The sequence below is a fragment of the Akebia trifoliata genome, chromosome 16 (assembly GCF_017979445.1).
Source record: "Akebia trifoliata isolate Shusen 1 chromosome 16, ASM1797944v1, whole genome shotgun sequence".
NCBI classification, from domain to species: domain Eukaryota; kingdom Viridiplantae; phylum Streptophyta; class Magnoliopsida; order Ranunculales; family Lardizabalaceae; genus Akebia; species Akebia trifoliata.
Genome location: NC_141390.1, coordinates 26,107,793 through 26,179,881, shown reverse-complemented (window position 1 = coordinate 26,179,881; position 72,089 = coordinate 26,107,793). Strand labels below are relative to the sequence as shown.

The 72,089-nt window shown below is 33.6% G+C and overlaps 6 protein-coding genes across 15 annotated transcripts in view; 1 reads left to right on the top strand and 5 right to left on the bottom strand.

Moving 5' to 3' along the window:
- Positions 1 to 593, bottom strand: part of LOC147383079 (protein EIN4-like) — a 4,327-nt gene extending 3,734 nt beyond the window's left edge. For 3 of the 4 annotated variants that reach the window (XM_086428000.1, XM_086428001.1, XM_086428003.1), the window contains exon 1: positions 64 to 593. The gene's annotated coding sequence lies outside the window, so the exon portion shown is untranslated. The remainder of the gene's footprint in view (positions 1 to 63) is intronic. The other variant, XM_086428002.1, reaches the window with a different exon arrangement.
- A 29,124-nt stretch (positions 594 to 29,717) lies between these two features.
- On the bottom strand, positions 29,718 to 30,221 carry LOC147383078 (uncharacterized). The gene has a single exon (XM_086427272.1). It carries the CDS (start codon positions 30,219 to 30,221, stop codon positions 29,718 to 29,720), a length of 504 nt encoding a protein of 167 aa, XP_086283398.1.
- Positions 30,222 to 39,221: 9,000 nt separating this feature from the next.
- LOC147383077 (transcriptional regulator SUPERMAN-like) lies at positions 39,222 to 40,394 on the bottom strand. 2 transcript variants are annotated; one of them, XM_086429369.1, is made up of 2 exons: positions 40,181 to 40,394; positions 39,222 to 39,980 (listed from the first exon to the last, which is right to left on the bottom strand). In XM_086429369.1, the coding sequence occupies exon 2, from the start codon at positions 39,947 to 39,949 to the stop codon at positions 39,359 to 39,361; it is 591 nt and encodes a 196-aa protein (XP_086285495.1). In that variant the 5' UTR covers positions 39,950 to 39,980; positions 40,181 to 40,394; the 3' UTR covers positions 39,222 to 39,358. The 2 variants fall into 2 exon arrangements, with proteins under 2 accessions (XP_086285495.1, XP_086285494.1); XM_086429368.1 differs by having other exon boundaries at positions 39,222 to 40,071; positions 40,181 to 40,392.
- A 6,835-nt stretch (positions 40,395 to 47,229) lies between these two features.
- Positions 47,230 to 50,199, top strand: LOC147383076 (Tetratricopeptide repeat (TPR)-like superfamily protein). Its single transcript, XM_086428426.1, has one exon. It carries the CDS (start codon positions 47,444 to 47,446, stop codon positions 49,595 to 49,597), a length of 2,154 nt encoding a protein of 717 aa, XP_086284552.1. The 5' UTR covers positions 47,230 to 47,443; the 3' UTR covers positions 49,598 to 50,199.
- A 735-nt stretch (positions 50,200 to 50,934) lies between these two features.
- Positions 50,935 to 55,632, bottom strand: LOC147383075 (c-Myc-binding protein). The gene is made up of 5 exons (XM_086428427.1): positions 55,610 to 55,632; positions 54,139 to 54,211; positions 53,985 to 54,033; positions 52,920 to 53,043; positions 50,935 to 51,230 (listed from the first exon to the last, which is right to left on the bottom strand). Exons 1-5 carry the CDS (start codon positions 55,610 to 55,612, stop codon positions 51,150 to 51,152), a joined length of 330 nt encoding a protein of 109 aa, XP_086284553.1. The 5' UTR covers positions 55,613 to 55,632; the 3' UTR covers positions 50,935 to 51,149.
- Positions 55,633 to 57,541: 1,909 nt separating this feature from the next.
- Positions 57,542 to 71,308, bottom strand: LOC147383074 (uncharacterized). 6 transcript variants are annotated; one of them, XM_086427945.1, is made up of 8 exons: positions 70,860 to 71,308; positions 69,145 to 69,260; positions 66,199 to 66,268; positions 64,493 to 64,791; positions 61,496 to 61,612; positions 60,786 to 60,831; positions 58,202 to 58,742; positions 57,542 to 58,121 (listed from the first exon to the last, which is right to left on the bottom strand). In XM_086427945.1, exons 2-7 carry the CDS (start codon positions 69,238 to 69,240, stop codon positions 58,216 to 58,218), a joined length of 1,155 nt encoding a protein of 384 aa, XP_086284071.1. In that variant the 5' UTR covers positions 69,241 to 69,260; positions 70,860 to 71,308; the 3' UTR covers positions 57,542 to 58,121; positions 58,202 to 58,215. The 6 variants fall into 6 exon arrangements, with proteins under 6 accessions (XP_086284071.1, XP_086284069.1, XP_086284067.1 ...); XM_086427943.1 differs by having other exon boundaries at positions 64,487 to 64,791; positions 69,145 to 69,269; positions 70,860 to 71,306; XM_086427941.1 differs by having other exon boundaries at positions 64,487 to 64,791; positions 70,860 to 71,305.
- Positions 71,309 to 72,089: the final 781 nt, after the last annotated feature.

Genomic DNA, 72,089 nt, shown 5'->3' with positions numbered 1-72,089 from the left:
AAAAAACAAATCACAACCCTTAAAACACAAAAACTAGAATTCAAGGGGAATTGAAAGTAGTACCCAGAGACATCAAACCACCTTGAGATCCTATCCTTCTTCAACAACCCACTTTAGACTTGAAACATTGATTGAATATAAGACTTGAGAGTCCCAGTAAATTAACCACTGCTTCATCTGTTCTTCTTAAATCTTAGAAAACCAAAATCTCCATAAAAACACAACAAAACCACTCTCTTTCTTTTAATACAACAGCAGCAGCAGCAACAACAACAATAACAAGAGAAACCCTCCTCAAATAAAATCAAATCCAAGAGTGGGTATCAAAAAACCACCAAAGAAAATCAAAAAACAACCATATGGAGTCTTGTATACCACTGAAATAACAGCAAGAGAAGGAAAGTGGTTTTGAGTTTTGGGTTTCTGTTGAAGATCATTTCAAGAGAGAACAAGAGAACAGAGGTTGAAAATATCTTGACTCTCATATTATGTTTTTTGTCTCCTTTTTTTTGTTTTTTATTTTATTTTCAAAGGAAAGTTGAGAGAAAAAAAAGAAAATTTAATAGATGCAGAACAGACTGCTAGAAGGGGAGATGTATTGAAGAGGAAAAGGGAGGGGAAGCTTTTAAGCTGTGGGACCATCTATGATGGTCATAAATTTTGGGTTTATTCTATTTTTTTGTACATGAAGAGAACCTGGACATTCTTGCTATATGGGTCATGGATACAGCTTGAATGGGTGGGTGGGTGGACCGGGTTTGATCTAACCTGAGATCAATTTGAACCAATGTTTTGAAAACCGAACCGATAATCAAATCGAAATTTTGCTCAACTGGTTGGATCTGAGTCCGACCGAGATTCAATTTTGTCGAATCGATTTTATATATACATGATCATGTGTTTTTTTGTTACATCATCATGAAATATTCATGATGAATAAATAAAATATATTATTTAAAAAATTAAATTTCATTTTGTTAATCTACAAGAATACTAAAATAGTAACATATTTTATAAACAAATATTGATGAACAACCTCCATGACATCAACGTAAAATATAAATAAAAATACTAAAATTCTTAATGATGAGATAAACAAAATAAATAATTAAGAAAAAAAAAATTTAGGAAATTTTCTTTTTCCACAAATCTTTTATTTTCTTTAACACTTCAAAGTATTTCAATGTTCTATCTTTATTTTATGAAAAATAAAATATCTTCAAATAATGTTAGAGTTTTGATTTAATTAAGGATATTCTTTTAGATATTTAAAGTTCCTTAATATTTGGTTTAGTAGATTGATGGATTTTATTTGTTGGAATTTTAGTTATAGTAAATTTCTATATTTATTTGATATTAAAAAATCTAGATTTTATTTGTTAGAAGAGAAATGCTAAATGGATGCCATTTTGGTTTTCTCTCATTGATTATCTAATTGACAATCCAACAACACAGTCTTTTAGATTTTATGAAAATATTCATATTTAAAAATAGAGAATTAAAATAATATTATTTTTCAAGTTTGATCCAAGGTGTTGAAAATGAACAATCACCACACACCAAAATTTAAAAAAAAAATTTAATGGTAAAAAATAACTACTTAAAAAAAAAAAAATTTAAGTTCATATAATTTTGTCCTCTACAACTTCATTTAATCGGATCATATTTTTAAATGTCACAAAATAATCAAATCAGAAAATTTGCTTCTTTTCGCTATGGGCAATAGGGAGAAAGGGGTCTTCGTTAAAAACAACATGCATTTAGCATAACTCTTGTTAGAATTTTGGTTATTGTAGATTTCTATATGTATTTGGTATTAAAAAATCAAAACATGTAAACTAGGGACTAGATTTTCCAGATTTTCTAATTTTGGAAGAGAGAGAATCATTAGAAAATTTTCTATTTTTGAAGAACCGGTTCTTACTTAAGTATCGATTCATTAAGAATCGAACCGATTTTTATAGGAAATTCGATCAGATACGATTGAATCGTCGGTCCGATCTAGTTTTTAAAACACTGATTTGAACTATAAAATGTTGGGTTTGTTTATCGGTACCCAATTACCCGATCTACCTAGAACCCGTTAGTCGATTTTGGGTCTACTATCATGACCAACTGACATTTTTTCGGTTCAATTCTGGATAGCCATCTTAGGAATCCAATAAAAGGTTGGTGTTAAAGGCACCTATGGTTTTAGTTGGGGCACCCATTTTATTGCAGAAATATTGACATTAGTTAGGGCACCCAACAAAAATTTGAATTTTTCTCACCTTCTTCGCTACTTCAATCATCACCACCACTTTGCAAGATCATTTTGATAAACCATCTTGTGAGACCACTACCGTGCGCTACCACCATTGTTCTTCATCTTCTTGACCTATTTAATCACCACAACCACCACCATTCATTGCACCATCAATTTCTTCACCTTCAAGTTCTAAACTATTATTCTCGTACTTCATCTTTTACTCCTCTCCGTTCGAGTTATAATGACAAATAAAAAATAAAAATAAATTCAATTTAAAAAAAAAAAACACTTAATAACGACTGGATCCTGACGACATTAGATTAGATAATAATTTTGTCCAGTGTCAATAAGATCTTGTAGACACTGGACAATTTTTTTTTATAAAAAAGAACTCTCAATGCCGACTGAATTCCATCGACACTTTCAAATAATAATCATAAACCATTTAAAATTGTGAGAAAAAATAGATTTACCATTAAAGAGTTCGAATCTGAAGGACTCTCCTTGGTTGGGGATGATTTGGGTGAACATCAAAATATTTCTTCACTTATATCCATTATTTCCATGAGTTTCACACACACACACACACACACACACACACACACACACACACACACATATATATATATATATATATATATTCAACACCCTAAGCTTTACCCTACACTTTAACAAACGTGTTTTGTCCTAAATGGGTTAGAAGTTTTGGAATGGGCTGGTTTTTGGTGAGGATGATCTCTACGATTAGAAGATCATCCTCACCAAAAATCAGCCCATTCCGAAAATTTTAGCCCCATGTTTACAAGTTGAAAAATCGTGGACCGTCCATTTTTTGTAAATCATTTTTGATGGGGTTAGAAGTTTTGGAATGAGCTGATTTTTGGTGAGGATGAAAATTTCAACTTGTAAACATGGGGCTAAAAATTTCGGAATGGGCTGATTTTTGGTGAGGATGATCTTCTAATCGTAGAGATCATCTTCACCAAAAACCAGCCTATTCCAAAACTTCTAACTCATTTAGGACAAAACACATTTGTTAAAGTGTAGGGTTGTAGACACCCCATTTTTGCATCCGCCTGATTAATCAACTCGTCAACCCGATTGCAATGATTCCCAATGATGGATGTGTATTCCATTGCTTTATTTTGTTACCAGATGTGTTTCAGAAATCCCGATGAGGTATCTCGAATTGACAAAACCTTAGAAACCACACTACGCTAGGAAAATACGACCCCAGAAACATATAAATCATCATCTTGCAAACCAAAAAGAAGCTTCACGATAAAAATCACTAAAAATCGACCAAATTACCAAAATACCCCTAACCTCAAAATAACCCTAGAGCCTACGTTACGCTTAGGAAAACTCTCTCGAACACATAAAATAACAAATCGGAATCAAATAAATCATTTCGCCAATTTTAACAGAATTTGACAAAATTACAAAAATGCCCCTCATAAAGTTCACAATCATTTCACACAAAAAAACTTCATAAATGACACAAACTAATATTTTCATTGAATTCCTTATAAAAAATCGATTCTAAAACATCCTAGAACATTAAAAACCGATTTGAAACGTGAAAAGTCCTCTCCGGGGGCAAAACGGTAATTTCAAAATTTTCATAATTAAAAAATTCGAAATTAATAAATAAAATATTAAATAATTAAAGTGAAATATTAATGAAATTAATTTAAAAATCTGAACCTAAAAAATCGATCAATCGAACTTTTGGGTAAAATTGTTGAGGGTTCGTGGGATATTTCTTTAAGGACCCCTCCATTTGGGGGTCCAAAGAATTAAAGATATTTTAGAGGGTGGTTCTCCAAAAATTAAAAGTAAATCAAGCAAGATTGAAGTCAAGGTATTAAAGTCAATCAAGTGAAACTGAAGTCAAAATTAAAGTCAATTAAGCAAGACCGAAGTCAAGATATTAAAAGTCAATCAATTAAGACTGAAGTCAAAACATTAAAAGTCAATCAAATAAGACCAAAATTCAAAATCATAATAGAGTTCTAATTAAATAATAACTCTATCTAATAGAGTTCTAACTTAAAAATAATTCTACCTAAAACAAGTCAAACTAAAACACAACTCTAATTAAAAGATCTCTAATTAAACACTAACTCTATCCAAATCAACCCCTAAAAACATCTATAAATAGAGGTGCTCACACCCTATTTTCGTATCAAATCAAAAACCCTAAGAAAAGTAGGTCTAGAAGCTCCCCTAGCCCCCCATAAACCCTAGTTTTGGAGCCCCAACTCCTTACCTAACATCCCCCCTTCAATTTTAGTCTAGAATACCCCTCCAAAAATACCACCTAAATCCGCAACAAACTTGAAGAGTTCAGATTCAAAAACAAGGAGATACCTTGATCTAGGAGATCCGAAGTCAAATCCGGAGACAGAACGACGCAAGGGAGTACAGTATAATGAGCTCTTTTTGTCAGATCTGAGGGAGCCAAATCCTTGCTATCGGAAAGGTATGAAATTTTTTATTTTTATTTTTATCTAGGTTTTTAGCAATGTGATATATTTGGAAAGTTAGTAGAGACCGGCTTTGGCCGGGTGGGGTTGGTGCCTAACACCTTCCAACCCCGTAACATGATCCCCGAATTCAGATTTTTTATGGTAGATTAGTTCTTTTTATCCATGTTAGAGTCAGTTTGGTTCCTAGACCATAATAACTAGGTGGAGACTCCCAAAACCTCAAGGGTCAAAAGCGAATCCGCCCACCCCGCGGATCGAGGGCGCTTTCAAGGGTAAAGCTTAGGGTGTTGAACATTTCCCATATATATGTATATGGGTCTCGTTCCCCACCCTAAGTTTTACCCTACACTTTAACAAACGTGTTTTGTCCTACATGGGTTAAAAGTTTTGGAATAGACTGATTTTTGGTGAGGATGATCTCTATGATGAGGAGATCATCCTCACCAAAAATCAGCTCATTCCAAAACTTCTGACCCCATCAAAAATGGTTTACAAAAAATGGACGGTCCACGATTTTTTAACTTGTAAACATGGGGTTAAACATTTCGGAATGGGCTGATTTTTGGGGAGGATGATCTTCTAATCATAGAGATCATCCTCATAAAAAATCAGCCCATTCCAAAACTTCTAACTCATGTAGGACAAAAAACATTTGTTAAATTGTAGGGTAAAGCTTAGGGTGCTGAACATATATATATATATATATATATATAGAGAGAGAGAGAGAGAGAGAGAGAGGAGAAGCATACAAAATAGGGATTTCTTGTGAAAATTACCAAAAACATGTCGTCTTAGTGAAGAGAGCACTAGAATCCCTTAGGATTCCGTCATGGGTGGAGAAATGCAAGAGAGAGAAGAGATGTAGGGTGGATACCCATATCTGACCCACACTTATTCTTCTTTAGTACGAGATTTTCAAAAAAAAAAAAAAAATCGTGGGCGCCCAAGGTAAGTTGATGGGCTCCCTTAACATGCTTGAAGAGTTCATGGTTGGTATCAACTATCAAGTAAATTATAGATTTAGAATTGTGAATCGTCGATTTTTTACTTTTAATTTATAAACTGGGGTTAGAAATTTCAGATTGGGCTGAGTCCTTGTGAGGATGATCTCCTCACCATAAAAATCACCCGCACGAAAAATCAACCCAATCCGAAACTTTTTTAGATCATATAAAACAAATTTTGTCTCCCAACGCTATATATATATATAGGGTCAGGATCTATAGACACATAAAACTACTCATAAAGCTACAACATGTTTTGTCTTACATGGGTAAAAAGATTTGGAATGAGTTGATTTTTGTGAGAATGATCTCTATGGTGAAGAGATCATCCTCTCCAAAATCAGCCCATTCTAAAACTTCTAACACTATGTTTGCAAGTTGAAGAATTTTGGACTGTCCATTTTTTATAAAACACTTTTTATGGGATTAGAACTTTTAAAATGGGCTGATTTTTTTGCAAGAATAATCCTCTCGCCATAGAGATCATCCTCGTAAGAAAACCAGCCCACTCCAAACCTTTTTATCCATATAAGACAAAATACGTTGTAGCTTTATGAGTAGTTTTATGTGTCTATAGATCCTGACCCATATATATATATATGATCAATTTAGTATTAATCCAACTCAATTCCAATGTTGACAAGATATAGTAGAAACCAATCCAATTGAAATCCACCCAAGATCCTATACTACTTAACCCTTGTGTAACTTGTGTTTTTTAAGGTTAGGGATGTATTGGCATCTTATGTTATTAATCTTATTCGTAAAGTTTAATTTTCTTACAAAGATTAATCCTCCATCAATCATTTTGTATAAGGATTTATCTAGGGCCCAACATCATTAATGAACACTTCTTTGTCCAACGACCAATAAGATATAAACATGGGTGAAGAAACATGTGTCCAATTGAAATCGACTCAAGATCCTTTACCACTTAACCCTAGTATAACTTGGGTTGTGTAAGGTTATGGATGTACCGGCATCTTATATTATTAGGCTTATATTAAATTTTCTTATAAACATTAATCCTCCCCCAATCATTTTCTATAAGGATTTATCAAGGATCCAACATCATTAATGAACGAATAGTGCTGAAGTGACCTCAAGATTAGACCTCACATTGCATATCCTGACATGAAAATGTATGGGAACCATAGATGCTTTTCTCGAGATTTGAGTGAAAAAGCATCTATGGTTTCTATCCACTTTCATGTCAAGATGAGTGATATGAGGTCCAAACTTGAGATCGTTCCAGCATGACTCTTAATGAACACTTCTTTGTTCAACGACCAATGAGATATAAACATGAGTGGTGAAGAAACATGTGCTTCTCATGTTGGAGTTACATTAAAATTGACATCGATTCACACACTGCCGGCGTGGAGGTGTGTATAGAACCATAAATGCTTTTCATTCGTATCTAGATGAAAAACATCTATGATGTTGTACACACCTTTACATTGGCAATGTGTGAAACAATGTTAATTTAATGTCACTTCAGCATTTTCGTTTGCAAAATATGAATGAAAAAGATATGTTGTTTTGTACACACCTCCATACAAGCAATGTCTAAAACAATGTCGATTTTAATGTCACTTCAGAATTTTTGTTTGCAAAACCAAAGAATCGTGCTGGAGTAACATTGAAATTGACATCATTTGGGACATTAGTGTGCACATAACCATAAATGCTTTTGAGTTTATTACAAATGAACTTCAATTTACTTGACAGACTAAATGAAGGGACTTAAAGCCTCTCCATACTCCCCTCAGACCCTCGGGAAAGGGTGGGGTGGGTTTAGATACTCTACATTTTAGCGTCAATCACTAGACATAACATGTCAAGTAGCAGTAACAAACTAGACTTAGAAACATTAGACTTGAAGCTTCCTTAGGGCCCCATCAAGAGACATGCTTCTTACTCAAACTAGTTGAGAAAGAGGTTCTAACTCAAGTACTAGACAAAAAGATAAGGGAACAATAGATGCTTCTCACTTGTATCTCGATAAAAAGTGTCTACGGTTCTATAGACACATCCACATCAGTAATATCTGAAACGATATCAATTTTAATGTTACTTCAACATTTTCCTTAAAGAAAGGGTTACCAATTACTTAGATTCTCATATTTCTTAAATACGCATGACATAAATTCATGGTCTCTAGGTCCCATGTGTCAAAAAATATGAACATTATAATCATACTAGAGTTTGCCTGTGCTACGGGCATCTTCTTTGGGATTAAGATGGTAAAAATGAAAATAAAATAAAATTAGGGGTATTGTTAAAAAAAATTAAGATTAAGGGGTAAAAGATAAAAATAATAAAGTTGATTAAAAGGAGTAAAAAAAGAAATATAGTAAAGTTAGAAGGGGTGACAAAGAGAATAATAAAGTGGGCCCCATAAAAATTATAATTGATCTGATGTTTATCCAAGCTGGATAGAAAGTCCCTCACAAACTTTAAAATAAGGGTTCGATGATGATGATGATGATGAGCTTTGGTCAAATGAATTAGCCAAAGACTTGACCCAAATCCAACCTGAAAATTGGTTGGATTCCAAATTCAAACCAAAATATACCAATTGAAAAATCTCACTAAAGCTCATTCGGGATGTAACCAATTAGTCGCACTCTATTTCAGTAGTAATTACCGGTAGCGAGAAGTTCTATTGCCACATCAATTTTGACTTATGACACATCAATCCTTTTGTAATTAATTAGTTGTTGGGATTTTCCCCAAAACATGCGCAACTTTTGTCCAAATTCATTTTAATTCTAAAAACATGCACAATACACTGTTCACTTTTACACATCTACAAATTTGTAGGTCCATCATTTTTAATGACTATGATTTCATAGATATTAAAAATGACGAACCTACGAATTTGTAGATGCGTAAAAGTGAACAATGTACCGCGTGCATGTTTTTAGAATTAAAATGAACAGTGTACCAAACTTGGTATTTTGGCATATTTAGCTCACGAAATGGTAATTCACCCTTAATTGTTTACATAATGATTGGTGTGTTATAAGTAAAAGTTTGTGTGCTAATAGCAACTCTCTTAGGTAACATTCATGTAGAAATTGACCGATAACTATATGTAGCTTTGAAATCTCTCTAAACGAACCCACGAGGGATACTCTTTTGGGATTGTTGAGCAATGAATGTGTGGGTCAAAGAGCCATGGGTGGGTGTAGGGGTGTCAATGGATAGTCGAAAATTCCAATTCAATTCAAATTTGAAATATCGGATATTGTCAAAATTTTCGAATATCAAATTTGGATGGTTTTATATATTTGAATTCTTATCAAATATAGATTCATATATTAACATTTCAAATCCGATAATATCCGATTCAAAATAATATATAATAAAACTTAAAATCAAAGAAGTTTTGAGTTTCCTTCTTCAATGCATCTCATCTAGGTTTTTTTTTTTAATACAAATTATTCGAATTTTAATAGGATATTATCCGATATCTGATAAGATAATCAAATTCGAATTCGAATTCAGATATTAGATAAAAATTTTAAATATTGCCATATCCGAACCGATAAACATACGTTGACAATCCTAGGTGGGTGTGGTCTTTTAACAATTAAATCCATCACTTCTTGGTCTTTGGTGGTCCTTCGTAGGTTTGTACCCAGGACAATACCTTTACCCACACTTGAAGCCGTCGCAAGCCCACTCGCCGTATCCAAACCGATAAGCATACTTTGACAGTCCTAGGTGGGAGTGGTCTTTTAACAATTAAATACATCACTTGTTAGTCTTTGGTGGTCCTTAGTAGGTTTGTACCCAAGACAATACCTTCACCCACACTTGAAGTCGTCGCAAGCCCACTTGCCTATCAATTGAACTGTCCTTGCCAGCATAGGTAAGTATATTAGCTCTTTCGGGAAATGAAGATGAAAGTGCATTAAAGGCAAAGATGAAAGAATTCTAGTAAAAAAATGACTTAGGGTAAGGTGAAAGAATTATTATTTAGATATTCTATTGGCATACTAACTATTACTTATAACACACCAATCCCTTTTGAAGAAAGATGTTCATCTAGACATAGATTAATTGGCATGTTATAAATAAAATTAGTGTGTTAATAAAAATTCTCCTATTTTTATATGTTACTAAATGATAACCACCGATGAGACTCAGAACTGATGAATAAGAGATAAATTGAACATTCAAGAGTACATATATCTCTTTAAAATTAGAATTTAAAAAGCAAGAACAATTTTAACAAAGATGAAAATAAATAGGGTTTTAGAACCATTTAAGATTTCAATGTAAACATAAAAATACATAAAAAGCTTTTGATTGTTCTGGCTAATTAAGTTAGGGGTGTTCAATAAAGGGCTCTTCTCGAAACATGCGCAACTTATGTCCAAATTCCGGTTTTGATAAATTATTCGTTTTAATTCTCAAAACATGTATTTTGAGTGAATTCGTCACTTTTATAATCAATGAATTTACTGATATATCTACGAATTCTTAGATATTAAAAGTGACGAACTCATGAGTATGTAGGTTATAAAAATGACGAATGCATATTTTGGGAATTAAAATGAATAATGTACCGAATTTATAATTTCCTCATATTTAACACAGAAAATGGAGACTAATCTTTCAATAAATACTAATTATAATTATCCCAATTAAAAGAAATATTCAAGTTGAAGATCTTAGAAGAACACGAGGAAGATCCTAAAAAACTTAGATAGAAAAAACAAAAATAAATATGAGCTCTCTCAATAATAAAAGATTTTGTAGGTATCAACTAATTGAGTCGATAAAATCTATGGGTGATGATATCATAGATATGATTCAATTCCTACTAGTATCGAAATACCAATCTTATTAAAAATAGTTTCGTAGATGTAAAAAAAAAAAATGAAAAAAAAATAAATATTTGACTTCTAAGTTCCAACATAATAGAACGGAGGAATCACATACAACTAGCCACCCCAAATCTCCGTCACAAGGCTTTGTTATTCTTGATTCTCTTTGACGTGATCGAATTCGTCTACAAACACATGAACTTTACAATGGCCAATGTCAAAAATTAAAAAAAAAAAAAAAAAAAAAAAAAAAAAAATTCTCAAAACTGAATTTTCAATGTAGCATCTATAATGGGGAAGTTAAAGAGAAAGAAAGGCCACGTGGCATTTTATCTGGACATCTTTATCATTGTTGGACTTAGCATAAAGACACTACAACAAAATGCCTTGGGTCGTGAAAAGCTCGAATTCTCTTCTATGATGCTGATGGTGTGTGTGGTCCACTATGGAGCCGGCCTCATAAAAGTATGCCATGTGGTCTCTTCTGAAACATCTTCATCAAAGTTACAAAGAATGATGTCGCCATATATAATATAACAAAAGCCAAAGAAATGAGAAACACGTGGTTAATATATTAACCAATGTCGTGGGACCATTTTAGGTTCTTAATAAGACTTAAAATTTGTGTATTATTGATCAAAAACCATTGAAGACTGGTCTACAGTTTTTGATTATTTAGATTCTTATAATCATCTCGAAACGATTCAAATCAGATGGTTTTATTTATCAATATATCTAACTTACTCTTATCGAATTAAAATTCAAAGACAAAAAAGATTAATGATATATAAAATATGATTACTACATTTATTAATCAATAGCTAAAAATCCCCTCCGTCGTCTTTTTCTTCTTTTTTTTTTTTAAATCACTAAACCTATATTTAATGAGACCAATAATTAGGCCATATGGCGTGGAATTGGCCACATGTTCCCTCTACTACACATGATAATAGTTAAATATACCATTTATGAGGAGGAACATATAGAGATTTGAAGGTGTGACTTAAAGAGTAAATCCAGTCGTCCTTACCATCTCAGTCAATCCTTGATGGGTATATGGCGTGAATTGAACCTACCATTGAAATATCGATGATCATCTAAATATATACTTGGAGAGACATTCAAAGGTTCAATGAACCTTATAAGTCTGTTATTTGTCATTGATTGAATATTGCCGATCATGACAGGACCAAATTAGAAGAAATTATACATTCTAACATCCATTATCGATTATGAAAGAAAAGAGCACTACATGGGTTTAATTTATTTGATGTGAGATAAAGAGATTTGATAAAATTATAATAATATTCGATCTTATTTTAAAAAATCTTCTCACTACAACAATTTTGATTTATAATGGCAGATTTTTCTATCGCTACAGGCTATTTTTTCCGTTAATAAAAGCTTTTACAGCGAATGAGCAGCGGAACTCAGATCCGACGTTGTTGCCTCGATCGCTAAATTTAGCAGCGGATAACTTGTTCCGTTGTTGCAGGTAATACCTTTAGCGGCGGATATTCATATCTGTTGCAATAGGTTAACTTTTTTTAACAAATATAATATAATACATATAGCGGTGGATATTAAAATACGTTGTAATATGTCAATTTTTAACAAATAGAATATAATACATATAGCAGTGGAATATATCCACTGCAATAGGTCAATTTTTTTAAAAATAGAATATAATACATCTAGCAGCGTATATTAATATCCACTGTAATAAGTTTTTTTTTAAAAATAAATAAAATATTATACATATAGCGGCTCATATTAATATCTGCTACAATAAATCATTTTAAAAAATGGAAAATGGGGGTACCCGCATCCCCGTCTGACCTCCCACATTCTCATACATTTCTGTAATAATAGAGAAAATAAAGAAAAATTCATCAGCTTCAATAGGCTAAAAACAAAAACACCAAAGAAGAGCTCTATTAAGAAACAAAATTCTCTGTTTTATGCCGCCAACCCAAAAGATATTGATGACTGGAATCAACAACAATTTTGAATTCTTTCATTGTCTACAATTATAAAGTACAGATATGCATTTTGCAGTATGAGGGCATAGTTTAAATCCTAAGCACACACAAATTTGCTGCTCAAGAAAAATGGACCAAATCATTTAATCCAAAATCATTCATGGAAAAGATTATAACATTTTTCTTCACCTATTTTTATTTACTCTCCAAAAGTTGATGTCTCGTGTATATCTCGGGATAAGGTTGGTGACTGCATGAAATCTGACATGCTTCAGCTCTGAAAACATATCACCTTAATTCGTTGAGACACGACATTAAGATGGCTGTGTGTTTAGACTTTCCAATGGAGATTTGAACATAGTTCCTCATTTCTTTGTTGTTGTAGTGCTTAATTATTACACCCCTTTTCGCAACATCTTCCTAAAATAATTATGAATAAAAAGAGTGATGAATGCAACTGAAAATAATACCGATCCCCAATCCCTTAAAAAAATGAAATAGAAACAACACTTTTTTGTTTTATAGGAAAGCTGGACTTGAACCCACGACCTCGAAAGTTGAACTGCAATATGTCTATGGGTCCAAGTCCAACTCGGTTGCTAGGTTTGGTCTTAAAAAAATAGTCAAGCGTGATCGTCGACCAAATAATCAATTTGCGAAAAGAAGTTAACAATGACAGACAAAATTTTCTCCATTAACCACAGATCTATGTAAGAATATTATCTTAATTAAAATACATGTATGTAAGCCGCATGTTTCTATTAATTGCTGTGAATAGTCAAGTTGACTAGATCAATATCTAAGTCAAGTTAATTATTCAATTTTCAAAATTGAGGGTGTTCCGATTAGAATCAAATAGTTATGGTCTCCATAATGATATTTTTTTTTAATGAACAAAATACAATTAATCTTTGATAAAAAAAGGAATTGTCAGTTTTTTTCTTCTCAAATGAGCCAACAATATACATTTTCGGCCCAGACAAAAAGTCGAACAATGGATTTTTAGTCATTGATTTGATTATTATTTATAATATAATATTTATGTATTACTAATCAAATTGATTGTATTATATTTTTCAAATCTAACTAAAAAGGTAAAAATCTAAATATTATGTAATTACCAGGCCCTATTGAGTGTGCCATAATGCATTTTGAGAGGGTGCATCGAACTTTTTTAATTTAAGTTTATAAATTAATTAATTAATTAATTAATTTTACTTTAGTGAAATTTTCATGGAAATTATCTTTTAAAAAAAAAATTCTCATAGAAATGACGTGTACTGTTGGGTATTCTCACACATAATTTTTTCAATAAGGCCAATGGCATCAAAATTATTCTATGAAACTTGGTACTATACAGGGCTGGTCTTTTTCATTTGTCTCTTTTTGGCTCTTTCCCAGTCCAAATATCGTTCAATTTTTATGAAAAAAGTGCCTTTATATGTTATTCAAAGTTCAAACCATGAATAGTCTAATCTTTACTGAGTCTATTCAGAATAAACTTTGGGCTGTTGGCAGACATTATTCTGTCCCCATCGAGTTATCATGATTGGCCTTTGAATTAATTTTTAATTTATGTGTAAAAATATACTTTGGCCTCTTCAATTTATTAGATATAAACTTTTGTTTTATCTAAATTCTTGATCCATTTGTACTTTTGATTCATTTGTTCAAATGCAAATTAAACCATTAATTCTAAGTTTGATTGATCTACAATTTATATTTTCATCGACTCTCTCTCTCTCTCTCTCAAACCTACAAAAGAGTACCTAATATAGGGCCGAGCTAGGTTTTTGCCCATGTGGGGAAAACTTAGGGTAAATTATTTTTTGAGGGGGCAATAAAGATAGATTTTTTTTTTTTTTTTTGTGGGGGTAATAACGACGGGTTTTTTATCTGTCGCAATATCTTACAAATCCTTATGGACTGAGAAAATTCTTGTGGGGGCAAGTGCCCCTTAGTGGGAATTAATGTAAACCAATAATTTTTAACCTCTAACAAAAATCCTTGACTTTTCTTCTAAAAATCGTCATTGTCATCGTCATGCTTTGGTAAATTATTTCAATTTACTCAAGCTCCTTGTCCATCCATCACTTTCAATGTTGCCATAACTCTTTATATAAAATCCTTAATTGTTTTTATACACAAAATTCTATAGTTTTCTAATATATATATATATATTTTACTATCCTTACATTGATTGATTTGGTATTTTTCAATTAAAATTGGGAATAAAGTCCTACACATTAAAACCCAAATGTATGGTACAGGTTTTTTGGTCAATTGCGAGAAAGATATGAAGCATAAACTGGTGGTGGGAGCTTTTCAGGAGTTGAAAATGAAGACATGAGGGAACGCATGGTGGAGAAAAAAAATACAACCATGCTCCCTTTTGTTTGCTTCTCATCTCTTTGTGGTTGGGACTTGGGAGAGGAATTCCACCCATTGTTTTTGTTTTGTTTTGTTTTTTTTGTGGACTTTTCTCATTGTCAAAAATCTCAAATGTCTTCACTTTTAAGAGCAAATATATTGAAAATTTTACTTCATTAGTTAAAGGAATAGGATGAGAGAAACTAGGGGCTTGTTTTGATTAGCTTCGAACTTCTGCTTCGGTGGAGAGTAGTTTTGTGTCGAAGTTACAAATTCAAAAGATAGGCTATTATGTAAAAACGAGCTTCCAATTCCATGTCAGAATTAGAAGCTCATGTATGAAGACTCACAAAGCACTTCTAACTTTCTTCTGAAGCTAGAAGTGCTTTATGGGAGCTGATCATTCAAATAGGGGTAGGATTTCAGTTACGATGCTTTATCAAAATAGTCTAATATTTTGTTGAAATAATTGGCTCAATCGTGCTTTTGAAATATTTATCAAAGGGTCATACATCCCTTTTGATTTTTATTTATTTTAATAAAATGAGTATTTGATCATTGACTTCAAACCGAATTACCTTTATACTCTCTTTTTTTTCCTTCCAAATTCAAATAAATAATCAATTTTTTTTTGCAAAATTACCTAATGGTCCCTAGAATAAGGTTTTCTTTCTAATTAGTCCTTGAATTTTAGGGGTTAGCTAAATAGTCAATTTTAGTAAATCCCTCTTTTCTAATTAGTCCCTGAACATCATGTAGACATTTCTTATGATTGAAATGTCGAAATTGCCCTAACTATTTAAACTCATCATTTTCCTCCGAAAAAATTAGATTTCCAATATCCTGGTCCTGTTTTAGAAACTCCATTCTTCCAAAACAGGACCAGGATATTGGAAATCTAATCTTTTTGGAGGAAAATGATGAGTTTAAATAGTTAGGGCCATTTCGACATTTCAATCATAAAAAATGTCTGCATGAGGTTCTTTTGGATGAAAATCGATCAAGGATGGTTCTTTTGGTTTGAAATCATCTACACAAGTCGATATGTCAAGTTTTAAGTTGATCTCTCTTTGTATTTTAGTTGGAAAATTTCGAAAAAATGAAAATGGGTGGGTTTTATAGTGTCAAGGTCGATAATTTTTATTTTTGAGTTCAACATTTTTTTTTAAATTGTTGAAGTCAACAATAATTATTCTCGAGTTAACAATAAAAAGTTGTGAACTTGACAATAATTAAAACTGGTGAGGTTAACAATGAAAATATTGAACTTAAAGATAAAAATTGTTGACCTTGACGCTGTAAAATCCACCATTTTCATTTTTTTGTGTTTTCCAATTAAAATACATGGAAATATCAACTTGAAACTGGACATGATGACTTGTATAAACGATTTCAAACCAAAAGAACCACCTTTGATTAATATTTATCTAAAAACAAAGCAAAAGAATTAAAACCCTAATTTTTTTACATACATCTGTAAAATGTTTGAAAACCCCCTTGAAAATGGATTCTTCTTCCTTCTCAAATCCTTTTCATTAAAATGGAGCCTCCAAAACTTGGTCGGGATACCAAAAATCCGATATTTTTGGATTAAAATAATGAGTTTGAATGGTTAGGGCAATTTTGACATTTCATTCATGAGAAATGTCTTTAGTGGGGTTCAGTGACTTATTAGAAAAGATGAATTTACTAAATAGACTATTTAACTAACCCTTAAAAATCAAGGACTAATTAGAAAGAAAACCTTCCATCAAGGATCATTAAGTAATTTTTCCTTTTTCTTCTCTAGAAGGATGCCCTTTTAGCGGAATTTATCTTTATTCCCTTCTTATCAACCTAAAATAAATCATAACCTAAATATAAGTCTTTCTCATAATTCTGCAAAAAAACAATGATAATTATTTTAGGTTCACAAGGGAAATCAAAAAGGTAAAATTGCAAATGTAACCTACAACATCATTTGTTTTAATAAAAATAAATAAGCACCAAAATAGATATATAGCTATTTTGATAAATATTTCGAAAATCATGACTAAACCATTAATTTTAGCCCCATACTTGTTTCGGTACTTTGTATCTCTTTTCAGTATAATAATATTGCTCGCTTAGTACTCCAACATAAACTAAGACAAAATGCGATGATATTACAACTCCAATAAGAAAAAATATTCAAGTTAAATTTTCTACAAAAACAGTAAGGAGATCCAAAAGAACTTCGTTGGAGACATTGAAATCAAACACAAACTAACTCTCAACCATTGAAGACTTGAGTTTGGACAAAATAGAATGGAAGAAATATCAAATCTTGGGAAAAGGCTTTGAAGATGATTGTTTGGTTGCCTGAAAAATAAAATAAATAAATAATTCTAACCCACTTTGGTGTAGATTCCCAACATGAGGTCCTCTCTAGGGAATAGGCAATTGTTTACTCTTAATGACTCCTAAATAGTGATCTCAAGAACAATCCGACAGTCTAGACTTAGGGATGACGATTCACCCTAGCCGACAGCAACATTGCTCCCCATTTGAAGGACTAGGCATCAACCAACTCATATTTGTTGCCCAACATAAATGTTGGTGCGTTGGCTTGTAGAGAAAACGTTCTCAAGAAAATCCATTTAAAAGAAAATGAATTTTCGAGAAATGTCAGCTGGTGCTTGATTGAATCTAGGAAAATGTCAAAAAGTGAATTGTACTTTGTGTGTGTGTGTAATCCCATTTATTTTCATAAAATAAAATAAAAAAGACTCTTTGCAAGCAAATGCAGTGATTTTGGTTACTGGATTTGTTTTAATTAAGGGTGTCAATTACAGGATTATCCAAGGTACCCAAAATCAATTAATTGGTTTTGGATCCATCATCATGGATCCGGTCATTTTTTGGGTTATTGGCACATAAATATGCCTAAACTAAAACTAAAATCTAAAGAGAATACGCACATCTTCATATATTTTTTTGTTTCTAATTTTCTATTTACATGTTCTTTTCATATTCCCATTCCGACTCAATTTCAACAAAAAAAAAAAAAAAAGGCTCTATGTCCAAATTTTTTCCAAGGTTCTCTTCTCAAAAGTTTGATCTGCTTGAAGAATCCATTATTGGTATCAACTATCGAGTGAGAAATTGTAAATTTTTTTTTTAAAAATAATTATTGATGTTATTGGGTATTTGTAAGGTTGGTTTTGGCTCCAATGGTCTCATAGTCAATATCAATGTTTTATTTAGATTCTAATTTTAGGTATATGTGAAAGCAACTTCAACTCAACATGTTGACACCCCCAATATGAATGCACTTTATAATAAAATGCATTTAATTTTCTTGATCATAAATAAAAAATGGACTCATGCTGGAGTGACTGCGCAAGACACTGCATTACACACCGTGCTGAGGTGGAGATGCGCACAAAACATAGATTTGTCACTTGTATCTCAAGGAAAGTATCTATGGTTTTGTGCGTATCTCCATGTCAGTACAATGTGCAACACAATGTCCTATGCAATCACTTCAACATTTTCCTAAAGAACGTTAATCCTTCCATCATTACCATTTCTCTTATTGTTATTATCTCATGATTACCCCCCACTCCCAGAACTAAAAACTCATTCCCTTTTTGACATTTTTCATGGATGTAATCAAATTAACACTGGAAGTCATTTTCCTATAACCAACTTCTCAAGTAATTTTATTTTCCATTTTAAATTAGTTGTGGTTGTGAAAGAAAGTCTAGTCATTTCATGTTCTCTGCCATATTAAGGTCAATATAAGGTTAATTTATTGTGGTTGCTTTCTTAGTGGAAATTGTAGTCTTAGAATCTTGTTATCTAAAGCTAATGATGGTATCTTGGGATTCATATTCTACAAATCTCGAAGACCAGTTAAGGCTAATAACCACTAAGATGATGATGATGATAAAGAGATGATACTTAAACTTTTCCAGTGGAAAAGCTTAGTTGATGAACATCAAATCACATTGAAGAAAAATATGGCAGCCACTTGAGGTAAGAGACATGATTTTGGATACAAAGATAGATCATGTCCAAAGCAAGCAATTGATCCCATCTCATGATCGACAGACATCAAATCTTGTTAATTTACTTTTAGATATTTATTTATTTATTTGTTTAATTTTGTTTTTTTTTTTTTGGGATCATATATAAACCTAGAAATGATATAATGTGGGCTAAACTTTGATTGGATCGACCAGTCAACCTTTTCTTTTTGTTTTATTATCATATATGTACAAAGGATGGCATTTTTTCATACATGATAATCAATTATTTAGTGTGAATGAATTGAATTATTGGGGTAAGTGTTACACCGGTGCTCTTCCAATATCTATCTCTCTCTCTCTCACACACAGGCGCGCGCGCACACACACACACAAAAGACAATCATTTACATGAACATACATAAGAATACAAGTAGGTGCTAACTTGTTAAGTTGGTTAAAGTCTGTGGCTGTTTGATGTTATGACTTGAGTTCAAAACCCGCCTCTACCTAATGATTATTTATTGTGGTTTGTGGAACCTAATAATACTGGCCAATAAGGAGGTACTATAAATTAAGCCATGCTTTTATGCTGGGCCTCTAAAGAAATTTTTTAAGGGTATTTTTGTAATTTCAATAATATTATGTAAAACCTTAGTTAAGTTTTTTAGGGTATTTATATTTTTCATTTTAGTGAAATGGTGTAATCTGTAATTGTGAATTTTTTCTTCATAGTGGAATTGGTGTGATCCATGGACGTACAACAATCTAGAGGAAACCATGTAAAATATGTGTGTTTTTTTTGTGTGATTGCATCTTGTATTTTATTTTTTCGATTTGTTTTCTTGTTTCGATTGCACCTATTTTCTTAACATTACTAACCACTAGCTAACTCACTTGTTTATCAAAAAAAGAGAGCAATAGATATTATAAAGTTTCTTCAAAATTTAATTTTGCCGAACATTGTATTGGAGATCTTAAATTTCAAATTGCGTGTAAACCCTTTTTTAGCAAACCCTCTAATGATCAAATTAGACTAAATTCGACAGAGATTGAATTTTGATTAGCGAAAATTTCATACCTACTTGTTTTTCAAAAGACATGTCTTATTTTTAGATTTTGAGAGGTTCCTAAATATATTGCTTGGTTGTTTGGTCATGTGTTCTATCATATCTACACCAATTTGATCTAACGACACATCTCATATTTCATTTTCAATTTTCACGACATGCATGTCACGAAGATGATACTCAGACGATTATGGAGATTGACTTCTCTCAAGGCATGTATATAATCGATCATATCATGTGTCAGTCTTGTTAGTTTCATGCGCATCACCCTCGAAGTTTTTACAATGACAGAACTTCACTTGTCTGTTATTTTGTCTCCCAACAATGCACATATGGTGATCATTTACCATATGAATGGTTCTTGGAACTTAAATCGTGTAGGCTTCTGGGTATTCGTATGGGCTGGAGTGTGGAGATTGTGCCACATGACTCTACAGATCGACTGCTTTCAGATTCGTCATATGAGTCGCAATCCTCAAATTTCATTTTTACCCCAAGCTTGGGCCTAGAGTTGTCATAGTCCCACAAAAAACATGACTAGTACTCCCAAGCATGCATATAGTGCAAGTGGACTTCATAATACATGCACTTGACACTTTGTACTCGACCATTGGAATACAATTGCCAATGGATTGGATTAGAATCGATATCTGATCTTTTTCAATGTGATAACATCAATTTGGGAGTTAGATGTTAATTCTTACCAGTATCAAATGATTCAAATCAAATAAGTTATCGGATTAGTACCTAATTGGCCAAATCTTATATAATTCCATACTAACTTAAAAGACTACAATACCTACAATACATAAATATCATGAGAATATTAATTCCAAGCCTTCAAATGGAACAAGAATAATCCATATTTGTCATTAAAAGGTTTTTTTTTTTTTTTTGTAAATATCACAAAACCTCAAACAGTTATTTATCTCATAATAGAACCCTTACTTTTTATACTAAAAATTAGAATAAAACATATTTTTTTTGGAGCTAGATGTAAACACACATTGTGGTCAGGTAGTGGAGATACTTAGGTGAAAAGGGGGTAAATTCACCGCCAAAGTCCATTGAATTTAGTCCTTTTCTCAATTAGTGTTTAAGTGAGATGGATAATTTCCAATTGAAAAATGCCTCATAGAATTACGCAATTCCTACCATTAAATCACAAAAACCATTGTGCAATCCTAACTTTTAAACCATGAAATGGTCAGTATTAATTTCTCTTAGGATATGAGATGTATGCTCAAGATACGTGACATTTTTTTTAATAGCTGAGATTGAATGTTTTCATATTAGTTATTTTTCATGAGTCCATAGATCCCAAACCATACTTATTGTGGTTGTTGATTGTATTGAATTATAGTAGATTCAAATTTGATTTAATTGTTATTGGATTGTAGCTAGAGCAAAGTATATTGAGATTCCATGACGATGTAGAATGAGTTGTAGAAGATTTTTGGATAGAAGATGATGATTTTCTTCTTGTCCTATGAGCATCCAATTTGATAAGGACTAGATCCATTTAGTAAGCACTATATATATGGGTTGGGATCCATTGACTCGTGAAAAAACACATAATAATCCTGACTATGTAAACACAAAATCCAACTGCCAAAATCTTACACACATTTCAAAGATACTTATTGTAGGAGATTTTTTTTCATCTCACCCTCTTCGAGGTTTGTATTGTCAATGATGCTTTGATCCTCAAATTATATGTTGATTTATCTCTTTTTCCGATTGAATATTGTTTTCTAATCGTTTTCTTTGTTGATCTCACTTGAAAAGACACCGGTGTGGTACCGGCCAAAGGGCTTTCGACAATCAAGTTATTGCTTAATAGAGAATGTAGAGCAAAAAAAAAGAAGTTTAGAAGCAAAGAATTGTGGAGTGTTGTGCCTTGGATTTGAGTAGGAGAAGTCTCCTTATTTATAAAGTTGGCTCATTAATATAAAACATATAACCACTTCCCATATTCTCCATTATTAATGACCCATAATGTCATAATGTTGTTAAAGCTCTACTCCTCTTGGTTTTTGTAACTAATATGAGGAATGGCTTTTATTTTGTACTTGTTTCAACTAGGTGGCTACTCGATTCCTTGATTTGACTCATTTGTGTTATGTACGTTCTGCCAACATTAATCTTGACTATTATTCGATAATAATTTCTCCCTTCGACACTACTTGAGTAGTTCTAAAGGTTGAATTCAAAAGTTAGTGTAAATAATATTTGATCAAGAGGTTGGCTCCCCAAAAGGGATCAACCATTGCTTGGACGTTATATTAAGGGGTTGACTCCTTGAGGAGATCGAACCTCCTTTGGTTGTATTGGTAAGGGATTGACTCCTTGAGGAGTTCAAACCACCTTAGAACAGAGTAACAAAGGGCACAAAGAAACAAGGGCTTGGCTCTTTGAGGAGGCTGAACAATGTTATAACGAAGTGACCAAGGGCTTGGCTCCTTGGGAGGCCGAACCACCTTATGATAGAATGAATCAAGGGGTCTGCTCCTTGAGGAGGTAGAATCACCTTATGACGAAGTGAACAAGGGGTCAGCTTCTTAGGAGGCCAAACCACCTTATGATGGAATGAATCAAGGAGTCGGCTCCTTAGGAGGCCGAACCACCTTAGGCACGAATAACGGGTCGGATCCCTTTGTGGCCGAACCAATTGTGGCATGAGTCAATGACAGGTCAGACTCCTTGGATGACCAAACCACTTGTATAATTGAGTATGGGTCGGGTTGGAATATTTCCTTTTCTAATTCTTAGCATCAAATATTTTTATTCCTACATTTGTCTCGAGGAAAAATCTTAATCGTTGGAATTTGTATTTAAACGATTGGGATCATGTGTTTCATGAGTCATTCTTCATGAGTTACTCGATCTGAACTCCATCTATTGACAACTCTAGTTATACAAGGTAGTTTTGTTTTTGTTCTTTTGTTTTCTTGTTTTTTTAATTTTAATTTTTTTTTCTTTTGGTTGTTGCTTGTATCGTGTGAGACAATGAGACCTAGGTAGTGTCCATCCATGTGAAGCTGCAGTTGAAATAGGTTCACAAAGGCTGGTGCGAAGGGTCCCCACAAATGTACTGAGTTTCAAGGGAGTCTAGTTCTCTAATAGAGTTTTCCATAGCACATGCTAGTGGTACAGTAGCCACATGCAGGAACAACCCATATGTCAGGATTGAAGGAGCAAAAGACCTTTATTTGACTTTGAAATACTGTTTACAAGGGTGTTTGGTTACAAGGATAACTATATTCTGCAGGAACTTATTTGATACGTATACTGTAACAATTGTAAATCTTCTTTCTAGATAAATAAAATTATACTCCATAACAGACAAAATGTCATCCAAATCCCAATCTGGCTTTGCGAGCTTCTTCTGTGCTGCATTAGTGGCATGGAATAGTGTGCCATGGAGCATTATAAGGATAAGGAGTTAATAATAGGTCCTTTGCGAGTCTCAAAGGAGCTTGATCCGACGAGAAGTAGTACATGTGTTCCATGAAGTAATTTGGAACTGATGTGATCATATGTTCCATTTTTTGTTAATGAGAAGTAGTACATGTGTTCCATGAAGTAATTTGGAATTGACGTGATCATATGTTTCATTTTTTATTTGATTTATCATCATGTAGGGCGAGAAGATTGATAAGTTTGGAGATCTAACTCAAAATCAATTGACAATGAGTGGAGAGGTCCAAAAACATATAAGAGTGATAAGACAATGAGTATCCGATGTTTACTAAATTCAACACGCTCTCACACGTGTGGGCCGGACTGGACCAAAGCACATGTCAATATAAACTCGATGACGTAAAGGAGAGAAAGACTTACTCTGATACCATGATAAATTTGGGGATCCTATTCAAAATCAATTGACAATGAGTGGAGAGTCCCAAGAACTTATAAGGAGAGAGACAAGACAATGAGTGTCCGATGTGGGACCAAACTCAACTAAGATCATTCTACAAAAATCTAATAAGAGATTCATATTCCTTCCATCTTCATGTTCAAAACCTTATTCCAAAGATTCAGGAGTATGCTAAGCAAATCTTGTTCCTCCATTCAATTATGTTAAAAATCACATTTTTTGTCGTTAAAAATAAGTAGATTTACCAAAACATGCACAACTTTTCGTTTATTTACTAAAACGGTACACTATTCAAAATATTTTCGAAAATGGTAATTTTACTATTTTCGAAATTAATTTTTTTACCAAAACGGTAAAAATAGTAAAATGTATTTTTTTCACCGAAAATACCCTTTTTATTTTTTGATTGAAATTATAAAAATAAAATTGATTTTGGCAAAAAAAAAAATTGTAAATACATATGATTGTTGGATTATCGAAAGAGAGTGAATCTTTTTAATTGGATTTTCATTTTTTTAAGGTTAAAATTATAAATATATATGTGAAACAAAAAAAGGGTATTTTCGATAATAAAAAAAATGCATTTTACTGTTTTTACCATTTTGGTAAAAAAAATTAATTCCAAAAATGGTAAATTTGCCGTTATCGAAATCATTTGCTATAGTGTACCATTTTGGTAAATAATTTCAAAAACTCTACCATTTTGATAAATTATTCTTAAAAATAAGTCTATCTCAATCCATGATGTGTCCTCATTCCATCAAATCATCAAAGCCTTATCCTAAGTATTTGAGGCCAATTCAAAGAATCATATCTATTCCTCCATCAATTATGTCCTAATCAATCATATCATCTTTATTGAAAATGAGGTCATCTAATTTTCATTATCTCAATCCAGATTATTTCTCTTTTTCTCTTTTAAAACCTTCAACTTGTAAGGGTTGGCATTCCTTTTAGATTTTTGAAATTAGAATTGTAGGGAGATGCCCTGAACCACACCAAATTCTTTCTCTTCTTAATGCATCTCTTTCCTTGCTTTAAAATGTATATATATATATACAAGATGATAATATCTATTTGCACCAAAGGTGTAGAATTAATTTGTTCGTCCAACTATATCCCACTTCTAATCTGTTCGTTGCTCTAGTGATTTACTAGACGAATTGAAGGTCAAAAGTTTAAGGTCACTTTGTTTTTTAACTGAATGAAGCATATTTTAGCTAAAGAAAATGGGTGGCATATTTTAATTGAATGAAGCATATTTTAGCACGTTTGAAAACTTCTGTGGGTTTACGGCGTGCAACCATAGGATTAGTCCACATCCCAAAAGGGGATGTGACCATGTGGGATACCCTACATTATCCAATAATAATAATAATAAATAAATGAGTTGCCTCTTTAAACATTGAATCATCCTAGAGTGATTGTGCAGGACATTGCGTTCGACACTGAATTGACGTTAAGGTGTGCCCAGAGCCATAAATGTTTTTCACTTGTATCTCAAGGAAAAACATCCATGGTTCCGAGCATACCTACACGGCAGTTCAATGTCGATCGCAGTGTCCTGCACACTTTAGGATTTTCCTTGAATATTTGGCCTTGAAACGCTGGATGCTAGTTTAATTATAAACAAAAGAGATGGATTTGGTTAGCTAACTTGCTCTCTATCCTTTTGGGTCAACACTCCATCAGATACAAGCCAAAATCAAGCTGATTAAAATATCATACATTAAGGACCAATGGCCCATGGTGGAAAAAAAAAATGCTCCAAAGTTTATTCGTGAATTCTCCATTCCACTAGAAACTCGTCTTAATTTTAGCCACCCAATACTAATCTTAGTGCACACTTTTACCCATCTCTTCACCTTTAAGAATAATTTTAGTCCCTAAAATAATGGAGGTGATCAATTAGCAAAATACCTATTATAAATATAACAGCGACCGTCCGATAAAAATCGGAGAAATTTTAATTTAATCAAATTTCTTCCTGACCATACAATTCAATATAGCTGTTGTAGTCGAGACTCGAGGGACGAAATGTACATGCAGCCATTTAGGGGTGCCAATGGTGTGGGCCGAGCCGCCCCGTCATGGACTAAATCCCAAACTCTATCCCAACCCGACTCATAACAAATTGGCTGGGTTAGTAATCTTTTCCAAGCCCAGATCATTGTGTAGCAGGCCAGGCCGTGGATATCCCAGCCCAATGACATCATTTTGGCAGGTCATCTAGAAATTGGGGAGGTTTTATATATATGGGGAAAATTTTTGATGCTGAAGGAAATACATCAGTTTGATGATCACGTCTTTAAATCAAATCAGAAATGTTTTTGAAATATTCTTATGTCAAATAAATCAGACCCACTTCTCATCGGCATCAAAGACTTAGTCAATGATTATCATCTTGACAGCAAATCAGGGTCCACTCACCCTGTGTGGCTGACTGAGTAAATGCGTTGGGCTTGGTTGGATTGGATCAAGGCCCAAAACCTGCTGTGCCCATTATCTTACTGACCTGAACCATGGCAAGTAAATGTTACTTAAGCACATAAAACAACCCAAGTAAGATTACCTTTATGTAAATCATAGTAAATAATTCAATCATAGACTATGGATTTTTCAACTCAAAGTCATTTTTCGATGAAGTTAGAAAGTGGGTTTTTATTTATTTATTTATTTTTTTTAAATGTCGGATCTCTTGGTGAGTTTGATTGACAAACTTGATTTAAGGGCGAGCGCGTGAAGTGTGGGTTAGGCGAATGTCATGGGTTAGATTCCCCTCTTGGGTTTTTCTCATGAACTGGGGGACTATGACGGTGGGTTGCTGTGGCAATCCTCCCCGAGATTAGTTGTGGTGCGCGCAAACTGGCCCAGACACTCGGTTAGCAAAAAAAAAATAGTGTTGATTTAACTTCAATACAGTTTTGATGATTGATGATTTTGGGTACTTGAATTTATATCTGAGCGGTACCGTACACTTATCATCTCGAGATATATGTACCCAACTTAATTTCTGGTAAAACTGAGATTGAAATCAGCTATCGAAAAATCAAGGTTGACGCCAAAATTCATAGTTGTACGTTAATAATTTAATAACAAGGGACAAAGACCAATCAATCCTTTCTTCTTTTTTATTTTTATTTTTTTATGATCCCTACTAATTCACCATGAAAATATCAAAGATGCAAACTTTCAGCTTCATAGCAATGGTACAAATTCATGGAATTTAGGTCCACCTTAGAGGGACTTCTAGGCAACAAAATTGCAACTAGGAGGAGACTTGGGGAATCCACAACTCAGCATGAATCATAAAGACCCAAAGATAGGTGAGCTTATTGAGACAATCATTATGTACGATTGCACTCCTAGGTCTGAAATAAAGTAACCTTGAAAAAAATGAAGCTATAAACTAGGGTTAAATCTCAATGATAGAAAGGCATTCCAACCTAATTAAGTTTGTTTCACTGTTCATTTTTCTAACTTGAGAATTAGAGTATCTTAACTATGAGAATGACAAAAAGATGATTTAATTCATATTTAAAATTATAAGATTGTAGAGTAATTTTTTTGCATAAACAATTTGACGTCATTTATTAGGACATAGTGAATGAAAATCCTCATCGACTCTTACAAAAGAAACCCTTCAAATTACCCGAAGAAAAAATAAAACATCTACACGAGAGAAATCATCTAGAACAACCCCTAACAACAACAACAAAAACAAACCAATGTACTATTTTCTTCGAGCTTTAGCCTTCTCAATTTGCATCATAGAAACTGTTTCAACCATTTTTTTTCTGTTAAGCACAATAAGCAAGAAATGAGGCCTAGTGTTGCATTGGGACTGGTGTTGCATTCATGCCTTATATGACACATAAGCAAGGATTGTTTAACTACGATGCATAAATTACTGAACCAGTCATGTTTTTAATAATATTTATGAAAATGAACACATATCCAATTTTATAATTACTTATATTTACCAAAACTGTTATATATTTATTGTAGGGCCAGATTTGCTATTTAATTCTTTACCCTTAAGGGTGAAAAGGTATATTAATCAAATTGTATGTACAATGAATGTATACAGATAATCATTTTCATTAAAAACTAAAGATAATTACAAAATCAGGTATGTGGCTCTCTTTATATATATATAATAATAAAAAACTGGTTTAGTAATTTTTTTATAATTCTTATCCACTTTTAAATGATACAATATTTATATTTAGATGCTTAATGAGAATTGCAAAATTATATATGGATGCTTCTTATAAATATATAGATATATTTTTGAATCATATAAGAGAACTCCATTCCATTTCACAATATACTTCTGAACAAATTACCCTAGAAATGATAAATGAATCTTTTATGTTTAACCCAAATATGGATAAACTATAACCACAAGCACAACTGAGACAATATAAAACAAACTAATCCAACCTCTCTGTTTAAACCCAACTACTTCAACTCATCTTTTGTATCTCATCACAATTAACATGAGCAGAATCAAGATTAGATGAAGATTTTATAATTATATCAATTAAACAAAACATCCATTTGCAAAATATCTATAATTTATCAATAAAGCATACAACATATGTTCCCATGGTTCCTTAAATGTCAATTATGGCATGTTATGAACACAAAATTAAAGGGATGCCATGGTTATGTTGCATTCAATACAAGCTAGTCTTGCATGCAAAGCAGCATTCAAGACTATCGACAAGTGCATTCTATACATTGTCCAAACTAACTCTTATATGAAGATTGATACTTTTCCTAATTAGAAAACCCTAATTGATATTAATCCAAAATAAATATTGTGGAGATCATGCACTACAACATTCCCTTATTGTGTTGAGAAATAAATTGTCTCATTTACTTTTATACAAGCTCCTCTATGCTCTAAAAGAGGGATGCAACAACAACAACAACAAAGCCTAATTACAAAGATTTGGGGTCAGCTAAATGGATCATTTATAGCACAACAATGGATGGTATGACCTTAATAAACTGATCGTAAACACTAATTACCCCAGAGGAAATAAACAACTTCAATTGCTACATAATATAGATGTTAGATGTTTAATGAGAATTACAAAGTAAGACAACTTAATTCTTTTAAAGAAATTTATCATTGGATGCTAAAAGAACTCCATTTATTAAACAAAATAATTCTAGACAAGCTTATCTTAATACATCATATGGAACCTTTCAGTTTAAACCCAATAATAACAAAGCCAAATTACAAAGATTTGGGGTCGGCTTAAGGAATCCTTCAAAGCACAACAATGGAAGGCCTGATCTTAAATTGATCCTAAACACTAACTCCTCATAATTTCTTAAACATCTTCAATTGCTACATAATATAGATGTTAACTAGATGTTTAATGAGAATTATTACCAAGTGAGAAAAGCTTCTATTAAATAGATCTATCATTGGATGGTAAAAGAACGCCATTGATTCAACAAAATAATTCTAAACAAGATTATCTTAATACATCATATGGAACTTTTCAGTTTGAACCCAGATAATATGGATCATTTAAACTCTCAATCATAATTTATACTCATTTACACAAACACATAAATTGAAGGAAACATCTAATAAAACCCTAATTAGGTTAAAGATTAGATATTAGGAAGAAGCAATATGACTACCTCAAAAGCTTGCAATAAAACTTGTTCTTCCTTTCTTCTTAAGCCAAAACACACCTAGACAATCGCCAAGAACACATAATCTGCATAACTTCTCTCGCATCTTTTTTTTTTTGCTAGGCTTTTCTTGCATCTTATATAAAACTTATTAAAGCTGATAAAAAATAAAAATAAAAACTATGGATCATGACCAAGTCGAAGCTCTAAATCCAATTCATCGTCTTCCTCATCCTCCTTATTCTCTTCTTTGTCCTCTATATGTGTAGGACCGATTTGCAAACTCAAACTTGAACGCTGATCATCCTCAAAGAGACTTAAAGGCTGTCGCTTTTGAGTGTTCAAATCATCTATATGGTATCCATGTGGATGTAAAGTGCTAGATGTGGATGGAGGAAGATAGATTTGATAGCTCATGTTTGTCTCCATGTTTGAAGAATACCATTGAGACTGATTTGAATTCGGCTGAAGAAGTCCCGATCTCGTGGGTTGGTTCGCAATCGTAGGAACTATAGGCTGCTTATTTCTAGCTCTATCTCTCCTATGGATGTTCATATGGCCACCCAAGGCTTGTGCTGTTGTGAAGCCTCTCTTACAAAATACACATTCATAAGTGCGGCCGCTACGTTCATCATCACTTTCTTCACTCAAGGTCTTCGAGTCATCTTGTAGACCCGATTCCATCGTCAAATGTTTTGATCGAAAATTAAATTAAATTCCCCAATCTTGAAAAATAAGCATTCAAAGGACAAAATATTGTTTGTGTGTGTGTGTGTGTGTGTGTGTGTGTGAGAGAGAGAGAGAGAGAGAGAGAGAGAGGGAAGGGGGGAGAAGGGTTTTATAGAGTGAGAAAGTGTTAAAGGTGTAAGAGAAGAGACAAGTAAAAGACATAGGCATTGCCATTGTGTGTCCAGTGAATATGTGTTGAAGTAGACATTGGTTTTGACGTTTGCTTAGAGAACTATTCCTTTTGCCGGCTTTGTAATGTACCCCATCCTTATTTTGCACTTTTTTTAAGTATGGTCATTGCTTTCATATGTCTCCCATTAGAGCTCTTGTATCTTTCATATACAGGTGTTCTTGACTATTTCTCTCTCTCTCTCATATATTATACATAAGGATCCAAGGCACATAAGTAACCATTTGGTATTAGCATACTTCAGTTGTTTTGTCATAAAGCCAACTACTAAAAGCAAGTACAACAAAAAAAAAAAAAATAGTTGTCTTGAATGATTGACGAGCTCCAATAGAAATGAATCCCCTCTATTGCCTTTGAAATATGAAGAAGCTGTACCATGTAAAGTGCTTCAGCCGTCCCTGTAAATAATATCCAATCATGAAATATGGTAAATGTTGGGTATTCAATCAGAACAAGAGGGTAATATTGGGTTTGAAACAAAACAGTCCTCTTTCAAGCATAAAGCAACTCTTTTTTATTTCTTTTTTCTTTTTCCCATTTAATTATGAACATACTGCTTTTTTTCCCTTGTCCTTTTAATCCAAATACAAACGAGAAATGTGGGGGACACCACAGAAATAGAGAATAATATATGTAATTTAAAAAAAAAAAAAAATTATACCATAAAAACGGAAATCCATAAGGTATGATTTATCTCACAAAAAACAACAACAACAAAGCCTTGTCCCAAAGATTAATGGGTTAGCCAAATAATTATGTTTCTCTATTCCACTCTATCTAAGACCTAGTTTTTTGTTTTTTTTTTTTTTCCTCCTTCTTTTTACTGAGAATGAGTTCATATATGCTTTTACTATTTTCATTCACTCTCTTTTTTATCCCACTGTACTACAACCAAATTAAGATAATGATATGGGTCATGATAATCTGACACCTTTTTTTTCAGACACCCCCATCATAGAACCATAGATCCTTTGCTTCGAGATACATAACAAAAAGATTTATGATTCTGTAAGTGCCAGGTCAAAGAGTGTATGAGGGGCATCTGAAAAAAGAGAGTTAGATTATCATTAATCTAATGATATTGGTAACTAATCAAAAGAAAAAAGAAGATAGAGATATTTGGTGGGGTTGTCATTGTTAATATTTATTTATTATTTTATAAAATAAATATTTATTAGATTTATATATATGTTTGTTTGTTTTATTATTTTTGGGTTAAATGGGGTTTTTGTAAGTGGGAGGGTACTTTATATGTTAAAGAGAATGTGAAAGCTAGGGAACTTTATTCTAAAACTTAAGATAGTCCCATATCTAAAAAGAGAATGTTCTCTTTAAGGTTATATGATATCTCTCCCGTAACTACTTCAGTTTTTTTGTTTGAGAGGTTATACTTTATTGCTAAACGGCGGTTCGCTACGTGTAGTGTGAAAGGGGAGATAAGAAAACAATCTCGTGTCTAGATAACAGTCAATGGACTCACAACCATAATATTTGCAGGTGCTAGCTAGTTTAGTTGGTTTAAAAATAAAAATAAAAATAAAAAACGACAATAGGTTGGGCCTTAAATGGATCGATTAAAATCTAATCCAACATTAAAATAACTGTATACGATCCCATGCCTTGCCAACAGTCAATGGACTACATTAGGCTGGGCTATAAATGGATCGATTAAAATCTAACTCAACGATAATCTATCTAACAATTGGGTTGGGCCATGCCTGATGAAAAGAATTGTATACTATCTCGTGACTAGACAACAGTCAATAAACTACATTACGCTGGCCTTAAATGGATTGATTAAAATCTAACCCAACATTAATCTATTTAACAATTGGGTTGGGTTGGGCCTGGCCTATAAAAAAGAATTGTATGTCTTTTCGCGACCTTCCTCGAGCTGGTTTTATTGCATTCGGACCAAATTTAGGTTGGGCCAAGGCATGGCAGTTTGCTCAGAGAGAGAGAGAGAACAAATTGGGGTGGGCTAAGAGGGTCTAACAAGCATGTAACCAAGCCCAAATCTAGCCTCTTAATCAATTGACTAGCCCAACTTCACCCATGATTTGGGTTCAACTATCTAGCCCAATAAGCTTTGTCCATTGTGGGTTGGCCAATTAACACTACCAATAATGGACCCTCCGTGACTTATTTATTCAGCCATTCTTCTTATTTTTCAAAATTATCCATAAGCTATGGTCGCAACACTATTATTTATGATTCACATCAAGACGACGATAACAAAGCAATATATAATATTTGCTCTATTATTGCTCTTCTTATGGACTAAGCTCCTATTTGAATGGCAACAATTTCAAGGACTATCTAATAACACTTACTACCCTAGTTTGACACCCCCATAAGAATGCATTAGGGGTGTAACTTCGTCCAGTTCAAACCAAGAACCAAATCAAACCAATAGCTTTGGGGTGGTTTGGTTCGGTTTAGAACAAGTTGCGCTTCTATTCTGAGTTACGAAAATGGAGAACCGATCAATTTAGTTCAGTTATTAGATCAAGTTTGTATAGAACCGAACATATATATATAATAATTATTATGAATTATTTTAGGAGGTAGGACATAGATTAATGTTCTTTATAGTTTATGGATAGATTAGTGATTTATTATTTGAAATTTTATGTTTATTATATATTTATTTTTTCATTAAAAAATATTACTTACAATTTATAAAATATTGATAACCCATAGAACTGAACTGAACCAAACCGACTTTAGTTTGGTTCCAATGGGATTTGGTTCAATTCTGATTCTTATTAAGTGGAACCGACCTATGTTGGTCCGATTCCAATTTGAACTCAAACCGAACCAAGTTGCAACCCTAGTATGTATCCCTTTCAACTTTATATCCATACTTACTATGCTTTTGACTTGTCTACCATTTTGATTTTTGGTATGTATGTATTTCTCAAACAAAAATTCCAACAAATAAAAAAAATTGATACAAGGACATGATTCCATTTGATCATCGTCGTGTCGTTTGTAAACCAGATGAGATGCCTTTGCCGAGATCAGTCTTCGTCCATTTGGAACCAATTTGATAAGGATTGGTTTGGACTTGGACCCAATCCGATAAAGATCAGATTGGATCCATGTTGGATCAGGATTTTACTTATTTATTTATTTTATTTATAAATCATATATAATACTATGATCCAAATCCTATCCAATAACAATTGGAACAGCTCTAGATCCGATAAGTCATATATTTAAGCAAAATATAAAATTCGTAGATTGGAACATAGTTGATCTAGAAAGTAGAACCGATCCGATAGGTTATCAAATCGGATCCTTATCATAACCCAAATCATGGATCCAAATTTAAAATTATTGGATTGAAACGAATTGGATTTCGGGTCTGATACATGTGATCTCTAATGCTGAATGAAATGGAGAGGGAATGAGTGAATGATGACGATGGGGATGTGACCCAACTACTTTGCTTTAGCCCATCCCTCCTCCTTTTACTAAAACAATCTTCTTTTTCTCTATGTCCCGCTCAACCTTCCTCCTCGCACGTGTGGGGACCTCTTTCAAAACTCAAATCCTAATAAATAAATAAATCAAATAAACCCATTTTTTTTAAAATGGGAGTAACTACTTGCACACCACCTAGAACCGATTGCACTCTATCATTTAAAAAATAAAATAAAAAATTCATTGCACTCCAAAATTTGTGAAGATTCGAAGGTCATGAGTAACCTTAATAAAATACGTATTTTCTTCAAGTTGGGGTGGAAGGGGCTACTTTTGATCTACAGGTAGTGGTCGCACCCTAAATCAATTTGATTGTATCGATTTACATTTATTAAAATAATAAAAATATATAAACTATATTTTTCTATCATTTATTTTCATAAAAAGATAAAATTTACGACAAAACCGATTAATAAATTTGGAGAGAAGAAAAAAAGTTAATTTTAGAAAGTTTTAAATCTAAATTGAATTAAAAAATTATTAAACAATTTAAGGATAGTAAGGTTGGAGTGCATATCACATGGATACACATAATTACTACCCACAATGCCTAAAAAACTCATTTATGGGTATGGGCAGAGGGTGTTGCATTGGCGATGCCCTAACCATCTTATAGGCTTATTGGATCAAATGTACTATTGAGATGAGATGTTCCCTTAGAGTTTCAATACAAAACTAATCCCTAGGAAGTCTAATCTTCATGGCATCTTATATGTACATTTGACATTGTATATATATCACATGTTCAAAAAGAAAAATGTTTCAAATATTATTGTAGTCAATTAGGTATCATTTTTTTTTTTTTTTGACAGGGGATTCTGGACCTATAGGCTAGCCTATCTGGGCGAGGCAACTGGCCTCTTAGAGCACCATATCTCGCCCAAATCCTCTCTTTCTCTCTCTTAAAAAAAGAAGAAAAAAATAACCTTCTTTGTCGGCGAAAAAAAGAGTCAGATAAGGTCACTTGTTAAAAATCATGAAATTTCGTATCAGAGCATTTTAACATGACAGGTACTAATTAACTTAGTTGGTAAAATCTTTGGGTGATGATACCATAGAATTGGGTTTAATTTATGTCAGTATCAAGTTATTAATCTCATTAAAAATATGATTACTGATATAAAAAGTTTTACACGTATTTCAAGAATATATTATGTATCTCTCTTTTAAGTAAACAATGGGGGATTCTATGTTTTAATTTTCATGAGTCAACGGATCTTAATGTTAAAAGAATATATTTGAATATAATCTTATTGTAATGTTAGCTTAAATATAAAAAAAATATATATATAGTAGTAATAAAAATCATAAATAAAGGCTGTCATTATAGATATGGTGAAGTACAGGGGTCAATTTTGAATTTTTAACTATCATTTAGGGGATGACGTTAGATTTGGGACAGAGGTGATAGAAGAGAGTTTGGTTTTTGTGGTGGAGTCATCTTTCAGTCAACGTAAGGGGTTATGTCGTATTTCCTTAATTGTAGGGGGGTCAGGAGAAGAAATATACTCCTCATTTTGCCTTTCGGTTTGGCATTTAAGGAAAGATACTGATTATGCCAAGTATTGGTTTAAAATGTTTCACACGTCAGCAATTTAAAGTACCCAACCATCTTTGTCACCTTTCTTACTATACTAGCAGACACAACCCATTGTTAGAAATACAATAATGGCCTTACAGGCCCATCAAGGGCAAAGCCGTCCAGTTCAAAATTATGGTTGACCAGGACCAGCACATACATACCTTCCTAACCCATCCTTCTCATTGGTATATAAGTTTACTAATATAAAGTTTTTATATGAGAGCTTCTTCTATTGTCACACCAACTTTTATTGACGGTACTCCAAGATGAGGTTACTACTAACTCTTTGATGATTTACATATGAATTGAGGTGGCATTAGCAAAAATTGGTATGGCAATAGAATTTTTTTTGTATTAGTTATCAGTAATTAGTAGGTGAAGATAAGTTCAAAGCCAAAGCCTTGGGTTGTGATATTAAGGTTGCAACTTGGGCAGGTTGCCCGAACTCAACTTGATTGATGGGCGAGCCTTGGCCATGTTATCTAGAATATGAATTGAGCCTGGGTTATAATATTTCAATTCAATTTTAATTTGAGTTGAACTCGAGTTGAGGGTATGAGCAACATGACCCAACTTGAACTCGATGCTATACATTAATATATCAATATTTTTATATTAATTATATATTTTTTATTTATCTTTTTTATTCCATCTTATCATGACTTGTGGACAATTAGTTAATATTAATGTGAATTTTGGTTTAATATGGTGTCTCTAAATATTCTCTTAATGATGGATTTGAAGGTTGTATGAGATTTTATTTACTAGTTTTGTTTTTAATGTATTTTTTTTAAATAAAAAAAAATACAAAATACATTTGCTAATCAAAATGAAATTAGAGTTATTCAATCCGACCAAATCACTCAAATTACCTAACTCGAGATAACCTGAACTCAACCCAATTTTAGAAAATCAAGCTCGGGTTGAGCATGGGGTTAGTGAGATTAGGACCAATGGTCGGGTTAAGGGTTTTAGTACTTGAGTTGAACCTGGGCAGAGGCGGAGCCAAGATTTTCTTTTAGTGGGGGCAAACGTATAGTTAATCGGAGGGGGAGAGGGCAAAAATCAGAGGAAGATGAGGGGGTGGGGGCAACAGGGTCAAACAGGACATATCGGTAGTTTAAAATGTAAGGGTATCTTAAACTTAAGCATAAATTCAATGGTATCTAAAATGCCCAAAAAAGTTAAGTAGGGGCAATTACCCCCAATGTCTCCTTATTAGCTTTGCCCTAGAACCTAGGTTTACCCCCCAATCCACCCAAGTTGCAGTCCTATGTGTTATCAATATCCATAGTCTTCAACTATCTTAGAAAGTTGACACCTTCATTGAGTTGATCCACCAATCTATCATCCGGCTCAAGATTTAAAAAGATCATTTCCATGCAATATTTTTAGTTAATTATGAGAAAAATCAAAATGGTCTCAATCAAACTATTTCAAAACATTCATAATTAATCTAAAAAATATTTAAAATATCCATTATTTTGTTTCAATATCGGTCCAAGTAAATTCCAAAATGACATAGAACTTTAAACAGAATTTCTCTTGATCAATTAATAAGTTGCTTATGTTTAATTTACATGGTTGGAAATTAATTGGAATGATACCAAACATACATAAAAGGGTATTAGAGTAATTTTACAAGAGAAGTTGTTTTTAAAAAGGAGATCGACGTAGACCTGGGGTTTGATACTCATCACATTTCAGTCTCTGACTTTAACTACTGAGACTTGGGGTATATTTGTCAAGTTTGTGTCTGTGAGAGTGTGAGATAGATTGAGAGAGTCATTCTTTATTACAAATTTCATTAAAAATGCAACTGTGAGAAGGAAGAAGGATGTTTTTAGTGCACTGTTTTGATTTCACTGACCAAATTATCTGATTCTTTTTAAGGAAAGGCCATCATACCCCTGACACCCACAAATTGTCGGGAACATGCACAAAAGATTATTGGGAAACACACCCCAAAACGACCAACAAACCCACACTGAATCATTGGTAAGGTTAAATGTTGGACACTAAAAATAATTTTTTAATGAAAGTTTTATCCAAGCTTACCATTCATGTTTCTTCTCCTTCCCTGATCATCATGTTATTATTTTATTGATAATAATAAAATAAAAAAAACATGATATTATTTTATTTTTCTTTTCTTTTGAATGATCGACAATGGATTGGAACAAACGCAAAGTCCGATCCATTCCAATCAGAAAACTACCATTTAGATGAAGAATTTGGGTTTCAATGAGAATAAGATTTGATAATTTATCTGATTGATGTTGCATCAATCATTTCCCAATCAGATAAGGTCCTGATTCGATAATGTGTCTGAAATATATAAATGACATATATCTACCATTTAATTATATTTTATTTAGATGTATGATGTATATAATAAAGAGAGATCATGGTAATAATATCATGTAATAAAGTAGTTTCTTTCTTTCTTTTTTAATTCAAATGATAAAAGTTATGTAAAATAATTATGTCTTCTTATGCAACTATTTTTAATTTTAGAAATAACTTGGTAAAAAATCATTGTGTGTGTGATGTGCAGGCATTGCACATGCCCGGGAGAGGGACCCATATGCCTTGACTCCGGCCATGGCTCTTCCAGTCCCCCAAGTCGGACATAAGTTTAGACGCCCCGTCATAAAAAATAAAAACTCGAAAAATTGACTCAACTCTGATATTCATTGAGACGTTTAAAGTCGATGAATGCATTGCATTACAAACCAAGTTATGAACTGAAGCTGACAGTTCTTGAAATATCTCAAAAAAGAAAAGAAGGATGACTCTTTCCTTTAAAAGATTTAAATTATATCTTTAAAATGAGAGAAGATGGGGGCAGCATCATATTATTTATGTCAATTAAAATATTTCCATGTGGTTCGCTTTGTACACCATGTGGCAAATTCTTTCACCAATTCATGACAGACTAAAATTTGGCCAATTATTTGGTGAACCACACACAACCCCTAAAATTAGCTTGATGGGTGATTTCTACCCTATGTATCTAAATCTAGATTTACATCATAGACAGGATTCTACCATCTACTCACAAAACCCATTATGAAAAAAAAAAAATTGATAGACTCCAACAAGAAGAAATCACCAATCAGTCTGATCATTTGTATGGACCTCTGACCAGGAGTTGGATTTCCACCCCTCTTATCATTAATAATTCAAGTCTACTAGAATTTATTTTCTAGAAAAAAATTCATCTCTTTCAGAGAAAGTGGTGCAGTGAAGTAAACTAGGAGCCAAAACACCAAATTTCCCAGAAAATTCAATTTCAATATCTTATGCTAGCTTCTCTTACTATTTTATAAGTGTAATAAATCACTACTAGCAATGTGAGTATAGAAATTTTAGTGTATCAACCAAGCATGGATTGCTATTCTTCTTTTTTTTCTTTTTCTTTTCTAGTAACAATTCATGTGCTCAGCAATTCTTTGCAAAGGTCAGTAGAGAAACAAGACAATAAGACTATCCTTCTTAATTTATGTTTCTCTTCTTAACTTTGTTTGAGTTATATTGCAGTTAACCTAACAATTAAGGACCACACCACCAGCAACTTTAACCAAAGATTTAACAAGAAAATTCCTACACATTTGATGGCAAAAGAGAAGGTGTAATCAGTCAAATCAGCAAGAAATTACCAAGACATGCAGAAGTAATAATAGAAGTATGATTCTCTAAGAAAAAACGTAATCTTAACTACCTTTATGAATAATCTGTTTCCAATAAAACAACTCTTGATAGGAAATATAAATGTAGCTTATATGGATCAGAAAGGGGTTGCAAGAAACTGTTAAATTAAGAGTGCAATTAAGTGTACCCAAGTCGAAGTTCCAAATCCAAATCTTCATTCAAATCTCTACCCAGGCCAATCTCCAAATCAAACACAATCATCTCTCCCTTTTTGCACTCATCTTCCTTCATAAAACCCTTTGAAGCTTTTCCAGCTTTCGTTGAATCTTTGTCGCTCAAGCTTGATGGATCGAAGGGACTACCCGCCATTCTTGGTATCTTTACATCGGAAGAAGCCCAAGATGGTGAAGAGAAACAAGCAGGAGATGGAGTAAGAATTGAAGGAAGTGTGTGAGTGAACGGTGGGAAATTAGGGTTAGGGTTAGAAGTTTGACCAACCCAAGGAGGTGACTGTCTCAGCCTAGCTCTATCTCTCCTGTGGACATTCATGTGACCTCCAAGAGCTTGAGCAGATCTAAATTCCCTTTTACAAAAGCTACATGTGTAAGATCTTGGAGGCCAACAAAACCCACCAAGCAAGTTATTCCCTCCATAATAAGTACTCTTACCATAGTCCCATGAGTTCTCTTTAGGCTGCTTTATGTTGTCTGCAAGGTTTATTCCATCAACAACACTATCTTTCATTTTGCTCAAACTGTTTCTTTCCATGAAAGCTTTTGATTCACTCAAACCTAACAAACTGAAAACAATAAGAACAGCAAATTATCTAGCTTAAATCAACTCAAATAATAGAAAGAAAGAAGAAGACCCATCTCTCAAAAGTTGAAAACCTGCAATATAACAAGTATGAGAGAAGAATCTCTCTTAGTTTAAATCAACAAAAGAAGAAAAGAAAGAAAACCCATCTCTCAAAAGTTGAAGAAGAAAGAGGAGATATACCTGAGAAATATGGGGTTGGGTTAGGTGTGAGGGAGAGTGAATGAGGGTTGCAGCATAAAACCTAAGAAAATGAAAGGCATAAACCGAAAACCCCCATCAGAAGGTGCCCATCTGCAAATGTCTCTTGCTACATTTGGATTTTACTTGATGAATGTAGAATTATAGCCTGACAGGTTATACCATTTTGCCAAATCTAGCACAGATTTAGCGGATGTTCCTTTCTCCTCTTTTAACTCAAAAATATATATGAAATATCGTGTATTATTCGGCATATATGTCTATATTTAATTATGTATGTAACTATGTATTATTATCTAAGTGTTGTTCTTGTTGAGTGTATATTTTCCTCCACTCCACAGTGTGTCATACCCCAGTTAAGTATGCATAGCTCTCCCCCTCTCCGATAGATAGGTTTGTATAGGTCACGGGTTTGATTCTTTTCACCCTTATGGGTGCGGGGGAGTGTTGAGTGTATATTTCCTCCACTCTCAGTTGTGGCATATCCCAATTAAGTATTATGACCCTTTTATACATCTCAATTAGCTCTCCCCCTCTCCAATAGATCAGTCTTTTGGAGTAGTTGGTTGTTACTAACAGTTCTAAATAACTTCTAACTCCCTATATAAGGATGTCTTTTTGGATAACCCAATTATGAAATTGTGGAAGGGTTGTGAGCTCACATTGCGGCATCCAAAAACATGATCTAATGCCACATGAATGTAGAGGACAGAATTTTAGTAAGGACTTTGAAAAAAAAAAAAAAAACTAATTTTCATCATTGAATTTTATTTTTCAATATGGGAGTTCAGTAGTCGTCCATTTTCAATGCCTTGGATGTGTTAGAACATATAGCTATAAATGCCATTTATAGTGTGTATATCTCTAATGGGTTGCAATAGAGAATACATTAAGTTTTATAACCGTTTGAGGGGGTTCTATATCACTGCTAATTCGCACTAATGGTAGAACACTACATATTGGAAAGGTTAAAGAACCTTCTATATTGGTCTACATCAATCTATAAATACAGAAGAGATTTATGTGAATAATACAGAAAATCTCTATTTATTGGATACCTCATTTCTTGCCACGGTGACCTAGTCTTGGATTTTGATCTTCACTCCATTGGTATACATGACCTAGTCTTGGATTTTGATCTTCACTCCATTCGTATACATCCATGGAAGCAATCCTTCTCCAGCGATCAATTTCATCTCCTTCGACAATCAAATCTTGTTCTTTCAAGATGAAGCTCTAAATATTTTTTTTTAATCAGAGTTTTTCCATGAAATATAGAAGGTTGTATGTGGTGTTTGTTAGATTGCCAATGTAGTAATCTATGTGGGACCAACACCCCTTAGTTTGCTTGTAAGGAAAGTGTTATTTTTAATTTTCACGTTGGGCAAACCATATGTCATGGTTTCAAAATTCGACCGAGATGTATTGCTCGAGTCGTCTCAATATTAGGCATAGACGAGACGGACAGACAAGTCAATATATTGGACAAGTCTTAAAACCCCATGTTCATTTTTCTAATTGTTGAACGAGATCTCTCAAACATATTGAAAAACTCGTCTGAGACGACTCGGTATCTAACATGGACGAAACGAGACGAGACGTGAAATCGAGTTTTAAAACCATGGACCATGTACACTCAAAATAAAAATAAATAAAAAAAGGAAAGAAAAATACAATAAGATATTTTTAATCTTATGATAAGTTACAATTATTCAATTAAAATTGAAAAAGAAAAAAAAAATAGACAATATAATTAGATTGTTATCTTAGTTATGCTTATCATATGGTTGGTTAATAATATTGAAATAAATTGAATTTTAGTAAAGATTATCATCATACACATGCCTGCTTATATGTCTCATGTGGAGCCTATTTCTGTCACAGCCTAGGAAAATGATGCATGTCCTCAAGCAGTCCATTGTGAATCAACCCAAACATACATGAGAGGTATTTACCAAAACACAAGAAAGAAGACAATGCTGAAACCTCCGAACTCCAACCTATAGAGAGGTCTCGATTTAAGCTTTCCCTCCGAGGAAGAGATCTCAAATGTAATACAACAAGGAATTCAAAGTGATCTAAACTATATACCAGAGGTGAAATGCATTTAATGGGATATCCGCAAACACTTATCAAAATATAATTGACAATGACATGCCTTGACTCATCAACCCCAAAATAATAAAATCAGATCAACTTAGTAATTAATGCGTTGGAATATTTGTAATCAAAATCAAATGCTGACATTAATGAAGCGTGGAAGCAAAACCCAAAAACATAGTCAACTACGCTAGTTGGCTCATGACCTACTCGGCTTATACACCTGGGCAAATCATGTTGTGACACCCGTCCAGACTCAGGGTTATAAATCCCCACTCAAAATGAGGAAAAAAGTTCAGATTTTCTACAACACAAAAAACAAGTATAATTTCAATCACCTTTCTAATATTCACTATTCTTCATCTTTTCATACTTTGAACTACCATTCGAACTTCATTATTATTTCTGACTTGATCTTAAGAGGATCTTTGGGAGGCACCACATCAGGGCCTCATCCTTCTCCATTCGAATATTCAAAAGTTTGAAATTGACTACACTAGCAAGAGCCGAGGTGTACGATTGAAGAAGCATCCATTGAATCAGAAGAGTCAGCAGATCAAGATTTACCAAGCCAGATCAAGGACTCTACACATCTCGAGGAGTATGGCCTAAAAATCCCTCCACTTCTCATATAGATAAAATAAATCGAGGACTTTTTTTAAAAAAAATTGATATTTATGCCATAGATATCATTATTTTTTTCACCAAAAATAAGTCAATTTTGACACAGCCTTATAAAAATTGAATTACTAGTTAAAGAAAATGTATAATCAATTTCTGGCTACAACAATACTCTTAATGTGGTTAGAACTTGGAAGCATGACAAATAGCTGATTTTTTTGGTCCAAGTAATCACATGGTTAATTAAGAGATTATCCTGATAAAAATATGTTAATTTACTCAACTCCATATCAGTCCTATTGCATGTACATTGTTTTTTTTATTGAATATAGTCCATTGCCAGCATTGGACGTTAGCAACCTCTAAAATTATATTTAAAAAGCTATCCTATTTTCTCATATGGTAGTAAAAAAGCAATGGATTTTGGTATCTTCGTGCAATGGCATTTTTGCCTAACTTGTGATGCACAAAAACAGGATTGAATGGTGACATTAAAACTCTTATAGTTTAGCATTAAAAGATAAAACAGGATTATTTTTTAGGTGGAGTTGGAAAATCCATTATTTTGGAAGTTGTTCGTATCACATGCTTACAAATATAAGAGAAAGAAAATGGATTAAATGGTCATATGCAAAGGGTAGCTATATATCTCGTCAAGTGTGTTTTTTGCAATGGATGTAGTTGGAAACTAGAAATATGTCTAACCTAAGGATTTTAAGATAAGTAGAATCAAAACATAATATATTGTGTAACTTTAGTGCTGACAATCATCATTATTAAGGATGAGATACTAGTTAAAGCTTGAAGGAATAGAAATACCCCCAAAGAACGAGCTTGTTCACTTCATTATTCTTTGTTATTTTTTGTTCAATTATCCATAATGATGAAGATATTGAGGAAAATGTAACTCCATACAATTAGTGTTAGTGAAGAATTTTAGAACTAACATTTTTTAATTAAATTAGGAGTTGTGCTGGAGTGACTGCGTTAAACCAACATTTTCTTTAAGAAGTAGAAAGTAGAGTACTATTCAAGAAATTAAACAACATGTTCATATAATGAGCATATCATATGTAAGAATGTTGAGATGGGTTAGTTTTATGACTTAGACAATATCAAGAACTAAAACATTCAAAAAAATTTGAGAATGGACGCAAGGGATAAAATTATAAGGAAAATATGTTTGAGATGTTTAATCATGTACGTAAAAGATTGAAAAATGAGAGAAGAATCATGCATATATCTCAAGAATCTATTTTCCCCATTAGTAATTTAGTGACAAAATGCACAACCAATAAGGGACTCATGCGCACTATGTTAGATTTTAAACTTACAAAATCTCTGAACATAACTATTATTCTATAATTTTCAATGGATCAAGAATCATGTATATATCTTAATAACCTATTTATGTTACTAAGAATCAAAGTTCAGAGTACTTATCTTATTATAAGTTAAAACATTGATCAAAGATTTGTGTTGGAGATGTGTCTTTCGCAATCCACGTGCCAATGAATCAAAGTGGGTAAATCCCCAAATTCAAGTTCTTCAATTTTCGGACTCACCTTCTCTCCCCTTTCTAATTGGATCAATTAAGGTTCTAGTGATTGATGGAGATCATTACGTTCAGAACCCTAAGCATATTGTTTTGTGTGTCTCTGGTTTTTATTACTATTATGGGGTGCCGATCCACTCATATATATATAGAGATAAAGGGCCTAAAGATATTCTCTTAATAAGATTCCTATTCATCGAGAATTCCAACTAAAACTTAAATAGTGAATTATTAATTCTAACGATATTGAAAATCAAACTTAATATATAGAATCTTTGTGCAAATAAAATTACTAAAACTGTGTAGGTCAATGAGCCACACGATTTGGGTTATAACACGCTAAACAAATAGCATAGCCCTTCTGGATGCATTAAAGAGTGGCTAATCATTCTATCACAAGGCTAAATGGTTAAGATGGATGACTGCTTCGTTTCAAGCCATTACATTGTAGTGGGCATGGTGCTGGTTGGAAGTAATGGTCTACTAACATAGCTCCTTAACTTACATACTTAAAATTGTTATGCAACCTTACTTATTTTTCATTAATTAACTTGATCACGGAGAGTTTTGTTTGGTAGGTACAACATTGATGTCATAGTGACGATGATGAACCAGAAAAGAAGGAATAATCATCAGAGAAGATGTTACGAACCTAAAAATTAAAAATAAAAAACTAATAATTATTTTATTGATATGACCACGGATCGAACCTCTTACATCTTGCCTCCTTGAGGGAGCAAACCTCCTATAGGATTTCTTTTCTCCCAAATATTTCTTCTCTTCTCCCATAACCTAAATCTCTTAACCCCTATTTATAGCCTACTTCCCAAAAGATAAGATTAGAAAGTAAATCTTCCATATCCAATCAAATCTTCAAGAACCCTAATTAAATTGGGATTGTAACAGAAGACCATATCTCAAGGATCTATACATATCTCGATGGTTGTGATGATGCCACAAATTTTACGGTTCAGATAGGATGATATTCTAGGGGTAACATAGAAATAGGTATCCTTGAGAAACATGTAGTGGTCTCTATTGAAATTGTGTTTTCGTTCCTGTCCTGCATATGTTTGACTATCTCTTTTGTAGTACGAATGCCTTCAGGACATTGGCTTTCTTTAAGTATTTTTGCATTAGGCGTGAAATTAAATATTTGTTCCCAATCAATTAGGATTCATGATAGAAAAAAAATCAGATCAAATGGCTATAATTCATCTATCAGACAGACTTTTGGTTTGAAAGTCGACCAAGATCATGAACCTGATGCATTTGTGAGTTGGCTGCATGATTAGCTAAGACATGATGCCTTAATGGTTATAAAGGATATAGTTTTGAAGTTCATTGAAGATGACACTGATGTTGGGGTTTTAATCCCAATTATTTCATGGAATTTATATATGACCAATAGAACTTTTTTCATGAATTATCTCCTACATAGTAAATCAACATAAGTTGGAAGAGTATATCAGTGTGGCAATGTTTAAATATCAAATTATGATGCCTTAATTTGATTATCTAGGATATAGTTTTAAAGCTCGTCGGAGACATAATGATGTTGGGGTTTTAATCCCAATTACTATGTACATGGAATTTACGAAATCTAGAGTTTTACATATCAATCATACATTTTGCATGGATCATCACCTATAAAAAATAAAAATAAAATCACATTGGAAGCACATGATAGTGCAGCAAAATTTGAATGACAAATCCATGTTATATGCCTTAATTTGCTTATGGGTATAGTTTTAAAGGTAGTCATAAACATTGATCATATACTACATAAAATTTATAGGATCTAGAGTTTTATATATCTATCAAATCTTTTGCATTGATTATTACCTACAAAAGGTCAATCAACATATCTTTCAAATGCAAATAATGATCTACAAATTTGGTGGATAAGAATACCTTTTAGTAACTAGACACCCAATATGCAATAATACGTATATGATTAAAGAGTCATTCTAAAATTGACTTCCTTCAATTCTGCACTCAACATTGTGCTGATGTGGCAATATACATTGTACCATATGCATAGATTTTTTCCTTAGAGATACAAGGTAAGAAATCTATGTTTTCCTGCACACTGCCACATCAATGCAATGTCGAAGGAAGTTAATTCTGCATTTAAAATCCTAGAATTCCTTTCTAGCCTGGAAACTACTGTTTGGGTAGGAATCACTTTATTAAACTACCAGACAATAAATTTTAGTTATACCTTCATTAGAGTTAGGCAAGTATATGTGTGCATAGTTTACTAATAATAATAATAATAATATAATTGAATTATACAAATGTCCCAACAATTTATTTTTGATAATCGAGTATTCCTGTAGACAGTAGACCGGACATGTATCTAGGTTTTGTCCAATCCATAAACCATGGTCTTGTCCAATGACTAGTCCTGAGCACACGCACTAGGTAAGTGAGGGTGCACCTTCGCAGGTGGCCCTGATGAATTAATGTTTATACTAAGTATCGAACTCACGACTTACGGGCATTAATCATTTATCAGTCCGAAATTGCCATTGAGCCTACCCCTCGGGGTAAAATGTCCCAACAATTAACTCATCCATGATCAAAGATGGCTTTCGTGATATTTTGAAAATCTTGGCCAAGTTGGCGTGTTTATGAAATGCAATCAAATCTACTAGTTTTGGTATTTTTCACATAAAATTATTATTTAATAATTAAAATGTAAATGACCCTTTAAAAAAAAAAAAAAGATTTGCAATTGAACATCTATTTGTCCAATCCAGCTTACAATAGAAAAGTAGTAAATATTTATTTTAACCGATTTTGAACTACTTGATTGGGTGCTGAAAACCATATTCTAAGGTAGCTTGGCTCGAATCTGTTGAGATGTCGTGTTCATTGCGAAATGGCCAAGTTTTCCACAATTTTTTCCTCGAGATTTAACCATGAAACCACCTTAACTATGTTGTTAATCGTTGGATCCAACCATGCTAACAAAACCCACCAATATCCTTATCTGTAAACATTATTCTTGCTTAAATTTACTAGATTTCAAATTTAACTACTCAACTACTCCAACCCAAACCCTCTCTAATTCAAAAACCATAAAAACCACCAAATTTCTTGTTTTCTGCAACTCCCAAATCACCAAAAATGGTAGAAATGGAAATCTTAGAGAATCCGAATCCATCTTTAACCGTATGCCACTCAAAAACGTCATTTCCTGGACAGCAATGCTCACTGCTTTTGCTGAAAACGGTGAGATCATCAAGGCCCGGAAACTGTTTGACGAAATGCCCCAAAGAAATATTGCATCATGGAATGCAATGATCACGGCTTACATTCGCAATAATCTCCAGATTGATGCAGCTTTTGAGTTGTTTTCGCGAATGCCCGAGCAGAATTCAGTCTCTCATGCTGCCATGATCACGGGTTTTGTTCAAGCAGGGATGTTACATAAGGCTGAGAAAATGTACTCAGAGATGCCGAAAATTGGACGAGACCCAGTTGCTTCGAATGCGTTAATTTCTGGGTATTTGAAGATTGGTGAATTAGAGGAGGCTGTTCAGGTCTTCAAGAATATGACGGAGAGAGATGTGGTTTCTTGGAGTTCGATGATTGATGGGTATTGCAAGACGGGTAGGATCACTGAAGCAAGAGAATCTTTCAATAAGATGCCGGAGCGAAATGTGGTTTCTTGGACAACGATGATCGATGGGTATTTGAAGATTGGACAATGGGATGATGGGTTCGGATTATTTTTGAGGATGAGAAGAGAAGAAAAGGTTAAAGTTAATTCTACCACCTTGACTGTAATTTTTGAAGCTTGTGCCAACTTGAGTAGAATTAGAGAAGGGATTCAGGTTCATGGATTGGTTCTATCAATGGGTTTTGAATTTGATGTCTTTTTAGGGAATTCTATCATCACTATGTATAGCAGAGTTGCTTGGATGGATGCTTCTAAGAAGATATTTGATACAATGAATAAGAAAGATGTTGTTTCTTGGAATTCTCTGATTGCTGGTTATGTTCAAAATAATGGAATCGAAGAGGCCTACGAACTTTTTGTGAAGATGCCATTTAGAGATGTCATTTCTTGGACTACCATGATGGCTGGATTCTCGAACAATGGGAGGATGGAAGAATCTATCAGTTTGTTTAATGAGATGCCCAAGAAAGATGACATTGCTTGGACCACAATTATTTCGGGATTTGTAGGTAATGGGAAATATGAGGAGGCTTTGCGGTGGTTCATCCAAATGAGTCGAGAATCAATCAAACCAAATGCTCTCACATTGAGTAGTATACTTTGTGCTTCCGGGGGCTTGGCTATGTTGAATCAAGGAGAACAGATCCACTCCCATATTGTGAAGATGGACATGGAGTTCAACGTGTCTGTCAAAAATTCACTTGTCTCTATGTATGCGAAATGCGGAAATGTAGGTGATGCATACCAGATTTTTATGAGTATCAATGAACCTAATCTTGTATCTATGAATTCAATGATCACTGGGTTTGCTCAACATGGTTTCGGGGAAGAAGCCCTAGAATTATTCAGGAAAATGAGAATGGAAGGATGTGAACCAAATCAAATTACCTTCTTAGGTGTTCTTTCGGCTTGTGCCCATGTTGGGTTAGTAAAAGAAGGTTGGGTTCACTTCAAATCGATGAGCTCTCTCTATCACATTGAACCAGGGCCTGATCACTATGCTTGCATGGTTGATCTTTTAGGTCGAGCAGGATTGCTAGAGGAAGCACTTGATTTGATACACTCGATGCCATGTGAGCCCCATTCAGGAGTGTGGGGTGCCCTACTTGGTGCAAGTAGGACCCACATGAATCTTGATCTTGCGAAACTGGCAGCTCGAAATATTTTTGAATTGGAACCTGAGAGTGCGACCGCTTATGTGGTCTTATCCAACATATATTCAATTGCAGGGCTAAAGAAGGGTGAGGAAGAACTAAGGATGGCCAAGAAAACAAAAGGAGTGAAGAAAAATCCAGGTTGTAGCTGGATTATAATGAAAAACAAGGTTCAATTGTTCCTTGCGGGCGATCAATCTCATAAGGAATTCAAAGAGATTAGCGCGACACTCAGAAGGATTTCAAATGAGATGAGAAAATTGGGTTATCTCAAATAATAGCTGAATTCTATATCTTATTAAGGAATGACCAATGTGGGCTCTTCAGTATAAATAGGTGCATTATGTGCAATAGGAAGAAACTGTAGACCTTAACGCTGAATAAATCCATTGGACAAGTGGATTCAAATCTCTTACAACCTACATAGGCTTCTGTTCTCGTAGAAGTTCTTGGAGTAGAAGCAATGTACTTAGTCTCACTTATGCTGCGGCATGAAAGTAGAGCGACTTGATTTTGAAGGCGGCCTATGTAAGCCAAGCAAGGTAGGAAAAAGTACTTCTTAAGTTTGACTAAAATTAAGGCAAAAACCTAGTGCTCTTGAGTTTTTTTGGATTATGAAGGCATATCAACGGTGCTTGTGGAGTTCGAGATGGTGATTTTAATAGGAATGAATTCTTTAAGATTTCAATTTTTAGGAGCTTTTAATTAATATCTTAGGGTGGTTATTTTTTTAGTGTAAACTTTTTTAAGGGTGTTTTCTTTGAAGAGTTTGTTATTAGATGGGAGTCATTTTGTTGAGTTAGTTTCTATTTTACTTCTTGCAAGGTTGGTCATCTCGACTGCATTTTTGTACAGTCTTTTCCTTTGAATAAAATTATACTTAAAAAAGAAAAAATAATTCAGGAAGCTACCATTGAAGGCTGAGATTGCTAGTAAAACTGAAGCAGACAGAAAGATGTAAAAGTTTAAATGAAGAACCACGTCCAAATATGATCAAATCAAGTTTTTGTGGTACTTGGGCGAATGTTATGGCAAATTAAATGATTATAGCTCAATCACAGTTAAAGCCAAGATATCTTTGCAGGGAATTTGGAAAAAACAAACTCAAATCTTACAAACTAGGCTATTTAGATTTCTCACAATTTCATTCTCTGGAGAAAAAAAAAATAGTGTTCGATTTTAACCTCTTCATGAAAAAAAAAAAAACCTTGCTTTCGAGTTCAACATCATTATAATGTCAATGGTCGGTTTTTGTAGTTAACCCACACTTGCTCATGGATATCTAGGATATGGCATGAATGTTCAATGACCAAAATTTCAAAACTAAGAGAGGGAGAGAAGATATGAAACCAATTTTTTGATCGCAATGGATCAAACCAAGGCAATTCCCGATATAATTTGTCAATTGTCACCGCCTTGAATTCCAAACCCCTACCCCCCATCCCTCTCTCTCTCTTTTTCAAATGTGACTAGATTATAAATGACCTTTGATTTGTGGGAAGGAAAGGTCTGAAGCAGAGGAACCTAGTAAGGTCTTCAGTAACATCACATAATTTTCATCCCAAGAGAATGTCAAATTAAAGTATATAAGAACACTGGATACTTGGGAAACGGATGGGGAAAAAAACACTCAATTGTTTCATTGTAATAACTTTTAAGCACCAATATGTAAGAGCGGTTAACAGTAGTTAGTACAAAGATATATCACACAAAAGTCTCGAGGATGCACACAACACTTCGATACATGTTCTCAAACTCAAACGAGGACTTCCTTCAAACAAATGACTGATTTAGTTAAAATATGGTGTACAACCATCTCTGAATGCTTCCTCATAATCCATCCTTTGTGGCATCTCTATCAATTGTCTCCTTGCCATCTTCCATAGGTTGTGAGTTCCTTAGTTTCTCAAGCTGCAAAACAATGGCAGAGTTAACAAGATCCACAACATAGAACAATAGACAACATCGCCTTGTGCATGATATCAGCCAATGAAGAAAAAATATCCAAAGAGCTTGGTTACTCAATATAAACTTACAGGAAAAAATCTAGCCCTTTAACAGTAAAAAAGATCCTGGACCAGGAAAAATTCCATCATTTTCAGGATGATTGTGCATGCTTAGTGCTAATAAAATAGCACCAAATTGAGCTAATTTGCACTCCAACGACTCAAGATAATATTTGTTAAAACCAACAATTTGTTTTACGAAATCAGATTGAAATACTTTTCTAACGGAAAGGTCAGACATCATATTCGATACAATTATATATGAGTTAAATTTAGTATCAAAGCCACATATGGCTATTAGCATTGTGATCTCTCTTCCTTGTTCAATTGCTTAGAGCCCGCTATGATGGAGAAAGGACAATCCAGGGTCGCTATTGTTGGTTGATTAAAGTTCAGGAGGTTTTAGTTCTGTTGTCAGTTGCAACAAGACCCTCACCTTGTATTTCTCTCTTTTTCTTTCTAGAAATAAAATTTCATTTTACTGACTAAGACAACAAGAGTTGAGGAAAGACCAAACCCAAAATCAGTTTGCTGGAATTTAATCTTATGAAATTTGACTAGGCAGAAGTTCAGATAGACTGCATGGGAGATTTTTTTAAGGAATATTGATCATAAAACTGTACAAGAACTTATGGGGAAGAAGGCTTTTTTTGGGAGAATTTTCCTGCAAAAGAAAAGGAGGGTACATAAGTTCCCCCTTACGTTCATTACTGTCATAAAATAAATGATCATGGAATGAACATAAAATTATTTTGACTAAACTATGAACCATGATACATCCTTTTAGTAAGTTAAGAGCATTGAAAAGCATCTCGGAAAAAGTTTTGGTAGTTGAACAATTAGAATGCTAGTTTGTTTCCAAGTAAAAAGGGTATTATATAGTGAACACCACCAAATTTCAATTTTGATACAAGGCTTGAACTTCTGTCACCACTAGCTGTTCAGTTAAAAAAATTGGTGTTCTTGCGGCATCAAGAAGGAAAGGAATAGCCATATTTTTCACTCTATCTCCTGGTCATTATTAGCACCATTGGACTAATTTTCTATAGGTACAATGCTGACAAGGATTTTTTAGGTTTCTGTTTTGAGGGTTTCCATTTTAGATGGAATCTTGTTGGAAAAATTCAGATCTTTGCAACCTAAAATCACCAACTGCTATAGAGTCTATTATTAATAAGCCTTTGCATTTGCAGGGAATTTGAAACTCCTATAGATGACTTGGTGTACTAGCCAAAGTATATCCAAGTATCCTGATGAGAACATAAATTAAGGATATCACCAAAATGGTAATATGGTTTAAAGTTTCATACCGTCTCAGAATGTTTCAGCTGAGACATTCCAATTTTGGCTGACACTAGAACGAAACATTGACCCCAAAACATAGAATGTTTTTTTTTTTTTTTTTTTTTTTGAATATTTTTACACTAATCAAAACATAGAATGTTTTGGATTGTCTCGGAATGTCTCAGGCAAGACAACCCCGGTTTTTCTCTTGACCTAGACACTGTCTCACGACAAGATTTTAAACCTTGGTAATAGCTACTCACTGCACCAGAACTAAAATGCTGTTGTTACTCCATGATAAAAATAATACCTCTTTACAAGTTTCCTGGTGTGATGCTGAAAGCTCATTATACTTTGTCTGCAAATCTGACATTTCTAATTTCAGCTTTTCGTATTCAGACACAGTTGGACCACCTAATTTTTGTTGAACAAACCTGTCAAACAGGGGGGCAGAAAAAGTTATATTAAACCATTTCCAAGAGGACTACCACATGTCAGACAAGTTCAAATATGTAGAGCTAGTGATCTAAACGAAGGGAAATGACCATTGAGGGGGCAGGGGAAAATGAGTAGAGCTACTTGGGGAAAAGAGGAAAAATGCTTCAAATGATTGTGGAGAACACATGTCATTTGTTTTAAAACCCATCTTTTACAAGAACTATGTTGCACCAACACGGGTATGAGTGTCAGTGCAACATAAGTATGGAGTGTTAGATAAGGTGAGCTTTGAAAAATAGGATTCATGGATTTGGAGATAATTTTTTGATCAAATAACACAAAGTACTTATTTATATATAATAATGAAGTAATGGATAGTGCAACGGTATATCTTATGAATAGTACATAAACCCATAGACAAGAAAATGAACAGCTATTATGAGCCCATCCAAAAGGGGGAAAAACCTATAATGTTGTATTTGCTACTTACAAAACCTTACAAGATTCAAGTCAAAAAAGTAGAACTCATAATCAATTGAAATCTTGCAAGTAAGGAAAACGGGGAAAAAACAAACAGATCCAGAAACCAAAAGCAAAAAGTGCCAAACTAGAAGCCCTAGAGTATTGAAATCCAACACAGACACTTCATCCGCCTGGAAGAATTCATGAAACCTAAAACAGGATCTCATACCTGACTCCTTTAAAATTCTAGCTATAGGGATTTTTTTTTCTTTTTTTGAGTGATAGAGATTTGATGGATCAATCATTCCAAGATAATCACAGTAATGGAGCACCCTACTTCATGAATATGGTGAACGAATAAGATATCATTAACATATGGGATTTCTTCTTTGCCAAAGGCTTGCAAAGTGATCAAATGCAAACTTAGATTCAAATGATTTTATCAGAAGATTCACAGGACCATTAAAGAACTTACTCAATTGCAGAGGAAGGTTTGTCGTTTTGATCATAGAGTGCAACAAGAACTACAAGATAGAACACATCTCTTTAGATACAGAATAGAAAAATTATATAATAAACTACATTTCCACAATAAATTGTGAACTACAGAAGATAAAAGTGATGAAAACCTTTGGTGAGGGCATCAAGCACTCCGCTTGATTCCAAATACTTCCTAAAATCTTCCTTCTTTGCTTCCTTTTCCTGCATAAAACAAGAATTATTGCAGAATGAGGCAAGGTCTAATACTGAAAATACAGATTTCTGCTCAGAGGGGCTCTCTTGTTGGACAACATCCAATATTTTGTATTCAAAATATCATCCACGTCTACCTATTTACTAACAAATAAATAACAATAACAAGAAGTTACAGTTCTGGATTGAGGTTAACACAAAAGCATATAAGAGAACCGTGTAGAATATTTTTGATTTAGTCACAATACACCATCCCTTACCAACACACACCCACCCACCATGAATCACAAGTTACAGTTCCAGATTGAGGTTAACACAAAAGCATATAAGAAAGCCGCCCCCCACTACACCCACATGCACATATGACCTATCCATTCTCGTTTTTTCAATTTCAATTAATTATAAGCAACCTTTTCCAATCTCCTCAAGGAAATAATAGGGATTGAGACAACAAGATGAATACAACTACCAGGCTTCCAATGTCATAATCTGTAAAGAGAAAAGGAAGACCGTTCTATTACACTAAAATGCTTTAACTGAATAAAAAAATAAAAAATATTTCCAAGAATACCTCCTCAAAATAAAGAAAAATATTTCCAAGTAATGCACATAGAGATATCCTCTGTTTTAAATACCTAACAAATACATGTATAACTCCATTATTATTGAGTTAGTTTAATTGATTAAACAGTGATCAGCAACTTCACAATGCCTTTTATGGAACCTCAACCATTCCAGCTTCAGAATTTTTCTTTTTCTTTTTTTCATTAATAACCATTACGCTTACCTAAATAAAGAATTTAATCTTTTCATTTTCTAATCAAGAGGTTATGAGTTACATAATGGATCTCCAACCCAGTGAAGTAAAAGGGTACTAAAATCAATTCTCTAAGTGCCTTTAGTCACAATGGAAACTCTAAAAAATTAGGGGAAATTACTGTAAAGCATCTCTTGAAGAAGAAGAAAAAAAAATACACCTCAAAAAATGCCCAAAAACACAAATAATGATCCATGTAATCAGCATGTTAAGTAGTTAACTACTACACAAGTCAAGTTTTGCAACATGGGTGATACACAAGGAGAGAAATATAACTTCACATCAAAACCAAAAGTACCAAGAAATTTCCAATAATGTACTAAGTTTTTGAAATTTTTGAAATTTTGAAGAAAAAATCCATCCATCATCCACTAAGAAACATAATCCCCAAAAAAAACATTTTTTAATTCATAACAAAAAAATAAAATACCATAAAAATCCCCAGAGATCACACACATTAAAGATCATACAAGAGTTGACAAAAAAACAAAAACTAGAAAGAAAAACACATAAATCACACTTTTAATCTCAAAAAAAGAAACCCAGTTTAGTTCACAAACATCTAAAGCAGATAAGTTAGTTAAGAAAACCATTATCAGAAGTAAATAAATGGATTTGATCTAAAGTAAATGATGTGATGAAGGAGATGATTTAGAGGGGAAGACTTACCATCTTTATAGCAACTATGATGAAATTCAATTTACCAAAAATGGGGTAGGATGAGACTGTTAGGGTTAGGGTTTAGGGAGAGATGGAGTTGACGTTGAAGGACCAGTTGAAGCAACCACAAAGAACTGCAAGAGAAAGTCCGGAAGTCTCTCTTATACTCTACCGTTAAAGTTAACGGACCAACCACCTAACTACTTACATTGCAACGAACAATAATATGGGAAGAAAAATTTTCTGGAGCTACACTCCAAACCTCTTTACTCTAGTGTCGTTTTTAGTTTACCAATGGAGTGATGACATGGCTTCTTGAGAGTAGGACTAGAAATGGGTCAAATAATACCCGATTACCCAACTCAGTCTATCCGTTATATTTGGGTATATTCACTTGTTTTATCCGATTAAGAATTTGGGTAAAATTATTCGTAATTATTTTATTCTAAATTTCTTCAAGGTCTTTAATGTGAATATTTGTTTATCTGAGTCTAAAATGATCAATTCACGAGATACACGTATAATCCATAATTAGAGTTCCTCTATCCTCTTCAGAATGAGAAGTATATATTTAACTCGGGTATTCGCTTAAATTTTGGGTATGAGTTATATACCGATATCCTTTCAAAAATTGAAAAAGGATATCTTTGACAATCGGAAACAAATATTCAGATATAGAATCAAATACGGATACTTGCTTCACCCGACCTGTTGCCTGCCAACCCTACTTATCAAATCATTAGAATAAATATTTTATGTTGTAACTTTTCTTTTAGAGGAAAATGCTCACCCATCAAACCGTGAGAATGAGGTGGATGGTGCAAGAGGAATCAATCCACATGTGTGCTTGCTGGTATGAAGTGAGGTGGCAAAGCACAATTAATGTATTGGGGTGGATGGTGGGATACAACTGACCACCCCCCACGTGGCATATTCAAAATACTCGCCTAATATGACATGTGCTAAAATTATAGATCTTTTTGTGGGGATACATAACTACACATATTTATGGGGATGTGCAGATGTGTATCCCAAGGCAAATATATATATATGTGGGTAGCATTCTTTTGACAAAATCCTAAACGACATTTTAGACAGTTTTGTCTTATATGATTAAAAAGTTTCGGAATGGATTTGATTTTTTGTGAGGATGATCTCTAGTCAATTTTGAAACATATATATATATATTTGTGTGTGTGTGTGTGTTTCTACAAAATGCCACATTAGGACGGTATTTTGAGTATGTCACGTGGGTTTGTCAGATTATCACACGGCTCCAAAGAAAACATAGGTTTGGAGCAGAGCTCACTTGGGTTGAACTCTTTGATAAAAGGCAGCGAATGCACATGGTGATAATCTCTTCTCCAAACCTACATTTTCTGTATCCCCACTCTCCACCCCCCATACATTAATTATCTTTTGTCACTTCGCTTCATATCACATAGCACGCATGTGGACTGATTCCTTTTGCACCATCTACAAGGCACATAATAGAAAGGAATGGACCTAATATCAATTGGGTCCAAAGAATGTGTAGCGTTAACTTCCATCATCATCTACAACGTAAACGTAAATAGAAGACTCGCCATATACTCCTTCGGATACAGGGTCCAGCTGTTTCTTCTTTTTTTCATCGATTAGACTGAAGGTGAGACTGCTGTAATAGCCAAATAATGTCCATTATCATATGAGACCTAACCTATTTTATGGAAGATGTGAGCCTCATAGCACTTATTATGGCTACCATCCGATCTGAAGGACTCTAATCAAACTGTGGCCATTTATATCATATGAGAACTATTTTTTCTAACCAACCTTTGTTAAGTCAGTTCCAGAAGAACCCGAATCAGACCCAGATCCGATCCATTAACAGCCAATATATTATCAGAAATTATCATAATTAAGGACATCATTCTGTCACTGAAGAACCACAGATTCACACTTGAATGTGTCTGTGTCTGAAAAACTAGTCAACATAATTGTATAAGAAATTCTATGAAAGATTACTAAAGCTACTTCCAACAAATAAGGCTCTGAACTTCTTATCCATCTTAGTATACTTTCGGAATCTCCAGCCAATATTGAGGTAAATGGACACAAATGTCATCGCCAGCTTTAGCATCCAATCGTCCCAAACCAAAAACTGAAGGATTGTTAGGACACTTTGTTACTTACAATTTAGAAGATATACACAGTGAACTCTGTCATTGTAAGATTTACAAAATGAAGAAACAAAAATGTTTGACAAAATATCAACCAAGCAAGAACAAGACAGTCCCATAAAGTAGAGGCCTCTTAACTTCATTGGCACTGCTCCAAACCAGTGGTATAGAGAAATTTGTAAGTCAAAATTCACTCATCTGGCTTGATGGTTCTTCTATAAATTTTAGAGTTGTAAAGTCTTCACCTGTCCAGCCAAAACTCCCACAAAAAACCAAGACACTGGAAGCAAAGATAAGAAAGAAGTATCAATAACTAAAGCAAGCTCATTATTAGTAAACACAAAAGACAGTAACGCTTACATTTCACAAAGCAATCATCTACGTGTGAAAGAAGCCCGATTTTCCAAAAACTTCCAAGAAGGCAACGTTGCATTTGACAACGGAATGCCAAACTCATGAACTCGTTTAAGCCATTTAATCTTGTTCACAAGTTCCTCCAAATCCAAAATAGACGACTCTATCGTGTCTGAGAACGATGAATTCAAGCATCCATTTCCACCAACTTTCATCTTCTTGGGGGACACACCGTAATTATACCGATCTCTTCTACTTGTCTTCCCGTCTGTTGCAGCCGAGGTGTCTTGAACATGTGAACTTGAAACACTATCCGAGAAACTATGTTTTCGAGTTACTCCAACCAAATCTGAGTCCTTATCAAGTGATTGTGTCTTTTCTTTGTTTAATGTACTATCCAAAGGTTGCTTTACCATTTCCTTTGTTGGAGGATGAGATGATACTTCTGGAGGTGGCATCGAGCCAGCTGAACCATATGAAGAAAGAGAAGCAGAACTGAACTCATTTGATGCTCCCTTTCTAGAATTGTCATCCTTCGTTCCTTTATCTACATTAAATTTTTAAAAATATATATTAGAAAAGAAAGATACATTTAAGACCACAAATACAAAGGCCTTCACATAGAAAAGGCTCTGTAGGAGTGTAGGATCACTGCCAGATCCCATCCGAAATCATGATTTAAGTGAGGCAACATTCTCAAGTGAAACCGAAAATAATATAAGAAACAAGTAGATGAAGTTGGCATAAGGCTATAGCCCCAATAGTACATGTTGAGTCAGAAAGAATTTCGGAGGGGAGAGAGAGAGACTAGTTGCAGACCACAAAGTGCTTGTTGCACTCCAACCTTAAGAAAATACATAATTTTTTGTTTTTTTTTAATTCCTGTCCAGTCTGTACTAGTTGCATCCCAAGAAAGCTTAACTGAAAGACTACAAAATGTATTCATCCAATAGCAACTGTGAATTCTGCATCAAGAACATGGTTGATTAGTTGAAGTGGGCACCAAGAGCTTGATATTTAGACCTAACTCCAGTGATGGCAAGTGTGCTGAGGTTAGTTCAACCTCTTATCTGTCTCACAGAACTCTCTCTAGCTCATTCCATCTCCCATCTTTTTCTCTATAACTCAGATCAACTCTCTATCTCTCTCTCTTAATCTACTTATCTTTTCAACCAAATCTTCATCCTCACTCACCCCATCCTCTCTCTAATCTTATGAAGTAAACCTTGTTCTGAACTGTCCTGAGGAAACCTTGCAACAAGGTCTGTTGCTGGTCATCCACACATAGAGAATTTTATCATTTAGACTTCACAACTTAGAGAATCTTTGACTTACATTTACAGTGTTCTAGGAAAATAAGTGCTCCTCTATATCCCATTTGAACAAGAGATTCTAAAGAAGAAGAAAAAGGCTCATACAATGCTTTCCGTTGAAAAAAAAAAAAAAACAATAAAACAAAAAAAGCATCACAAACTATATCCCATTTGAACGAGAGATTCTCAAGAAAGACCCCTCTAAATTCCTTATAAAAAAAATTAACCCCTGAATGGACATAAGAACTTCATACAAAGAATGCTCCTTCCCTCCAAAGACCATGTTGCTGTAACAGCAATTCCAAATGGAGAAGATATTTATAGGGGATCTTAAAAGGCATGTAGGGAAAGTTGATGAACAATATGAGAAGATACATGAAGGACAAAGGTTTGGTGGAAAAAAAAGAAATAGGGGTCACATTCCTTGAGTTTGCAATAGCATATGGTGAAATACTAGCTGATGCATACTTCAAAATAGAGATGAACATCTATTGACTTTCATACTCTAAAAAGGACCAAATTATATACAAATATTGCAAGGTTATCCCATTAAAGAGTTAAACTACACAACATAGATTAGTCTTTATGAATGTTTACATTAGGCAGTTGAAGAGAATAAATGAAAGTAAAAGCTGGCCAAGAATCAGGTGGGGTCAAACCCAAAAAGATAAAACATAGTGCCTTCTATAGACAAATCAATAGGGCAAGGAATATACAACTACTACGATGTGCAATGAAATGGCCAGTTGTATTAAAATAGCAATGAAAGAAATTCATGTGGACTCTCATTCACAAAACAAACTCGATCGTGAAGAGATGAATTCCAAAAGGCTATTAGAGAAAAGATTTTATAGTAAAATATTTGGCAACTAACTAGAAGTGGGGAAAATTTCGAGAAATAAAAATGGAAGCAACGAAAGCAGTGACACAAAGCATAAGGCTTAGCATGATGGTACAGGGGTGCAGAGACATCAAAATTACAAGAAGGTCCATTCATCCTTCATAAATCACAAGAAAGTTCCTAAAGGCCATAAATGAGCCCACATATCCGAATTGGGCCAACTGAACTCAAGGTCCAAACAAATATGTAAAACAGTAGATGAGAAAGAGGATGAGAGAGAAACTTGTTTGGGTTTGGTCTCCTCTATTATGTTTTATATTATAAAAACACTAAAAGGGCCATAAAGCCCATATGCAAATACAGAAATAACTAACTATATTCTAACAAGTATACACAATTAAAATGAAAACTATTATGGCTTCATCAGTAGTCTTACCTTCATTCACAGGTTGAATTAAGCGAGCACAAGAAGTATCACTCTCCTGTAACCATCAAAGCCAGTGCATGTAATAAGTAATGACAACTTGATGGAGCAACTCTAAACCTAGTTAAATTATATTTTTAGCATTTTAAACCAATGGACCTAAGGACTGACAAAGGGTAAGAGAAGGACTCGGGTGTGTCATCATTGAAAAAGGGAAAACAGGTGTGTGCACATTCTATTTCATCAGTTGACCTAGGATTAGTGTCTACAACAGAGTAGTCATTGACAATCCCGACCTGCTAGGGAGCACAATGATTGAGTGATCAAGAGGTCATACTAAACATGAGTGACAATGACCTAACCCAAATGACAATCACATAAAATCACGTTGTAAACTTCTAACTTTAACATGAGTCGTGTACGCTATAGCGCAATAATAGGGTTAGGGATCTAATCAGTTAATAAGTTGGAGGAAGCTAAAATATTAAGAACTGCCCAATTCATCACCCATACATAAACTCTCTTTTTAATAATAAAGTTTTCCCTCATGGGAAGTTGGAAATTTATACTACTTATTAATTTTAGGTGATGTTCGTGACTCCATTGTTTTTATACCATAGAGGATAATGAAAAGTTAAACATATGAATATCATTTAGGTAAATGATTATGGTCCAAGTGGCAGTGAAAATCAATGCAAATAAAGGAGTCTAAAGAAAGCTACCGTAGAGATAGGCACGGTCCATCCCTGTTCTGGAGACCAATCCAAGGATGGGCGTAGGTCCTTGCAAAAAGCTTCATAATATTTCCCTTCACCCAGTGGAGGCTCTGGTAAATCTACCTGTCAATAAAAAAATGAATGAATAAAAGCAATGCACAGTTGCCATTTTCATAAATTAAAAAAAACAAATCAAGTTATCGATAAATTCTGTTTTCTTACTTCAAATCAATCACATGTGCTTTATTGGACAAAGGAACAAAGAATTTTTCACTAGTGAGACTAGCTTTTGTTCTTTTTTCCTTTGTCTGCTTTTGGACAAGAAGCACACATATTAATTCCATCGAATGAACCCAAGAATTAAGTCCAAGAGGAAACTATAATATGCATCTCCAAAAGAATGGTTATTTCTTAAATCAAAAGAAGAAAACAAAAATAACTTAACCACAGTGTAAAATCAATGAGATAACTCGAGCTCAAACTTGTAATTATGGGAACATTTGTAAATAACACAAGATGAGAAAATAATCAGCAGACCATAGGGCTTTCTACGTACATCATCATCAAAGTCTTACCCCAAATATTTGGGTTGACACATATAATGCCACTGATTGCTTCCTTTCAAATAGAAAAAGCACTCTCAAAACCAAGACCATAAGTTGACAAATGGTACACAACTGAGAGGCAACCCCTCAGATTGTATAGAGGTTTCCTTCGGGTTAAAGTCATGTCTAATCATAATGTCGTGTTAATCAATATGCGCTATAAGGGATTGCCAATTATAAATAGATTTTAACATGAGTAATATAATCTGAAAATCAGAACATTAGTATGTGTCTTGTAAGAGAGGTCCATGGGCTCACTAGAGCCATATCTTTATCTAGATGTGCTGATTCGGACTGAGCCTACCATATGATTAAGACCTTCTGAATCATTTTCATTGAATTCCATACAAGTGATGTGCATACAACAGATTTTGTAATGAGTGGCTGAGTTTAAAAAAACCATTCACTTACGAGTGAAATTGTAATGCTTCACCAAGTGTATATTCATTTTATGTTCGATTACACAGTTATACCAATGTTTTTAAAGTTGGGGGCAGGATGTAAGGCACTTCAATGGCCTAAGCATGAATCATAAGGCTCTAAATGGAATGCTAACGTCGGAGCATGCCTTTCTAAATCATCCCCATCAAAGAAAAGACTTATCCCAAAGATTTAGGGTCGGCTAAACGAATATTGTTCCTCCATTCAATTCTGTCAAAAGCCATGTCTTCTGTTATTGAAACTGTGTTCATATCTGCTTTCACCATCTCAATCCACGTAAGAGCATGCCTTTTTCCAATGAACAATAAAAAATTATTGATAATTGAGTAATAAGATACTTCAAATAAAATTGAGATTATTTTTTATTATTATTACTATTTTTTTTTTGGAACCGGGGGGGGAGGGGGGGGGGGGAGGGATAAACAAAAGTATTGACATTTATAATGGGAATGAGAATTTTTTTCTGGAACAGCTTGTAGTTATTTATTGAAGAGTTGAGCCAAAAAATTGGAAATAAAGAAATGAACATTTTAAACTATGGCAACCTAAAATGGCCACAACCATCATATGCATGTGAGCTGTGCACTTTGAACATGAGGCACCACCAAAGGTTAGAAGGCATGAGGTTTACATGGTCCAAAATTTTGTATTTTGTATCTTCTTGGAATGTCTCAAATTAGACATCTCAACCACCATAATACCAAAATGAGACATAGGCGGAAGATCTTGGTTTGTTTAGAATTAGGAGGTATTCACTATCTTCAAGGCCTTTCTAGAGTAAATGTACAACTAGCAAAAAAATATGCTTTTTAATAGAAATCAGAGCATTTTGAGGAACCCCATCTTTAAGATGAACCTCAAGGGGTAAGCCTAAAAAAACATCGTCATTATCATCATCATTTATGTTTTAATCATAATGTTGGATCATCCATGTGACTAAATCCTCAGACAAGGCATGTACCTTTGAGTATGTCTGTACTACCTCCATCCATGTCATTTCCATGATTCCTCTCACTAGGGCTGGCAATGGGTAGGGTGTGGGTCAAGTAAAGCATATACCTGTATCCATATCTGACATTGTATCCAATTTTTTATGCGTTTTTGTCAAAGATATCCGTATCCGACTTTTTAAAGGATGTTGTATCCAACTCATACCCAATTGAGCCAATGTAAAGGACATATGCATCCGACTCATACCCAATTGCGGTCCATTCCTAAATTCCTTTGAGCATAGTCATTTCCAATCTCTCTTTTTTCCCATTTGTGTACGCCTCAAAGACATTTTAAAAACTCCATGACATCTAACAAAGCATTTATGATTGTATCGTGACTGCGCATGCATATTTGGTAAAAAGAGACCACTGGAGAATCCATAGTCCACCTACATGACCAAATTTTTTGGAGGCTAGGTATATACATGATCTTTTTTTTTTCTTTGGATGGGTAAGCTAGACTTCAACCCATGACCTCAGAGTTGCTTTGCAATGCATCAAACCACTAAGCTATGGGTCTAAGTCTAGTATATACATGATCCTGTATAGCACTTCACTAGACATGAATAAGAACCGATCAAAAGAGAAAAAAAGAACAATTAATCCAAAAAAAAAGACATGAATAAAAACAAAAGATGTTATTTAGCCAATCTTCAATCTATTTTTTTTAGTTCATTTTTTATGCCAATACCCAAAAAAAATTAAAGAGAAGAAAATTATGGATATGAAAAACAGAATTCCCAAAGAGAAAATCTTGGGACGAAAATTCGCCAATGATAGAACTATTGACTTAATCCCCACCACATAAGCATTATTATTATAAATAGTTTACTAGACAAACAGCATGCAGACCAAAATAAAATAAAATAAAAAAGGCAATAAGACATTTAAGACCACGATGAATTTGGGTTAACATATCAAAGAACTAGCAAAAAGGTGATGTCGTTTAAAAACTTCACCTGCACCTTATCTTCACCCAATAGATGAGTTATTTTCCCAGACCAATAGCAACCATCAGTCCACCAATCAACCAAATCGCCAACCTTCCAGATATCATTGACAACTGCAATCACTTCTGAGATTGTACAAATATCAGGCATTTGACTTTCAAGGTAGAAAGGAGGAAACCTTGGGCGCACCATCAAATGCATTTTCCTCTCATCTTGGAAGACTCTATAAGGGGGCTTCTGATACAGTTTTGTCCATCCTACCTCTGGAGAAAATGCCAAGATATGAGCTGTGATGTGTATCTGGATAGCCAAGACTTCATAATAGAGGAAATGAACTCTAAGTCAAGGAACAGCAAAACTTTAAAGAAAAAGTACTTGAACTTTTTGGGAGACATAAAAATTGCAATTTTCACGATTAGGAAAATATTATCTAAAACATGTCAAAGGTTTTTTTTTTCAATAGAAGTCAAATATATAGAATCCATAAAGACAAAAACATTTCAAAAATTTTAAGAAACTATAAAGAAGCACAGACAAACTCATAACTCACAATACTATAATCAACTACCAGTTGGAGTCAGAATAGCAAGATCAAATAGTGTTCATACAAGCTAGTACAGATGTTTCAAACTTGGCCTCATGCCAGACTTTTTTCCCAACAAGCAAGTGAAGGCAGATAGAAATCTATATTCCGTGGAAATATGCTAGTAGTGTTTCCTTTAAGTTCCCATGGAAATGAAAATAATATTTTGTGGAAATATGTTGACTAATACCGTGTTTCTGATCGCTACTATGATCTAAACAAAGCAATACTTTCTTAGAAGAATAAAGTTTTTCTTGCAGGTATTATATTTTATCATAAACATTAAAGAAGTAAATGTTTATCTACTTTCTTTAATAAGAAAACAGGTTAGCGTTTAGTAATTAGTGCATGAAGATGGGATTTGAACCCCAAGTCATTGTACCAGCACTCACTAACTTTACCTAAGCAAGTTGGCATCTACTGCAAATGTTCACATATGGTTAATTTGACATTATTGTTCTCACTTTGATGTATTATATGATGAGTATATTGAAGAAAAGTTCTACGAACTGATTTCTATTCACCACATGATTAGTTTTGGCTATCAGGCTCTCTTACATTGTTCAAACATGTAGCTGAAACCTATTGATCTTCACTTCCACATTCCTATCGATCACTTACAAGTATGTCTACATGCTTGTTTTATCATTTCCTATGGTTGCACTAAAATTTTCCATCGTTTCCACAATACCATCATGGACTTTTAGCATAGATTTAACGTAATGACAAAAAAGTGCCACTTTTTTTCTAATACTCAAAACAGGATCTGCTACAATAACTCATGTTTTTGGACTAAAATGCCCCCACTTACAATTTCTTTAGTAAATCCTTAGGAAATTTTCTTGTAAATTACAACTTCCTCCCTCCCAACCTTTTACAAGATTGAACAAGGTATAATCTAAGTAAGACAGATTAGATTATAAATGGATCAAAATAAGTTGATTTTTTTTTTTTTTAAAGAAATATAAAGTCTATTAAGAGAGGAAATGTTATAAGCAAAGGTCGTGGAGAACAACCAATAAGCAAGAAAAGAGCAACAAAGTCAACAAAAAAAAAAAAAAGAGGGACAAGGAAACTCCCCTATCCCAATGAGATCCATCTGAAATAAGTACAAATAATGCTTACAAATAATGCTTACTTTCATCTGGAAAGTCAAAAAACTCCAAGGCATGTCCAACGTGCCCTTTCTTCACTTCAATATTTTTTATCTACATAAAATTATAAAGCATTGTATGAGGGCAACATGATATGATGAAACAAAATAAATAAATAAAAACTATGTCCAAATGAATACAATCCAGTATGTCGACATAATAAATGCATCAATCAAATGAGAAGGTAGAAAAGTATGAGTCAATCGGAAAAAAAAAAATGGTGAAGTATTTCCAGTTGTAACCAGTCAAACAAAAAAAGTTATAGTTCGAACATAAAAGGAGAAAGGTATGACTTGTAGAAATATGATTTTATTGAGAATTCTTGGATGAATATCACAAAAGCCCCTATGGATGCCTATGTGAAAATGATTCCCCTCGCTCTGGTGTTGTTTTAGCAACAATGATGGTTCTGTATAGAAAGCATTTAAGCACTCATTCAATGATTTGCAATTTGGACAGCTCTCTTTTCTCTACATGATTTAATGCTATCAAAATGAAAGGTCTGACTATGATAATAGGGTATTTATAGACATTACATCAACCAAGATATATGAAAACTACCTAATATAAATATTCTAGAATATCCCAATTGATATATTCTAAATATCAACATATATTCTAGAATATCCTTCATCACAACCTTCCATTTGAGATGAGATACACTAACAATGATACAGTGTATCTCATGCATCTTAATACAGTGCATTTTATTCTCTAACATCTTTCCGCAATTACATGGTCCTTTGAAAAAAGAATATGCAATTGGTTTTGTTGAATAATTATTTGATCTCATTAATGGATATGTTTATTGATCGTCGAAGTGTTAATCATGCTTGCTGGTGGTCACCGTCTGTTGATGAAGTCCATCATTGTTGCATCCCGCTCTTTTTGAGTTTGTCGGAGCCGGTGGCTTATTAGACCAGATCTGTCATGATCTCTTCCAGAAGCATAAAAAGTAGGATTGTGTCATTTAAATGAAAGAACTCTCGTTAGAGAGATTTTAGATACGTAAAAAAAAATGAGATCGTGTAACATGAATGTGTAAAATTGAGAGATTTATAGAGATATAAAAGGAGTTGTAATTTTATTAGAAAAACAAAAAACCTAAAATAATAGCAAAGAAGAAAATAAAATATATCTAGGTCCAAAACATAGAGAAAGATGGTATTTTTATTGAAAAAAATATTAATAACGTAAACAAAATAATTAAGGTTCAGCAATAGCAGTGGCGCCATTGCCGAAAAATGGCACACCAAGATCGATGTGCTCAATGGAGCTTGAGCTTTGATACCATGTAGAAATATGATTTTATTGAGAATTCTTGGATGAATATTACAAAAGCCCCACTAGGGTATTTATAGACATTACATCAACCAAGATATATGAAAACTACCTAATATAAATATTCTAGAATATCCCAATTAATATATTCTAAATATCAATATATATTCTAGAATATCCTTCATCACAACCTTCCATTTGTGATGAGATACACTAACAATGATACAGTGTATCTCATGCATCTTAATACAGTGCGCCTTATTCTCTAACAATATTAACAACCATTTACCTCAAAAGACCGTTCTGATGGGGAAGGTACAACTATGAATATAAGAAGGTCACGGGTCAAACTGGAGCACGATACATGAGCACATGATACTCGAGAGCAGAGGTGGATAACACAACACTCAACACACCCCCTCACTCATAAAGGTGGAAAATTCCCTCGAGGAGACTCGAACCCATGACCTATACGAACCTAGCGCTTTAATACCATGTTAACAATCATTTACTCAAAAGACCGATATGATGGGGAATGTGCAACTATAAATATAAGAGGGTCATGGGTCAAACTGGGACACGATACGTGAGTATATGATACTCAGGAGCGGAGATGGATAACACAACACTCAACATGACTCAAACAGATTGAATTCAGACACCATTAAGGAAACAATTTAAAAAATATGCTTGACAAAAGATCAAATATAGGGGTGTTAATGAAAGGCGTGATATTTAGATCATCGTTTGATTCGGCCAAGCAATTAAGGACAGGAGGATACACAATCTTTAAAGATTAGTTTCTTTTGCACTCCGAAGTAAAGAAAAAAAAATTACAACAATAGAACATTTGAGGATAAAATATGCCTCCATCAAGTTGATCATTGGCAAGATTAAATCATCCATGTTCCATGGGTCAGCGATTCTCAAAGATTTTCACAACATTCGATCCAAAGCGTTTTTCTTCAATGAAGCTATTTAAGGACCAATATAACCTTCCAATGAAATTTTGGGAGGGATTACAAAACCTTTTCTTTTAATTTTGTGATTTTATTTTATTTTTTGTGTTCTATCATAATGACCTGTGCTCTGGGATTTTCCTGATTTCTTTCACATGGTACATTTTACTTATCAAAGAGTACTATTATAGGTGCAGTAAATGTTTAAAATCCCATCTCAAGGAAATATTTCGAAAAAGAAAAAAATTGAGATGGTCTCAACCAAAACCGGAATGTTCTGGAAATGGAATGAAACTTTGAAATTTGAATCATGGATACAAGGTGTAATCCATCAACTTGTAGTCCGCCTTAAAATAAAAGGTGGGCAAAGGGGTCATTTGTGCGTTAATTTAATATTCGAGGTGTTTTTATAGTTAATGATTTAGCTAATTAAAGTTCTGCCGCATAAAAGAGGAGAAAAAGTTTTGATCTTCATCAGACACGGCAGTAATATGACACTAGAAAAACAAAATAGGTGCTAAACAAAACTTTAGTCTCAATACCTTACCCTCAGCAACAAGCAATTAAGGTAATCCACCAAACACCAAATTTGATCTTATAACATCTAAGCACACACTAATATCATTGTAAAACACGACATTCAGGATCATCAACCAAATGTGACCCTATTACTGTAACTTTTAAAGCTACCTTGCATCGAAACCACGCTCCACGATAACCTGCAAGAAATGACTTTGATTCCGCTTCTTGACCAACTTCAAAAGGTAGATGATGATTCGGTTCCATGGTTGTCCATCGACAAAGAACTGCACGCACTTATACAAAACAAAGATTTAGAAACAACAACCCACGGAAAGACCTTTCTAGGTGAAAAAATGAAGAAAGGATCTAAGTAGTGAGTAAAAGTTAGCAATCTAGATAAAGTTAAACGCATAAACCCCTCACAGTCCAAGACCATTCAATCACTACTGAGCAAACTCTTCCGAGTTCTCGTTAAGAACCCAATCATGATCAAGAAAATTTATTGTTAAATATATAATATACTCCCAAAACTATATTTCGTTGGTTATCGTTACAATTCTTGGATTTGGATCGTGGGGTGTTCGTTGCTACAGATGCGATTTGCGAATTTGGATCATGGAGTTAAAAAAGGCATGTGGAATCAAAGAGTAGATAAATCATGTAATCGAATCTAGTCAGTCGGTCTTGAGCATGATAACTTTTGTAAACTCAAATTTGACCGTAACGAATTGTTCAAGACAGGGCCCATGATTTTTCCCAAAGGTTTTTCCATGTAAAAAATCCGGTGCGTCCTGGTTGTATGATTTATTATGTGTGATTGTTGGTGTCCACATAGTATATTACTTAAGAGTAGGAGGTTAGAAATTTTCAATAATAATGTCTTAAGTAGGCTTAAGAAACCCTAGAACAAAAAAAGAATAACAAATGCCTAAAAAGTAACCTCAGAATGACAACTTAGGAAAATGGCTACCTAGAAGGTATTGATACAGGACAACCCAGATTTGATCGATTCTAAGGTTGTTCTACTTTTGCGAGGGTAGTGGAAAGGCTAATTATAAGGCAATGAAGGTCAAAGAAAAACAATTGAAATATTTTTTTTTAGAAAAAGGATTTCTGAAATCCCAATGGGCAAAATGTTGAGAGAATAAATACAAAGTTTTGCATTTATAAATGGGGATCAAGGTTTATGGGGTAAAGGAAATGATTAAGAGTTGAGAAAAATCCGTTTCAAGGATTATTATCGAAAATAAATAAAAAGATAAAAAAGAATAAGATAGATAGTACCTTGGTCTCAACCCAAGAATGATCTCACACCTCAATCCAATCATTGGAGAAATCTCAATAAGAGAAATGAAAATTTCCTTTTTTATTCCATAAACTTTTAACATCAATTATAATAGTCATATATATAAACTTGACTCAAAACCCTAATCTTAAAATTGCATAAATATTAACACTTCTGCCATTGTTAAGTCAATTCTGTGTAGAACTGATATCTCATCGATATTTTGACTATAACTTTCTCAAAACTCATCGAAATCATAAAATCTTGAACTTATTGAATCGGTAATTGAATAACCTTTTAAATGACACAAAACAAATTTTGACCCCTCAAAATGGTCAAAATTAGACTTGAATAAAAAAGACGTGAATAGTACCTAAACTCCAATTAAACTCCTAAAACAACCGAAAGATACTTCAAAATGGGCTGCCGTGTACGCCAACTGAGAAGTCTGGTTGCATGTTACATTTTCCACACCATTAACACTTGGGTATTTTTTGTATATTGGTTGGACTACTCTAACACAAGATACACCAACTAGCACTATTTCGAGGAAATAATAATAATAATAATTTAAAAGTCTTAATTAATAAAGAATTACCTCTACAAGAAGAGAAATCTGGTAATGGCCATTTCCTTTCTTCTCCTTCTACACCTCTCAATCAGGTCACAAGAGAGTGTTTAAAACCCTAGATCTCTAGACAAACATTTTCAGAGATTTTGACAAAAATCACGAAACTGGAAATACTGAAATTCAAAACGTCTCAAAATTGGAAAGGGCGTCTTAATTGAAACCCTAATGTGTCAAGGATTAAAAAGGAAAAAAAAAAAACGCCTTGCTCTCCCAAAACTTGTGCGCACAGTATGATTATGAAAACGACCGCTATTTAAAGTTTGTCGAAGAGAAATGATTACTATCGGCGAAGTGGAAAGTACTGTTACCGCTCGCGCGAGGGAAAGAAAAACCTTGAAGTGGACAGCCCGCTTCAAAATTTTGGAGAAAAACTCTCCTTTTTCAACACACAGAGCAGCTCCAAGGTCTATGAATAGTTGGTTTTTCAAATTGGTGGAATGCCCTTGACGTGGGTCTTCTCTTAATGATTAACTAAAGTTTTTTTTTTTTTTTTTTCAATCCCCACCCCCTCATGGACCAGTAATTTCTTAATATAAATCTCAAGGGTGGTGGGGGTTTGAACTCAAGAGTCAAGATGTAAAATCCCAAATTTTCAATTCGTATCTCGAGAAAAAAATAAATAATAAAATTTTAAGAAAATCTTGAAAGTGGAACCTAGGAGTAAAACTTTAGGATGTTTCTAATTATTTTTAATGGAATCTGACCTCACCATTGAATTCAAAATAATTAAAAAACATACTTTAGCCTGTAAGCACGCTCAAATCCGAGTCCGAATATAAAAGTTGCAAAATCCTTGATTACCGAGTCGGATCAAACTAAAATAATATTTTTTACTAGAACAAGAATTATTAAGATTTGATTACATCATTGGATTTTTAACGAAAAATTATTGAATATGAACTATTTAATTGTCATTTTTTTAGTATAAAAAGTCGAATTATCGTAAAAAAACGAAAATGTCGTCAATTTTATAGGTCAACTCAGGTCAAAAATATAAATTTTTGTTAGAGACATAATTTGTAGAAATTGACTACACCATTAGATCCGGAACGAAAAATTAGGCGAAATAGAGTATTCATTTGTCAGTTTTGAAGTACGGATGGTCAAATTATCGTCAATCAAAACAATTAGCAAAATATCGATTTTGTCCCAAAATTTTATATAAACAAAATTTTAATTTTTTTTTTCTTTTCACTT

Bases quoted from the DNA above. Each gene is read 5' to 3' on its own strand.
- LOC147383076 (XM_086428426.1), top strand. From the start codon at position 47,444: ATGCTAACAAAACCCACCAATATCCTTATCTGTAAACATTATTCTTGC.
- LOC147383074 (XM_086427943.1), bottom strand. From the start codon at position 69,240: ATGGAACCGAATCATCATCTACCTTTTGAAGTTGGTCAAGAAGCGGAA. The intron at 61,613-64,486 runs GTGAAGTTTTTA...TTTTATTGACAG, and splicing joins TGGGTGAAGATAAGGTGCAG to GTAGATTTACCAGAGCCTCC. The intron at 58,743-60,785 runs GTAAGACTACTG...AATTTAATGTAG, and splicing joins AATTCAACCTGTGAATGAAG to ATAAAGGAACGAAGGATGAC.
- LOC147383078 (XM_086427272.1), bottom strand. From the start codon at position 30,221: ATGGAATCGGGTCTACAAGATGACTCGAAGACCTTGAGTGAAGAAAGT.
- LOC147383077 (XM_086429369.1), bottom strand. From the start codon at position 39,949: ATGGAAAGAAACAGTTTGAGCAAAATGAAAGATAGTGTTGTTGATGGA.
- LOC147383075 (XM_086428427.1), bottom strand. The intron at 54,034-54,138 runs GTTTTCATCACT...TCTATCTTGTAG, and splicing joins GCTTGATGCCCTCACCAAAG to TTCTTGTTGCACTCTATGAT. The intron at 53,044-53,984 runs GTAAGTTCTTTA...CCTGTTTGACAG, and splicing joins AAACCTTCCTCTGCAATTGA to GTTTGTTCAACAAAAATTAG.